The 71,714-nt window shown below is 45.2% G+C and overlaps 1 protein-coding gene across 3 annotated transcripts; it reads right to left on the bottom strand.

The window, feature by feature from the left end:
* Positions 1 to 40,259: 40,259 nt before the first annotated feature.
* Positions 40,260 to 71,445, bottom strand: PARVG (parvin gamma). Of its 3 annotated transcripts, XM_072596380.1 has the most exons (13): positions 71,232 to 71,445; positions 67,930 to 68,024; positions 63,586 to 63,650; positions 56,915 to 57,017; positions 55,529 to 55,669; positions 54,044 to 54,159; positions 51,344 to 51,399; positions 50,040 to 50,062; positions 47,970 to 48,031; positions 47,805 to 47,873; positions 44,244 to 44,345; positions 42,423 to 42,495; positions 40,260 to 40,568 (listed from the first exon to the last, which is right to left on the bottom strand). In XM_072596380.1, exons 2-13 carry the CDS (start codon positions 68,006 to 68,008, stop codon positions 40,459 to 40,461), a joined length of 999 nt encoding a protein of 332 aa, XP_072452481.1. In that variant the 5' UTR covers positions 68,009 to 68,024; positions 71,232 to 71,445; the 3' UTR covers positions 40,260 to 40,458. The 3 variants fall into 3 exon arrangements, with proteins under 3 accessions (XP_072452481.1, XP_072452483.1, XP_072452482.1); XM_072596381.1 differs by lacking the exons at positions 40,260 to 40,568; positions 42,423 to 42,495; positions 44,244 to 44,345 and adding an exon at positions 44,698 to 44,893; XM_072596382.1 differs by lacking the exons at positions 56,915 to 57,017; positions 63,586 to 63,650; positions 67,930 to 68,024; positions 71,232 to 71,445 and adding an exon at positions 56,800 to 56,906.
* Positions 71,446 to 71,714: the final 269 nt, after the last annotated feature.

The raw sequence follows: 71,714 nt of genomic DNA, 5'->3' as shown, positions 1-71,714 counted from the left end.
TACATAAATGGCGGCTTCTAATGCCCCGCAGAAGAAAACCAGAGGCCTTTTACGTTGTTGAAAGCTTCCCTCCTGCATTAATGTTACGCCCATCACTGGCTCTGCCAGGCCCCAGAGGAGCGCCCTGAAGGGGTGGCAGGCAGTTTTCTCAGCAGACTGCACCCTGCAAGGACCTGCAGGCCTCCAAAGAGGGGCTCAGCTATCTAAAGTTGGAAGGGACTCAGAATGATGCAGGAACCAGGTGGAAATGGAACTGGGAAATGTTTAACCAAACAAAAATACAATAGAACATAGGCGATGCCGATATGTGGTAGTGTGAATCAATATGCTTCATGGAGGAGGAGGGATCAAACAAGGTAATTATAAGAAGGGCTTTGTTATTACATATTATGTACATTATTGATTATTATTACTAAAACTGCTTAACACAGTGCCTGGAACATAGTAGGCACTTACTGAATGTCAGCTGTTGTTGTTCAACTCTGTTAAGTGCATGAGAGAGGGACAAAGTTCTACGAACATTCCAAGTAAAGAAAGATTTTGCTCAATATTTTTTAAGGACCTATAGTGTGCTGGGAGGAGAATTTATTTAATAAGTAACAGTTGACTCACATTTAGAGCAGAATAGGGACAAACCACTATAGACATTCCCAATGTAGAGAGTGTTCATTAAACAAACACTTGTTCATCACCTACTGTGCGCAAGGCCTGGTCCATACCTCCAAATGGAATGGGTGCTGCTGTCTTCAAGGTTGGAAGAGTCCTAAGATTCCATTTTGGAAAAAATTACACCCTAAATGATGACTCCCATCCTACCCCCAACCCATGTTGTCCCTGAAACCCACCTAATTTCCATCAGCTCCAGCCCTGAGTCACTGCAGGACAGCTTTCCCTTGAGACTGGGGCCCCTGTCTCACCTCTGACACCCAAGCACTTGTGTGTGGAGCCATGGGCTGATGATACCTGTAGCACACACTTCCTGGGACCACGGATGTAAAGAATACGGATGCTTTGTAAACCTGACAGTGCCAAAGTCAACTGCTATTTGTATTAAGGGAGGCCATCCCTTGGCAGAGTAAAGAGAAGTACCTTTGGAATCCGTATTGAAGACCCTTCCTAACAGCCCGCTTGCATGTTAATGCTCTTCCTGACACAGGACTGCTCCAGCTGATAAAACCCATCTACAACTGGAAGGCTAACCATGAACGAAAGTGGTACCTTCCAGTCTCTGGATCTGAAGTCTGAAAACAGGGCTTCAAACCTGCTTCCATCCCTGACTTTGCTGTGTGACCTTAGACAAGTCTCTTCCTTTCTCTAGGATTGGGTTTGGTGGAGAAGAACTGATTAAACTTATTTCTAATTTATGAAGCTTACTTCTAGTCCAGAACATGAAAGAAAAAAACCTTTTCCTCTCCCTCTCTCCACCAACCTCAACCTCAGTCCACCCACTCAAATAAAATTCTAAGCACCAATTCCCTCTGTAAGAACCTTTTCCATTAATGGAAGACCTGGTTTCTTATTCAAAGTAATTCACACTAACCTGTGAATGATCCATTAGTTTGTGATTATTATTAGCCAACTCTCAGAGGAGTATTTGCAATTCACCTGAAGAGCTGATTCATCCAAATGAAACTCCAAGCTGCGAACCTGGAGAGAGCCCAAAATTGTGCTGGTGGGAGTTTAAGGAAAGCTGAGCCTCACAAAGAAAAAACCAACCTTCTAGGCCAGGTGCCTGGGAGGTGGGAGGTGGGAGGCAGGGGTCCCTTCTCTAACGGAGAAGGATTCCAGGCAGGGGATCTTTTAAAAGGCCCCTCAGCTCCTGGTTCCCAAAGATGTTTGCTTCTGAGTCCTGGGAAATGCCATAAGGAGAGCTGGAGGATGAAATATTCACTCCCTCCCTCTTGAATTTCAAAAGATTGGACCCAGCAGGTTATCCAGTCTTATGCCCTAATTTTTTACAGAGGAGGAAACTGAGGCTCAGAGAGGCCACAAGGCTAATTATTGGCAGAACTTGAACTTAATGCCAAGCCATGAGATCAAAGGGTCATGGAAACAGAGATGGATCATCTGGACCAGGGGTTCTCAACCTTTCTTCTGTCCTGGACCCTTAGGCAGACAGTCTGGTGGAGCCTAAGGACCCCTTCTCAGAATAAAATTTTAATGCATTAAATGAAATATGGAGTATAACAAAGTTATATTGAAACATAGGAGTGTTATATTAGATATGTATATATTATGTAAGCTATATTTCTTATACTATATTAATTGTATATAATACTATATATTATTTATATATCTAAAAACCAAGATGACAGTGGACTCCAGGTCAAGAGTCCCTGATCTACCCAATCTCCTCACTTTTCTTGATGAGGAAGCTGAGATGAATGAACTTGGCCACGGCCACACAGTCAGTAAGTGCAAGGGGTAACATTTGCTTCCAGGTCCTCTGGGTCCACTGTTTCCACTCCACATCAGAACCAAAGGGAGTCAATGGGGAAAGGGGATTCTGTTTAGAAAAGATGAGCTGTCCCAGAACACAGACCCAGACTGGTAACAATCATGAGAGGGATGATGGGAAGGGTGTCCAGACCCCAGACCTGCTGGGAGCCCAAAGTCAGAGCCACAGGCACTGGCACAGGCTGCAGGCACCCAGGGTCCCAGGGAGGCATTGGAGGAGGGTTCTGTTAGTGGGCACAGACAGCTCACATGTCTCAAAGGTGCAGTGGCACCAAAGGATTTCCACATGAGTTGTCTTATTCAACCCTCCCCAAGACCTGTGAGGGGGGCACTGCCGGGGTCCTTATCCCCATTTCCCAGGAAAAATGGAGGGAAACTGGGGCCAAGAGGGGGGAAGCAACATACCCAAGATCACACAGCAAGTTGTTTGTTCTTGGTTCTGGAAGAAGAACAGGGAAATGATGACATGACTTGCAGCTGACTTTGATTTGAGTAAGCGAGGGCTGTGTTAGGTCACCAAGTTAGCATTAGAGAGAGGGCTGGAACTCAAACCCACTAAGGTCAGGGCTCTGCCTACTATACCACCCTACCTGCAGCCAAGAGCCTTTGCCTGTCCTTCCAATACCAAGGGAATTCTTTTACTCTCATTAGGGGGAAGAAAAGGTTGGGAGGGCAGAATATTCTATCTGTTCTGATGCTTTCAAAACTGAACATTAGCACGCTCATTTCTTCCTTCAAGTAAACTGTGGCCCTGCCCTACTTGCCTTCAAAAGAGGGGCTTAGTTAAGGTGGAAGGGGATACTAGAAGGAGGAGGGTCTTGTCCATGGTGGTGCCTGTGAAGGCTGTCCTGGCCTGTGAAAGCCCACCAACCTGGGTTTGGTGTCAAAAGAGAAGGGTTTGAATCTCAGCTTGAGTAAGTTCCTTCCCTGTTTCAGGCTAAGATTCAGGGATCCAAGGTCTACATCTCCCCTTCCCCCCAGTTCTAAATTTATGATCCCAAAATCCTATGTGCCACAGACTGTGCCCAGCACCAGAAATGCACAGATGAGATAAGATGCACCTCCTCCAGCCTCCAAGGCTTTAATGGGCTAGGAGGGAAGATGAGGCAATCTCGCAAGGGCTCAGAATACATGCTCCCAAGAAGACTGAAGAAGGGAGAGCCCTGAAGGACACACTAATCCTCAGAGCTTGAGGTTGCATCTTTACCTTAGAGCCTGAGGTCTCATCTTAAAAATCTCCCAGGACAGACTGAAGGGCAAACAATCTATTCTCCTGAGGACAAACATGGGAGACGGACCCATTTACAATATGCTGCAGTCTAAAAATGCTTGCTTTATTAGTGCCATGCAGTAAAACGCAACTGTTTGGACAGACGTGGGTAGCAATGAGATTTCTCTGCACTTATTGGCATCTGCAGAGTTAGTTCTGCAGAAAGTGCTGTTCTTGTTTATTAATAGATTTTCATCTGATTCTAATGGGGGCTGCAGGCAGTCCTTGTGAGCTGTGTGTCCTCAGACTGGTTTGCTCCCTTCCCTTCCTGGCCTTGGCTGCTGAGGGCAGAGGGCTGGACCAGATGGTCTTGGGAGGTCATTCTGCATCTAACGTCCGAAATCCACTTTCTAACTTTCTCAAATTCCTTCACATGAAGAGACTCTGGAGGGACGGGGCGTTCTGAGGCCCTTTCCATAAAGCAGCCTCTGCTGGGCAATCTCTATCCAAGTCTGGCGCCATGTTGAAAGAAAGCTATTGATATTTAAGAAGGATATTGACAAACCAGAGCCCATCTAACTAACTATTAGAGTGTGAGGCCTGGAGACCAAGTCGTGAGCAGATGTTCAAGAGATAAGGAATGTTTGCCCAGAGAAGAGCTGTAGAAAAAGCAGATTTGGAGTCAGAGGTCCCGGGTATAAATTCTGGCTGACCCAGGGGGAGTCATTTCCATTTATTCATTCAATAAACATTTATTAAGCACCGACTGTGCACCAGGCATTATGCTAAGAGCTAGGGAGGCAAAAGACAGTCCCTGCCCTCCAGGAGCTTATGGGTAAAATGAGGCAGTTGTGAGAGGGGTCAGATACAGGGGCAGGCCAAACCCCCAATTCCCGGAGCCGGGCTGTGAGAACCACAAAATAAATATTTGCAGTGTGGCATCTACACTGTAGATTCGTTTAGAAGGGGATTTGTTCCATGAAGTTTGGGTTCAGTCCAAGGGCCACCCTTGAGGACCTCGAGGCCACAGGTTTCCCGCCCCTGGTGTAGATACTGCTGCGGTGGTTTTCTAATCCAGTGGGCTCTGTTTCTATTTGAGATTGTCCCTGCTGGTCTACATCATCCCCATTGTAATGTCACCTCTTTGAGCACAGAAGTATTTGTTTTCTTTGTCTGTGTATCCCCTGTATTAATTGCTTATTGATTTATTAATCAGTGAATTGACTGATTTATTCTGGCTGAGTATGTTGGGACGTCACTTAACCTGTCAATGCCCCAGAAAACTTTCTAAGACCATGATGCAGAGGAAATGCTACCTGCGTTGGTAGGGGGAGCTTCTCCTCTGAGAGGTCACTCTCCCAGGGTTCAGGCCCTACCTACTTCAAGTACCTCAAGGGACAAGTCTTATTGTGCCTGTGCCCAGAAGCCATCATGAACAGTAATGGGGAAAAGTGATCAGAAAGCAAATTTTGGCTCCCAACAGTGACAGCATAATTAGACTATGAGTTTCTGGAGGGCAGGCACCTTTTATCAGGAGGAGGGGGCTTTCTTTGTGTCCCCAGTGCTTACCATGTGGCACACAGGAAGCACTTAACAAATCCTTGTTGACTTAAGCATACCTTGAGACCCTCATCCCTGGAGGTGTCAAAAGAATCCTGGCACAGTCACTTGTCCCAGGGGTGCAAAGAAGATTCTTGTTTGGGAAGAGGATGGACTGAAGACTCCTGGAAATCTCTTCCAACTCTGGGGGTCTCTTAGGAGTCTAGACTCTCAGAACTGGAAGGGACCTCCAGGCCCACACTGGGTCCAGCCCCTTCCCAGAGTGCCAGGAGGGAGCAAATCATAGCAAAAATCCTTATCCTGTTTGAAAGGCAGGAGAAGGAGAGCTCTTGGAAGTTCAAGGTCACACCCAAGGGCACACAGCTAGCAGGATTCCAAGCCAGAATATAAGCCCATTCTCTGTCTGCTTCACCCTGAAGCTGGCAGAATCAGAGTCCTTCAGAGAGCACAAAAGACAAAACACTCTGACTGTCAGGGTTCATTTTTTGGATTTTCACCCTTCATTTCTGCAGCACATTCTGATCCCTTTAACGATAACAGCTAGCACTGTTACAGCATTTTCTGCTTTACCATATGCTTTCCAATTATTATCTCATTTAATTCTTACAACAGTCCTGGGAACTAGGCGTTATAATTATTCCCGTTTCACAGATAAGGAAACCAGTTGAGAGGCTTGCCGAGGGCAGCGCAGCAAGCAAATGTCTGAGACTGGATTTGAATTCAGGTCTTTCGATATCAAGTCCTGTGTCCTGCCCCCCAGGAACTGGTCTTAGTGTGTCAGTCACTGGATGCATTTGGTCATTGAATGTTCTTACAAACCACAGGGGTTGGGAGGGGGGAGGAGAGGAATAGGAGGTGAGATGCCAAGCATCCTCTTTTCTTTGGCAAAGCCCACTCTTTCACCTTATGATTAATCCCCCTGGGAGATAACCCCTCTGTTGGCAAATGTTCAAAGCAGGAGCCAAGAGAGGGATGAGGCAAGCTGTGTGCTCAAGGCAGAACGGCATCTTGTGCTCGCCAGGGGAACAGACGGGATCTCACTAAGTGGATGCTATTTGCAGCTCCCCAATCTCATTTCTCTTTACAAATCCACATTGTTCCTTCTTCACTAATCCAAATGTTCTCCCTGGACTGCAGAAGTTAATAGAGGCTGCCTTGGCCTCATCTCTGGTAGTCTGTGTCACTGGAGACAGGGAGGAAGCAGTTGCCCAAAAGGGTCCCAAGGAGGTATCAGCATCTCACATCCCATGCCACCTAGGCAGGAAACAGATGGAGGTAGAGAGGACCAGAGGGGATGACTGAGGCTAAGAGCTGGTCCCTTCTGGGGCTTGTGCTGGGCTATTTATTCTGGGGAAGGAGACGGACAGAGCCAGCTGAGGGAAGCCTCTATGTGGCAAAGTTGTGCTGCTGAACCTGGTATTCCTGACTGGTTTACCATGCATGTGCCATGCATGTGTGTGTATAGACCAGTGGGCCAGTCTGTGCTGTGAGATGCCTGAGGTCTTGGGCACAGCCAACACTAAAAGGTTTGGTGTTGATGATGCGTCAGAGATTTAGGGAGAGATATGTCCTTGACCATGACTTCTAGGAGTTTTCCACTTCTCTTAAAGACATCTTGGTCTGAGGCAGGAGGTTTAGGAGGAAGGCACTGTCTCTTGATTCAAATCCTTCCTCTGTCACTGGGGGAATCTTTGGTCATGTCACCTAAATTTCCTGAACCTCAGTTTCTTCAACTATAAAGTGAAGAATAAGAATTAGATGACTTCTGAGGTCCCTCTGAGCTTTAGCTCTACAATCAATGAAGTCTAACTAAGTAAGCCCTGTTTAATTAGGAGCAATCTTGGCTCTGAAGAGGTGGAGCTCTATGGGTGGGGGATGTTCCATACGATGTCAAAATGGGGTCACTGTGTACTTTATTTCACTGTTTTAGTGTGTGTGTGAGAGAGAGAGAGAGAGAGAGAGAGAGAGAGAGAGAGAGAGAGAGAGAGAGAGAGAGAGGGGCAAGGAGGACCCCTGGTGCCTGGGGTGGGGGGAGGTAGGGGAGGGAACAAACAAATGTTTGCAAAGGGGTTAAGCACCCCTTGCATGTCATCCACTGCCCCAAGGATTTTACAAATATTATCTAATTTGATGAGCTAGGCCGGAGGCAATGGCTTCCAGGAATGATATAAAACCCGAACGCATCAATAAAATGCTTTTACAAGCTTTTGAAATGCCTCTGAGGGCAGACTCTGTGTTGTTTTTCATCTTTGCAGCCCCCGATGAAGATAGAGACTGACACATAGTAGGCACTTCAGAAATGCATGTTGGAGTGAATTTGTGTCAGATTGGACAAAGTTGCAGAATATTTGTGGCTTCACTTCTCAGGGATAAACAGAACAGGCCCCTGGCCCAGCGTAGCAGCTTTCTCTGCTGTCCTCTCATGGCCTCCCCCTTGCCCAGACAGTGCCCAGCCAGCACCAGAGCTGGGAAGGATAAAATCCTCGGGAATTTATGGGCCTAGTCTAGGAAAGAGACACTCTGGCTCAGCCCGGGGGTTCTCTCCCCAGAGCCAGTGGGAGCTGTCACTTCCCAAGAATAAGAGCAAGCCTGGTCATAAGTCAAAACTCCTCCAGCCTTTTTCAGAGCACTGGGGATGTCAGAGCTCATAATAACAGCATTTACATAACACTTTAAGATTTACAAAGCTTATATTTTATCTCATTTGATCCCCACAACAGCCCTGTGAGGTAGGTGCTATTATTCTCATTTCAGGATGAGGAAACTGAGGCAGGCAGAGGTTACATGATTTGCCAGGGTCACACAGGTCTTAAGCAGCAGGGGCAGGATTTGAACCCAGGTCACAAGGCTCCAGATGCTTTCTATTATGCCACACTGACTCCTCATGATCAGCTGTTGGGTTGGTGTCTTTATATCCCAAGCACCGAGCCCAATGTCTCTGAATGTAGTAGGTGTTTAACGAGTGCTTGTTAATTGTCTGATTAACTGGCAGAGTTGAGGGAACCCGGAATTTGGAGGCAGTTCTATGAATCCCCACCCTGTGATTTGCTATATGTGTAACCCTGGGCAGCTGGGTGGCACAGTGGGAAAGTATTGAGCTTGGAATAAGAAAGATTTGAGCTCAAGTCTCACCATAGACACTTACTATCTGTGTAACCCTGGGCAAGTCACTTAACCCTATCTTCCTCAGTTTCCTCATCTACAAATTGGGGACACAGTGGAGAAGGGAATGGCAACCATTCTAAAATCTTTGCCAAGAAAACCACAAATGGGGACACAAGAGCTGGACATGACTAAATGACTGAACAACTTTGGGCAAGTCTCTTCCTCTCTCTGGATCATTATACAATGGAATGTGTTCTACATTTGGAGTCAGAGAATCCAGGTTCAAATCCTAGCACTGCCACTAATTATTTCATCTGTATGACCAGGAGCAAGTGAGTTTAGCCTCCCTAGGCCTCGGTTTCCCCATATGTCAATGAGGATTTTTGGAGTAGGTAGCCTCTAAAGCCCTTAGAACTCAGATCCAGGATCCTCTAAATCCCAAGGTCTCTTACCACTTGAAATCTTTGGAAATCTCTAAGATTCCCTCAGACACTTAAACACTTTTATCTAAACCTAGAATGTTGTGAAAAAGGTAGGGGGTGGATGGTTCTCTTAACTGCACAAATGAAGAAACTGAGACCCGCCAGAGGAAGGTCATGTGGCCATACCAGCACTGGGACCTTCCAGGTGATCCCAGAACAACCCCTTCTTTCACAGAGGAGGACAGTCTCAGAAGACCCTCAAGCCAGCTTCGTACCAATGAATGTGCCAAGCTGAGCATTCAAAGAAAGGTAAGAAACGACCCCCAGGATAAAGCCCCCAGAGAAATCAGGACCAAATACACCAAAAGCCAGGTTATCGATAAGCATAATCAAGCAAGGGCTGAGTAAGCGTCTTCTGGGCACAGGTCACCACATTAGGCTCCAAGGGATACAGATGACCAGAAGCCATGCGGCTGTGAGCCCGTGAGGGGCCCTGGGGAAAGGGGGTGGGGAGCAGAGCATGTGGGGATGAGCTGCTGTGGGTCAGGATCCAAGTGTTGAAGAGAAGGTTGCCAAGCAATTTTCTCCTCTGTTGATTTTTGTTTTGATCTTGGCTTTAATTTCAAGGCTCCAAAGTGGAAGAAAACAAAGTTGGTGTTTGCCATCTTTGGTGGCTCGCAGGGGCCCTGCACAGCTCAGCTCTCATATCCTCCTTTTCACATTAATAAATGGATCAAGGAGGACTCATGCAGCCCAAGTGGGAGATGAGAGTTCTGGAATGGGGACCCAGAGGCTCCCGACCCAGTCCCGTGCTGCACACAATTGGGAGAGTCAGCCACTCATGTAACAAATATTCACAAAGCACCTATGGTCAAAATAATAGGAATAGTGGTGACAGTAACAAGGGGTATTAAAATAGTTCTTGAAGGCTGAAAAACAATGTACAAAAATTAACTCACTTGATCCTCACAACAACCCTGGAAAGTTCGTACTCTTATGGAATCCCCATTTTACAAATGAGAAAACTGAGGCAGACAAAGGTAAGTTGACTGGTCCAGGGTCACACAGTTAGTCAATACTACACTATGTAGTACTACAGGACCACCCAAAGGACCATAGGCTATGTAAAAGAATTACAAAGATGGCAGTCTCCAACCTTAAAGGGCTCTAGTCTATTGAAGGAGTTAAGGGGAAAGTGAGATTCAGTTGGACACAAACATGGTCTATCTGCATTTATTAAGTGCCTATAAAAAGCCAGGTCCTACCTTTAAGGTGCTAACATTCTAACAGAGGAAACGTGCAGAAAGATGCATAAACAGAGTAAGAAGCAAGTTAGGAAGTAATAAATAGATAGAGGATACAAGTAAAGGATAGGTTCAAACAAAGGGTTTAGGGAAATCTGAGCACAGCCTGAGGGGATAAGGGAGGGCTTCCTGGAGGAGGGGACAGCCTGAGTTGAACCTTGAAGGAGTCTGCAAAGCCTAAGTCTCTCCCACTCTGCCATCAGTCAAGGCATAGTGAATAGACAAGGGATTCCGCAGACCAGAATTCAGATCCTGACTCAGGCACTTTCTAGCTGTGTGACCTTGGGCAAGTCACTTCACCTTGTTTGCCTCATTTCATCATCTGTAAAAAGAGGGGGGTGGTTAGATCAAGCCCAAGGGGTCCATGGATGGGCATCTGGGTATCTTATGCATTTTTAAAAATGTTTCTGAGAGTGTTATTTAAAGCATCCCCAACCATCCCAAGGGGTCCGTAACACAAGAAAGTTTGAGAAGAACCTTGTGCCTTCCCCCCTTGGATCAGCCACAGCTCCCTTCTGGAGAAAGACCCCAGGGGGACACCCTTCATGCCTTGCATGCTGTGCTTCTGATCCTCAAGACTTCAGTACCGTGCTCCCCTTTCAGTTCCCTTTATACGCCGTTTCCCCCATTAGGATGTAAGCCCCTTGAGGGTAGGGATTTTCTTTCCTTTTCACTTGTATTTGTATCCCCAGTATTTTAGTACAGAGCCTGGCACATAATAGGTGCCTAACAAATGCTTGCTGATTGACCAACACACCGACTGTACTGGATGGACCTCTGATTCTGATTCTAGAAGTTTGCATAAAATAACACTAAAATCATGCAGAAAGTGGCCTTTGAGCAGAGTCTTGAGGGAAAGAAGGGATTCCAAAAAGCAGAAGTCAGGGTAGGGAAAGGTGGGTTCCAGGCAGGGAAGGACAAAGGTGATGGGACTGGAGCAGTATGACTCAGATCAGCAGGGGGGCAGTCATGCATGGAATGGGCTATAAGAGAGATGGTGAGACCCCATCATTGGGGTTCACAGAATCCCAGATCTACAAGAGACTGGAAGAGGCCACTCAGCATCTAGTTTGTAAATGCGTAAAAGAGATGTGACCACAAAGGAAGCCCATCCTATTGAATACAGCCATCCAAGTAGCTAAGCACAGACTCATGGAGGTAGAGGCTGCAGCAGGGACCCTCTGAAGTCACTTCTGGATCTGTGACAGAGCCTTTGCAGGAAAGAAAAGAGAGATGACCTGCTTGGACTAGACCGAAGAAATGCTGAAAGACCACTTTCCCCTCAGCCGGCCAATTTGTTAACAAGACCTCCTTGCAGTTGATAGAACAGGTCATTTGATTCGGATTTTAGCAGGCCAGGCCCCAAAATAGACACCTCTGTCAGAGAGAGTGATGGGGTCCCCATGAGAACAGAACAGCCGTCACTGGAGATGAAACTGATCCTGCCCAAGAAAGCAGAAAGTGTCATTGGCTGCTCCAGGATGAGAGAGGCAGGCTGAGAATGTCAGAAGTGCAAGGGAGGAGGGAGGGAAGGATGAACTGATGGACAGATTAGATAGATAGATAGATAGATAGATAGATAGATAGATAGATAGATAGATAGATAGATAGACAGATAGATGGATAGAGAAATGGATGGATAGATGGATAGATAGATGGACGGAGATATTGGCAGATGGATAGATAGAGGGTTGATGGATGGATAATTGGATGGACAGGAGATAAATAGCTAGCTCGTTGGATGATGGTCCCTACTCTCAAAAACTTACATTTTATTAGAGAAAGATAAAATATAAAGGGGAACTCGCCAGTGGAATGGGAGCGGAAGAGAACCATGGGAACAAGGGGAACAAACTAGTTGGTAAGTGAAGTAGGCAGGAGAGTGAGTTGATCTGGGCATGAAGTCTTAAAACAAGAGCAGAGACTGTCAGCTGAGAAGGACTTTAAAACAAGGAGTGGTAGAACTGGGAGGGCTCTTAGAACAGGAGATTAGAGCTGGGAGGGAATTTAGTACAGAGAATGTAAAAACAGGATGATTGCATTTAAGGGCACTTTGAAAGCAAAGAATATAAGAACATGGAATGAGAGCTACAGAAAAGGATCACAGAAGTTGTCCCTTCTCTTTACAGTTGAGGACCCAGAAGCAGAAAAGGATTTGCTGAGGCTCCTCCTGATAAGTTTATCTGTAGCTGGGACTAGACCCCAGAGTTTAGGTTCAGCAATCCACAGGGCTCTCTAATCATCAATCACTGTGCCTCTAACTTCCCCATGTACAGATATTTCTATTAGGCTGCTGTCTTCTGCCTCCTAGCCCTTGCTCCCTTGTTTTTCCATCGTCCCACTGTTCTAATACTAACCCCTGTGTCACCCCCACCAGGGATGAACTCATTCTTGGTTCCTTTGTATTGCTGCTTCCAATTTCTTGCCCAGTGCCTAGCACATAGTAGGCACCTCATCAATATATGTTGATCAGTTGAGGTCAAGTTGCATCAGCAACTGACTCCATTAGCCTGCTTTACTTGAGAGCTCACTATGTGCCCCCAGGCACTGTGGAAAGTATCCGGGGTACAGAGACAATAGGGAATCTTTTAAGGATCCTCCATTCGATGGCAGAAGATGAAAGTACCTACTGTACAAGACCTGAGCCTCACCCAGGAAACCCCCCAGAGCCTTAGGACTCGTAGGAGATAGCAGCACTTAAAATAGTTGGGTCCCAGTTCAAGTCAATTAAGCTGGTGTTGGAAAAGTCCCCACTCTGTGCCAGGCACTGTGCTAGGCACTGGAAATATCAACACAAAAGCCCACCAGTCTGCTCACCTTCCACTAGGGAAGAGAGATGATTCACTCCTAGAAGATTTCAGCAGGCAGACAGTACTAATCATTGAGGGATGGAAAAGGATGCTGGAAAGGATGTAAAAGTCCTGAGGAAGGAGATGGGGGATGGGAGTGAGGCTCAAATCTGACAAAAACTCAGGGAAGTTGGCAACATAAATAATCATATGGGAGCCAGGCAGTGAAGGACTTTCTGGGCTGGGTTGAGGGGTCTGGATTTCATCCTAGACGTAAGATCCAGTCAAGCCTGATGTGGGGCCTTGGGGATTTTCTTAAGAGAGTAACTCAACAGAGGGATCATGAGCCAAGGAGTAGAGAGACTTATGTTCAGACCCCAGCTCTGGCACTCACAAGAATAACTCCCTTTCCCAGAGTTGGCAAAGAGCTTTCTTCACAACAGCCCTGTGAGGGCAGAAGAGAAAAGATGGTTAGACCCTTTTGCAAATGAGGAAAATGAGAAAATGAGTCAGAATTTGAATGCCGGTCCTTTGATTTCATGGCCAGAAGGATATCTCCTATACCGTCTCGCTGATCCACTACTTTCTTCCCTTAAGCCTCAGTTTCCCTCTTCTGTCAAATGGAGATAATAATAATACATATGCCATACCTACTTCTCAGGGCTGGTGAGGAAGCAGTGTCTTAAATGGCAAAGCCTTGGAGAGAAATATGAGGTCTTATCATGTGATCAGGAACCCAGTTGAGGGAGGCCAAGGGTGAGTAGGTTATAAGAGACAGGTCTGACAGCTGACAATGCCTTCAGATCAAAGGATCCCATTGGTGCCTCTGATGTAGAGGGTGACTTTAAAAATTCATGATTGCTAATGGTCCAAAGAAGTCTTGGAACTGGACTAAATTGGTTGGCTGACCTTCCTCCCATTCACCAGACTATTAAAATTTAAACATAATCTATTTCCTTGCTCAGCAACGTCTCCTCTGGGCTCCCTCTCCAGGTGCCTCTCCCAGAAAAATTGCTAACATTTCTCTGAGTTGACCCCATTTCTCTCAGCCCTAGAGGGAAAGGTGATTTGGGACACTCAGCCCCAACCCCTCAATCAAGATTTCTGGACCCCCTGCCCTATAATTATGTCATCTGCTGGAGAAAGCTGCCACTGCCTTGTCTAGAAAACTGAGTTTGGACAGCAGAACCCTGGAATCACAAAAGTTCAGAGCTGAAACAGATCTTTGGAGTCAGTACCTGGACAGTGCAACCAACATGTGTTTCCAGAAATAGAGAACTCACTGCCTCAGTGGAGGCCATTCAACCTCTGGACAGGCATCGTTACTGAGAAGTTTCTCCTCTTGGTTCTAAGTCTGCCTCTCTTTGGTTCCCCCTCATGCACAGGCACATACTGTTTCTAGTCCTGCCTTCTGGGGCCATGCAGATGAATCTAAACATTCTCCTCCAAAGCAGTCCTTCAGACACTTCAGCATCCTCAGGCACTTACATAGGATCACAAAGCACTTCACACCTATCATTTCACTTGATTGTCCCTGTAAGGAAGGGGCTATTATCATCCCCATTTTACTGATGAAGAAAGTGAGTCAGATGGAGGTTAAGGGGCTTGTCCAGGATCACACAGTAGGTGCCATGGGCACGTTTTGAACTTGGAGTCAGGTCTGAAACTCTATCCACCAAGGTAGATGATATAGAAAACAGAGCTATAGATCTGGGCTCAAAAAGAATTAAATTTCAATCTTGCTTCAGATGTTTACTAGCTATGTGACCTTGGACAAGTATTTAATGCTCTTATCCTCAATTTCTTTATCTATAAGATGAGGGGTTGAACTTCTGGCTCCAAATCTATGAACTGATGATTTTAAGTTATGAAATCTATGGCCATCCGTCCATCCTTCATCTTCTTTTCCCCAGGAATTCTCATCCTCATTTCCCTCAATCAATCCTCACATGTCTCACCCTGATGGATGAGAGATGGATGGATGGATAGAGGGAAGGTAGGGAGAGAATGGAGGGAGGGAGAGGGGGATGGATGGGTGAGGGAATGGAGAGGAAGATGGAGGGATGGATAGAAGAAGGAAGGGAAGGATGAATGGATGGATGAGTGCAAGAATGGATGGATGAAGGAAGGGAGGGATAGGAGGATGGATGAATGAGTGGATGGATGGATGGATGGATGAATGGATGGAGGGGTGGAGGAATGGATAAATAGATGGATGGATGAATAGATGGGTGGATGGATGAATAGATGGATGGGAGAATGAATGAGTGGATGAATAAATGGATGGATGGATGGATGGATGAAAAGATGGATGGATGGAGGAAGGGAGGGATGGGAGGATGGATGGATGAGTGGGTGGATGTATGTATGGATAAACAGATGGATGGATGGATGGATGGATGGATGGATGGATGAATATATGGATGGATAGATGGATGGATGGATGGACTGATACTGTAATCTTGAGGCTTTTCACCATCTTGTCATCTTCTACTGGAATCTTCCATTTTATTTTTGTCCTTCCTAAATGGAGTTGGCCAGAACTGAAGATGATACTCCTGATAGGGCCTGACCAGGGCCCAGGACAGCAGAGTCTTTAGAGATCTTAACAGAGTGATCAGTGATTCTCCTAATAGCATACCAAGTATAATGGAAATGTAATGAAAAGAATTACACTTTGTTAACTGGGTCAGCATAGATAGCTGGATAATTCTGATTCAGAGCAGACCAAAAAGCAAATTTGGCATAAAATAACCTGCTGGAACAGTCAGGGACTGAGTGATCAAGTAATCTTCTAATGCCCAACAGCAAGTGCATCCCTCTTCAACTCAAGGACTTCTAAAGAAAGCCTAGTTCCCTATGTTATAGAGGAGGACTCCAGGTCCCAGGATGGAGAGTGACCAGTTCAAGGACATAGAGCTAGCTCAGGCTGGACACATGATTCAAAGCTGAATCCCCTCTACTGCACCATCCTTCCTCTAGGGGGCTCTTATCCAGGGCTACAGAAAGTCTCTCATCCCCCTTTTAGGCTGATGCCCCACTCCATGAAATGTAACCCCCCAGGAGACCAGGACAGCTGGCTGCTCTGCTCCTCTCTCTGTCTCCCTCCAACAAACACAGATACAAGCCCATGAACTATTAGAGATGACTCTAAGAGCCTGGGGGTATCCAAGCAGGAGAGAGAAGAGGAAGAAGGGGAGCTGGGGTCCTTATGGGGGGCAGGTCAGTGCTTGGTCCCAGAAGGCAGAGCCAGATTGATCTGGGAAAGCTCCAAAAAGACCAACTGAGGCTTGAAGTCAGGAAACACTTCATGGCAAAAGTGGCTTCCTTGGGAGCCAGCAGCCAGTTCCCCCTCATTGAACAGGTCTTCTGGCAGAGGCTGGAGGACCCCTGGACAGATCCGATGAGGCACAGGCACAGGCTGGCTGGGCTGGCCTCGGAGAGGTGCCTGACAACTTGGAGGAAAGAGCAGGTGGTGTAGACAGGGAGGCACAGAGTGTGGATGGATCTTCTTAGAAGTTTTGCTGTGAAGGAGAGGATAGACAGAGCTAGCATGAGGGGGTGGAAGGGTCAAGGAAAGGCTTTTTTTAGGATGAGAGACCTGGGCCTCTCTGCCAAGATTTGGGGAAGTGCCAGGGAAGAGGGACAGATGGAAATCAGTCCCTTGACCTCAGCCTTCACCACCTGCTGTTTAGATGTATTCCTCAGGTTCCTTCCAGAACCCCAGAGTCCCACTCCTCCCCCGCCTCATTCTTCCACATAGCAGAAGGAGGGAAGAGACTATGAGGCCACATGAAAATGGCAACAACCCTTCTATTTCTTCCCAGTCTGAAGGAGGGAGTTTTCCACTCACCTCTCCAATCACGCTTGAACACGAGGTCTGAAGGATGTTACTGGACTGGGGGGTTTACGGTGGGAGGAAGTTTGGAGATCAGCCATCATCCTCATTTTGGAGATGAAAAGACAGAGGTGGAGGGACCTGTCCAAGGTCACACAGCTAGGAAGAATCAGAGCCCAGACTCAAGCCCAGGCCTGGCTAACTTCAGATAGAGAGCTCTCTCCACTAGCCCACACCACCATACCAGAGACCCCCTTGAACCCATGGGCCTGAGTTTACTCTGAGGGCTCTGAGAAGAGACTAGGCAGTCAGATGCCCAACTCCTTATCTGTGATCATCACACCAGCACATGGGAATATTTTGTTAAAATGAAGAAAGCAAAGAGATTTTGGCAATGAGCAGCTGTTAGTCCTTACTATGCATATAGATTCCCCCAGCCACTCAGGCCTGTATTAGGGAAAGCCGTTCCCTGGCTGTTCCTACCTTCCAGAGAAAAATGTGGGCTTTCCCCCCTCTCTCCCTCACTCCCCTTTCATCCCTTTCTCCCCTTTTCCTCTCTTTCTCATCCCTCTTAGTTAAGAGACAGAGTGGCACAGTGGATAGAGTTGGCCTTGGAGCCAGAAAGACCTGAGTTCATCATGTGGTCCTAAACAAGTCACTTAACCACTACCTGCCTCAGTTTCTTCACCCATAAAATGGGGAAAAAAACAAGGTTATCCTCAGGGTTGTCGGGAGAATCACCTGAGGCAGCATTTGTAAAGTGCTTTGCAAATCTTAAAGCTGTCTAGAAATGCCAGCTGTTGTCACTGGTGATAAGTCGGCTGTGGCATCATTGCTCTCAAGATAGCTTTCCCTCATCATGGAGGAGCTGGTTAGGAATGATCTATTCTCAATGGCCCTTGAAGCTCCTCTACATACTCACCTCACAAAACACTCACCTCACAAAACCCACTGAAGATGGGCCAGTCCCAGTATTCTTGTCTTCACTTTGCAGATGAGGAAACTGAGGTTCACAAAGATGAAGTAATCTTTTCAGGGTTAGTTATAAAGCTAGTAACTGTCAGAAGCAAGATTTGAACTAGGGGCTTCTGACTCCAGGTCCAACACTTTTTCTTTTCTTTTCTTTTTTTTTTTTTTGCACCTAATAGTATTTTTTTTTCAATTACATGTTAAAGATAGTTTTCAACATTCATTTTTGTAAGATTTGAGTTCCAAATTTTTCTTCTTTCCATTCTTTCTTCCCCTTGTCCCTCCCCTGAAGATAGCAAGCATTCTGATATAGGTTATACATGTACAATCATGTTAAGTATATTTCCACATTAGTCATGTTGTGAAAGAAGAATCAGAACAAAAGTGAAAAACCACGAGCAAGAAAAAATAAAAAACAACAAAAAACTGAAAATCATATGCTTTGATCTGCATTCTAGAGTCCTGGATCATTATATTGCTGAGAACCAAGTACATCATGATTGATCATTGTACAATGTCCAACACTCTTCCAATAACCACAGGCTTATGTCTCTCTCTCCTGCCAGGCTGTGTTTTCCCTAAAACTCCAACAATTAGCCAACCAATCAATAGGTTCCTATTGTGTTGGAGGCACTAGAATTAAAATAAGACATTTCTCCCTAATGACTCAGGACTGTGTAAGATTTTGCAGGACACAAAACTAACTCCCCCAGATGAGAGTCAGAAACCCACAAGCCCTGACTTGAGGTCAATGCTTCACCCGGTGGGCCACTGGCTGCTAGTGGACATGTAGGAAATATTGGAAATATGACTATGAACAGCTGACAGTCAGGTTCCAACCAGCAGAAAAGGAAGTGGGGAGGGTGGGAGAAGAGTTCAGCTGGGCCATGGTAGAGCTAAAGTGACCTCCAAGGTCATCTGATTTAACCACCTCATGTTATATCATTTAATCAATTCTTTGTTCAGTTAACAAGCATTCATTTTCTCTCCCTCTGAGGAAAAAGAAGGGGAACAGAAGAACAAAGAAGAGAAGGGAAACAGGGAAGAGAAATAGAGAAGTGAAGAAAAACTCCCTTAACAAATGCATAAAGTCAAACAAAACAACTGGGCCAACCCCTCCCTTTTAAGTATGAGGAAATTGATGGACAGAGAACTTAAATGTCTTACCCATGGTCATGGCACTGTTAAATCTCTGAGGCAGGATTCGAACCCAGATCTTCTTGGGTCTAAATTGGGTGCTCTGTCTACTGCACCACCCTATGATGCCAAGATTCTAGGATCCTGACCCCTAAGTCCCTGGTCCTATGTTGAGCCTGATCACACAAGTGAGAATGGGAGAGAGTCCCTGATTTCCCTCCTTCCTTTCCCATCCCGCTTCTTTTCCTCTCCCCATCTGTCAGGCTTCGCCTCCCAAGAAAGAGATTAGAGACCACAAAAGAATTTAAAGCAGAGAGCCTGAGACAGGAGAAAAGGAAATCTTAGAGAGGCTTGTGGGATGCTCTGCTCTGGGCCCTCTGAAGTCTCCTTGCAGCCGGTGGCTGTGGACAGCCAGCTCTCTGGGGAAGGATGGAGCCTTCTGAGACTTAACTCAGTCAGGTACTTAAAGATCCAGAGGCAGCAGGTTTGTCTCATAGGGTCCCAGATCTAGAGAAGGAAGGCCATCTTGTCCAACTCTTTCATTTTACACATAAGGAAACTGAGGCCCAGGGGAGTTAAAGCCCCATAGTTAATAAGTGACAGATGCCTCTCTAGACTCTTCTTGTCTTGGGTATTGATTTCCAATTAGCCCCTTTGTTTCACAGAGACAGCAGAGACACAATGGAGTGATATTATCATCACACCCACCCTGAGCAGCCAGAGAGTCCGTGATTCCAGGGCTGATGAGCAGAAATGGTCTGGCCAATAAGACAAAGTTAAGGGAAAGTTGGAAGTGTCTGAAGCAGGATTCAAACCCACATCATCCTGATTCCAGGTCCAGCACTTCTCCCACTATGTCACCTGGCTACCTAAAGTTAAGGATGTCTCTCTCATGGGCCTTGGGGAACACCCATGTCCTGGGCACTTCACTGAGGATAAGCAATTAAATAGTACCTATGATCAAAGGCATCAAATTCTTTGAATCCAAGAAGACCTGCATTCAAGTTCTCTCTTTGACACATCCTGGCTGACTGATCCTGGGCACATCACTGGTCACACTGTGGAATGTTCTCTGGGGCTATACGAGGCTGAGAAGGTGCTGACTTGCATTGGTGGAGTGTCCCTGCCTGGGAGCTCCTTACATCAACGAAATCACAGGTCTGAGCCCTATCATAATTATTGTAATTTTACTCACTAAAGTGAGTAAAATGATCCTCCAAGTTTTACTTGGAGTGTCTGCAGGGAATGAAATCAGTGGTGGACAGGAAGGACATTTCCAGTTCTGATCCTCAGCCTTCGGTCTTGCTGACCTCTCTCTAGAACTATCTAGGGAGCAGAAATGTCCCCACAATTCCATCCTTAAAAGCATCCATCAGAAATGCTCCCTCTCACCAGAGGGGCAGGGGCAGGGAGTGGGGGGAGGGGGGTGAGTCATTTGCTCCAAGGTTCTCTCTTCTCTTATCTTCTAAGATTTGAGGATATAACACAGCAGGAAGGTTCAGGTCTACTCAGATACCAAAACATGTAGGAAATAATGAATCAGAAATGCCAACAGAAAACTTGAGCCAAGTTTCCTGAGGGTCATAGTATAAGGATGTGCAAATGAGGAAAGTGAGCTCAGAGCAGTTCCATGTAGCAGAGTGGCTGGACTGAGGTTTGAATCCCAGCTTAGCCACTTGACTGTGGGTAGGTCATATCTCCTTTCAGGGACTCAGTTTCCTTACTGGTAAAATGAGGTTGGACCATAGATAATCTCTCTCTGCTCTGAATAGATCATCCTGTGATTCTCAGGGATCAGGACCCCAGTACTCTTCAAGGAAATTAATTTCTCTGTTGGACAGCTCCAACTGTAAGGAAACCCCTCCCTTCAGATGGGCTGAAATCTACCTAGTCCCCTCCAACACCATGACGATGTGGCATCGGAGGGAACAGTGTTGTCCTCTGGAGAAGTGCTGTCTTATGTCATGGGAAACGTCCAGTCCTTCAGTTGGATATTTGATCTTCGCATATGCCCTTAAGTAGGAAGGTGAGGGGGAGGCAGACAGGAGAGGAGGAGTTAAGTTACCCAGCTAGCTGAGTCCCCATTCAGCCAGCTGTATCTACTCACAGAATTGCACTTGAGTTTGCTTTGAGTGAGGGAGGGCTGTGCAGATCGCCCATTCCTTGGATAGGCCTGTTTAAGAAGTATCGAGGGCATGGCCCCTTTAATGAGGTGAAGAAAAAGAAAGACATCAGGCTGGGTGGGAAACAGCAACGGTTACTACTGATAATCACTCTAAATATATTTGGCCAAAAGATGCCCAGTTGACTTGGGTTTTACTGGCTCCTTTCCTCTCCTCTCCTCCCTTCCTCTCTCCTCTCCTCTTCTCTCCTCTCCTTTCCTTTACTCTGTCCTGTCCTGCCCTTTCCCAAAACCTTAAACCTACTGCACTCTGAAGCTGGGACACCAATGGGCCCCTGCCTAAGGGCTCTTCTGGATCCTACTAGCTTTAGAGCGATTATCAATATTAACTTTTGCTGCTCCCCTTCCAGTCTGATATCTTTCTTTTCCTTGGCCTCATCCCCTGGCTACTTCTTAAACAGGAATAGTCAATGAATGGGTGTTGCCCCACCCTAAGTGAGTACCTGTAAAGACCTTGGCCTAAAGGGCCCAAGGTCTCCCAGTGCATCCTAGGTCATCTCCAGTCATCCTGATGAATATCTGGTCACTGGATTCAGATGGCTCTGGAGGAGAAGTGAGGCTGGTGACCTGCACAGCCCTCTCTCACTCAAAACAAAGTGCAAGTCACCTGTCATCATTTCTCTGATGGCATGGTCTTCTTCAGCAACGAAGGAAGAACACAATGCCCTTAAGAGTTTTCTCACAATTACCTCACTTCAGCTGATTCCCATGTGGCACCACTTTCATTCACTCATTCATCTATTTATCTATTTATTCCCTCATTCACCTACTAGGTGCCAAGCATTGGTTTTACTATTAAGGATTGGTTTGGAGGGCACAGTGAGACATTTCTGAAGGTCATCCAGTCAAAGACATTCTCAGAAGAAGCCAGTATCCATGTACAGCAAGATTGGGCCAAAACATCTGCCCAGGCTGGGACAGGCCAAGTGTGTACATCAGGCACATGTCAAAATTCCCACATCCTCAGGCACCACCTCCAGCAGCCTCCAGGATTCTGGTCCCTACAGTCCAGTGAGAAAGTTCAACTTTGGCCCAACCCTGGGAATTAGGACTATCTTCCCAACCCTTTCAGCCCTAATCTGACCCTGACTCAATTACCCAGGGGTCAAACCTCTGGGTTCATGAGAGCAATAAAGAGGGAAAGTTCAGAGGGCAGGATACCCAACTTGGGAGGGAACACAGAGACTTTTTCTCTTCCAAACTGAAATGATCCTTATCTGAAATAGATCATATTTTCCAAGAGATAAGGGGCTATTTCACATCACCTTGACCCTCTCTGGAAACTCAGGGGCATGCTGCCCCTGGGGAACACCAAGAAGAACTTAGAAAGGTCAAGAAAACATTTCTCTCACTGCGTAAGAATCAAAAAGCTTTAGAGCTAAAAAAAGAAAAAGGAAAAAAAGATGTTGGAGTGATTTAGCATAGAGAAGGATAGATCAGGTCCTCTTGACTCAAAGTTCAGGGCTCTATTCACTTGGCCAAATCAGTGCCTCCTCAGCGAGCAGAGCAGGAAGGGATCATGTAGACCATGCCTATCATTTACTGATATAAGAAGTGAAGACCAGAGAGTTGCATTAACTGGCCCAAAGTCACCAAGTTAGTTTATGGTAGAGCCAGAATCCAGTCCAGATTCTCTGAAGGCTAATTCATGTCTCTTTCCACACTACCACACATTGGCATGAAGTGACTTGGCACAAGCCAGTAAAAGATGGAGCATATATAAGCTGCTAGCCCAGGTGTCCTAGCTCCCAATCCAGGGTCCTGCTGCCCTCCTGGAAGGAAACTTTGGAGTTCCCCTTTCTGATCTGATCTCCCCTGAGCCTAGAGCATCAGGCCACCCCTAGACATCCTCTCCTCTGTCTCTTCACCTCTACCCCAAATCCAGAGACTCCATAGTCACAGTTGTCTCCCAACAAAAGATCTCCTTATCATTCTCCTGCTGCTGTCCCTGGCAAAGATCCCAGGAGCTCCTAATCCAGTTCTTCCCTACATACCCACAATACCTCAAGTTCAACAGCCCTAGCCCCATCTCCATTATCCTGAAAGCTGTTCTATAGAATAGAAAAAACCTTAGACCTGGAATCAGAAGAAATTTGGTTTGGATCTCACCTCTTATACCTATTCACTTTGTGATCATGATGGCCTTTAATTCTCTCTGAGCCTATCTTCTTCCCATAAAAATAGGGATAATAATTCTAGCAATACCTGCATTATAGGGTTGTTGTCAGGATCAAATGAGATTTAATAAATCTAGCAAACATGTATTAAGTATCTACTCTTCTGGGGCCTTTCAATTCTGAGTTGAAACACCCATAAAGACATACACAAAAGCATTTCCACACTCTGTACTTAGGTGCTAGGGATATAAAGACAAAAAGAAAACAGTCCTTGCCCTCAAGGAGCTTATGATCTTTTGGAGATAATGAGGGTGAAGTTCTCCTGACATTCTGTTACTAGGGTCTTCTCCAAAGTCCTCTTTCATCTATTTTTAATGTCTCATACATAAGTACATATGAGGGGAGGGAGCCAAGATGGAAGAGTAGATAGATGCATATACTCTAGCTCTTCCCCCACAGCCCATAAAATACCTGTAAAGAATGACTCTCAACAAATTCTAGAGTAGTAGAAGCCACAGAACGACAGAGTGGAAGAAACTTCCAGCCCAGGGTGACCTGGAAGGCCAATAGGGAAGGTCTGTCATATGGAACACAGAGTGGAGCTCAGCCTAACCTTGACCTCACTGCACAGGGAGGAGGACTGAAGCAGGCCTCGGGGGTGGAATCCACAGCAGCAGCAGTGGTGGTTCACAGATCTCTCAACCCACAGGCGCCAAAGATCACTGAGAGGGCTTTTTCAGATGACCAAGAAGGGAGCAGGGCCTCACCATAGCTCCAGCCCCAGGCAGCAGCAGAGGCCAAAGCAGGCAGCAGCAGCTCCCACAGCAGGTAGCAGCAGACATCCATTGTTGGAGGCCTCATTATAAAGCCCCTGGGGGAATTGAGCAGCTGATATGAACCTCAGCCTTGAGTGCTGGCATGGTGGAACTGGAGGTGAAGTTGTTGTGGAGAGGAAATTCTACTACAAGCAGATTCTGGGCACAAAAGTTTCTGGTTGCTCCCAGATTAGTGTGCAGGCTTGATTGTGCCACCTTGGAGGAATAGAGATCTTACAGGTCCCCAGAGTATGCCCTACTCTTGATAAAGAACCCAAAAGTCAAGTAATTGGTTGGGAAAATGCCCAAAAAAGGGGAAAAAATGAGACTATAGAAGGTTACTTTCTTGGTGAACAGGTATCTTCTCCCATCCTTTTGGATGAGGAAGAACAATGCTTACCACCAGAGAAAGACATAAAAGTCAAGGTTTCTGTATCCCAAACATACAAAATAAATATTCAATGGCCTCAGGCTATGGAAGAGCTCAAAAAGGATTTTGAAAATCAAGTAAGAGAGGTGAAGGAAAAATTGGGAAGAGAAATGAGAGAGATGCAAGAAAATTGTGAAGAGCAAGTCAACAGCTTGCTAAAGGAAACCCAAAAAAATGCTGAAGAAAATAACACCTTTAAAAATAGGCTAACTCAATTGGCAAAAGAGGTTCAAAAAGTCAATGAGAAGAAGAATGCTTTAAAAAGCAGAATTAGCCAAATGGAAAAGGAGGTTCAAAAGCTCACCAAAGAAAGTAGTTCTTTAAAAATTAGAATGGAACAGAGGGAAGCTAATGACTTTATTAGAAACCAAGAAATCACAAAACAAAACCAGAAGAATGAAAAAAATGGAAGATAATGTGAAATATCTCATTAGAAAAACAACTGACCAGGAAAATAGACCTAGGAGAGACAATTTAAAAATTATGGGACAAAGCCATGATCAAAAAAAGAGCTTAAACATCATCTTTCATGAAATTATCAAGGAAAATTGCCCTGATATTCTAGAACCAGAAGGCAAAATAAATATTGAAAGAATCCACCAATCACCTCCAAAAAGAGAAACTCCCAGGAACATTGTAGCCAAATTCTAGAATTATCAGGTCAAGGAGAAAATATTGCAAGCAACTAGAATGAAACAATTAGAGTACTGTGGAAGTACAATAAGGGTAACACAAGATCTAGCAGCTTCTACATTAAGGTATCGAAGGGCTTGGAATATGATATTCCAGAAGTCAAAGGAATTAGGATTAAAAACAAGAATCACTTACCCAGAAAAACTGAGTATAATACTTCAGGGGGAAAAAATGGTCATTCAATGAAATAGAGGACTTTCAAGTATTCTTGATGAAAAGACCAGAGCTGAAAAGAAAATTTGACTTTCAAACACAAGAATCAAGAGAAGCATGAAAAGGTAAACAGGAAAGAGAAATCATAAGGGACTTACTAAAGTTGAACTGTTTACATTCTTACATGGAAAGACAATATTTGTAACTCTTGAAACTTTTCTCAGTATCTGGGTAGTTGGTAGGATTATGCACACACACACACACACATACACATATGGAAAGAGAGAGAGTACAGGGTGAGTTGTATAGGAAGGGATCATATCTAAAAAATTAAAATTAAGGGGTGAGAGAGGAATATATTGGGAAGAGAAAGGGAGAAATGGAATGAGGCAAATTATCTCTCATAAAAGAGGCAAGAAAAAGACTTTTCAATGGAGGGGAAAAGTGAGAGGGACAAAATGAAGCTTACTCTTATCACATTTGGCTCAAGGAAGGAATAACATGCACACTCAATTTGGTATGAAAATTTATGTTACAATACAGGAAAGTGGGGGAGAAGGGGATAAGCAGGGTAGGGGTGATGATGGAAGGGAGGGCAAATGGGAGGAGGGAGCAATTAGAAGTAAACACTCTTGGGGAGGGACAAGATCAAAAGAGAGAATAGAAGCAATGGGGGACAGGATAGGATGGAGGGAAATATAGTTAGTCTTACACAACATGACTATTATGGAAGTCATTTGCAAAACTACACATATATACCCTATATTGAATTGTTGCCTTCTCAGTGGGGACGGTTGGGGAGGGAGGAAGGAAGAGAAGTTAGAACTCAAAGTTTTAGGAACAAATATTGAGTATTGCTCCTGAGTAAAATTGAGAAATAAGAAATACAAGTAATGGGGTATAGAAATAAGTACATATACACATATACATATGCATACACACATACACATACATGTCATGGCAAGTGGAATCTGAAATGACTGAGGAAACAAAGGTCCTAGCCAGCACATCAATTTATTAAGGTATGAATGCCAATTGCATAAAAAAATCAGGGCCAGGTCTCCTCAGTTTGGCACTGGACCCCTAATACAGGGGGAGACAGATTTTTATGCATTAAAAGCAAATAATTAGCAGGATATAAACCAGGATTCAAGATGAGGCAATCTGAATTCTAATTGAAGGAAAAATTAAAAACATTCCAAGCTGGGAGGATAAAAATAAACAAGTGCAATTCCCCCAGAAAAAGAGGGGTCCCACTCCCCTCCAAGTGTCTGTATTCAACCAAAGGAATAAGGAAACAATAACTGATTGATCAGTATGGGGCCAGTTTTCAGATAAGACAAAGGAGTTGTTTGAGATGTATCATTGTGAGAAAACTCCTTGCATCCATTTTTGGGCCTAACTGGGTTTCTGGTCCGTGTAACCTAGGTTCTTAGTTCAACAGATAAAGGTGATCCAGCTTCCCAGCCACACAAACCTAGGTTTAAACAACGCAATGACAATTTCTCCCATTTTCCCATAACTGGATCAAGTTTTCTCACAAGACAGAAATCGAAGTAGACCCGTAATTGAATAGAAAGGGAACTGAGCTGGCTCCCGCATTGAGTCCCAACATGGAGTCAGTGGGGTTCACTCAATTTCTGCAATGTCCTCAATGCATACATACATACATACATACATACATACATACATACATACATACATACATACATGTTGTCTCTCCCCTTAGAAGGAAAGCGCCTTGAAGGCAAGGACTGGCTTTGCTTTTCTTTATGTCTAACAGATGGTAAGGACTTAATAAATACTTATCAATTGATTGAGCAGTTCTATGGATTTAAATCCAATCCTGCTTATTCAATTCCATTCATATCCATTTGATAAGCACTGATTAAACACCAACTACGTGCACATTGGAGAGACAAAGACAAAAATCAAACAGCGTGCAACATGAGCCCAGCAAGTGAAATCAGTTGAGGGTGATCAAGCATATATCTTGTCTTTCAGTACAACTGTCATGTTGAAGGGTATGTGAGTGAGCTCCCTGACAAGAAGTTTCCAGGGCTCCCCTGTTGTGCTGAAGTCTTATAAAGAATTCAGACTCCATAGTGTGTGAGAGATTTAATCACCTGCCAAGAGGAGCAGGCAGGGAAAGGAGGGGGGATGCTTTCTCTAGACAATCTGTTCTCTTACCAGCTGCCTGTGGTCTAAAAAAATAAATAAAAAGCCTAGAGCCATCTGTTCCCAAGCAACAGTAACAGTGATTCTGGGGGGCTTCTGGGAGGATAGGATTCTGGTGTTCCAGGGAGACAGAATCTTGTGATTAAAAGAGATTGATTCCTTTAGTTCAGAAGCACAGGGACCCCATAATTGGCAACTTGGACCCAGAGCTGTCCTCAAGTAGAATGAGCATCCAGGGCATAGTAGAATCCTCGTCCTTGGAGATCTTCAAGGGGAGACTGGATGGACACTTGTCAGAGTGCTAGAGTGGGGATTACCAAGAACCCTGTCCCTATGAGTTAGAATGGCAATTCCTCTTCAGTAGGGGTTGGACTAGCTCTGGTCACTGAGGTCCCTGGCCCACATGTGAAATTCTGCAACTGTTTGGGGGAATGATTCTGCTTCAGCCAGTCCTGACCTTAAATGATTCCTGTCACCTTGGAGCTTTTCACAAGCCCAAGGCAAAGCCTTGAATGCTCCCAACACAAGGGATTGCCATTATCCATCTTAGCATTCTTTTGGTCATTTCAGCCCAATTAATTAATTCAGTTCAATAAGCATATACTAAGCACTTCCTATGGTGCTAGGCATGGAATTCAAACTAGGGATACAGAGGGAGAAGCGTCTGCCTTCAGGGAACTTCCCTTGCTTTGGAAGGAAACAAGGTATATACAGACAAGTAAATGCAAAATGTATGCTCCATGGCATGATTTGACTATTATAGAATCTGAGACTTCAAGGTTTGGAAGGGACCTTAGAAATTATCGAGATTAACCTATCCCCCACTCTTTCTGCAGCAGCCATGACAAACAAGGATTACCCAACCTCCACTAGAACACCTCCAGTAATGGAGAACTTACTACCTTGCAAGTTAACTGTGATGTCACATAGACTAGGGATGGGAAACAGGGCCCACCACCAGCTCTCCTCCTTCTAGTATCATAATCTTTTGATATTCTCTTTCATGTCAGGCAGATTAAGCCCCAGCTAGTAGGTGCATTCCAGTGATTCTAACTCTGACAGGTCTTGTGGTGCTACAAGTCAGGGTAGAGGGCAATGGCCTCCCTAACTCAAACTTTCACGGCCACACAGTGACCTACTCCTAATCATCTCCCTTACAATGGTCCAAAATTTACTTCCCTGTACTTCTCCCTTCCCCTCCAGTGCCCCTGGATCTACCCTCTGGAAGCAGAAAGAATTGGTCTAGTCCCTCTTCTCCATGAAAGCCTCTCAGATATCTGAAGGTCACAAACATATTACCCCTAAATTGTCTGCTCTCTAGGCTAAGCATCCCCAGATCCCCCAAGAGATCTTCATATGGCAGAGTCTTCAATCCCCTATCATCCACAGTGCTCGCCTCTGAACACACTCCCACTTGTCAATGTCTTCCTAAGGATGATGCAGGAAATCCTCTAGATGTGATCTGAGCAGAGAGTGCAGAAGGCAGAAAGACAATCACCTCTATCACTTGGGGCATTTGACTTTGAACACAAATGCAGCCTAGGACCCCACAAGCCCTTTGTGACTGGCATGGTACCCTGTGGAAGGCTATTGAGGTCAAAGTCCCCCAAAGTCCACGAATTCATCTAGTCATCTTCAACTCTCTAGAATTCAATTTCTTCATCTGTAGTAGACTAGGTGGGGACTCTAAGGTTCCTCCTGGCTCTAAATCTGGCATCCTCTAATTGTACTGGTGATTTTTAGAATGTAGGTCTTTACCTATTTGACTTGATTTCATCAGATTTGACTCAATATTTCAACCTGTTTAGCTCTTTGGGGATCCAGATTCTGCCCTCCAACATATTAACTCAACCTCCCAGCATATCATCTGTAGAGTTGATCGTTTCGCCATCTGTGCCTTCTTCCAAGTCACTGGGAAAAGAAACTACAGAACAGAGTCAAAGGCAGAGAGATCCCTGGGGCACTCCACTAGAGACCTCCCCCAGACTGACATTGCTGAATGAATCAAGACTCTTTGGTTCCAATCATTCTTTCCCCCTAATCATACAATCTTCTAACCCGCTGCTATTTGCTTTGTCCAGAAGGATTTCAGGAGAGACTTCATCAAATGATTTATTGAGATCCAGGCAAATTACACCTGTGGCTTTCCCCATGATCTTCCCATTTAAGAAGTTGTCAAAAGAAGGGAACTATTTTAAACTAGCATTAGCACTCACACTTTATGAGAGGTTTACATTTGATCTTCATAATAACCCTGAGGGGGAGGTGCTATTATTAATCATGCTTTAAAGTTGAGGAATCGGAGACCATTTGCCTAGGGTTACACAGTTAGGAAATGTAAACCCAGGCAGGATTTAAACCCACATCGTGCTGACTCCAAGTCCAAGGTTCTGTACGCTGAAGAGCCCCTAGCTGCCATGGTTATTACTCCTTGCTTCTTTTTCTAAGTGTTTGTAAATCACTTCAACGATCTTTTCTATATTCAACTGGCAGACCAAACATGGAGGAAGACTTGTGTGTAGACCAGAGTTCAAATCTTGCCTCAGGCACTTACTAAAAGGGTGAACCTGAGAAAGTCACTTAACTTCTGACTCAGTTTCCTCAAGTATAAAATGGGGAACATCCCAGAGATGCTGTGAAGATCAAATGAAATAATAATTGCTTTAAAAAAGAAGTACTTAGCACAGTGCCTGGCACACAATAAGAACCTCATAAATGTTTGCTCCATTTGCACACAATGGGAACTATATTTATGCCTATTCCATCACTTGCTGAAGCTAGTAATCATTGTGGTTAGTATCTTTGCTGATTCCTTGGGATTTTATAAGAAAATCATCATGCCATCTTCAAATAGTTATAGTTTTGTTTCCTTGTTTATGCCTTCAATTTATTTTTCTCATATTATTCCTATGGCAAGCATTTCTAGAATTACATCAGATAACAGTGGATAGAAAGGGTAGCCTTGGTTTATTCTTTAAGAATTGGAATCGTTGGAAAAGAAATGTTACTTGGTCCAAAGTTTGGAAGCTTTGGAGGTTTTGGTCATCAACTAGTGAAGGAATGACTATGGGAACCAGGAAGGACCCTGAAGTAAAAGTGGGGTTGAAAGAAGCCTTCCCTCTCTCCATTTCACACTCCCAACTGGTTGGATGACTCTCACTAATTCTGAAACTGGGCATTGAGGGAAGCTTCCCTAGAGCAGGATTTGGGGGAATGTGACAAATGACAGATGAAGATTCACAGAATCTTACCATTGAAAGAAATCATCATTTCATGAAATAACACATCACATCAGGGGAAAGCTTTCATTTTGAGGAAGTTCTTTATATTGAGAAAAATCTGCCTCATATTCTACCTATTTTTTCTTAAATCTATGCAGTCAGACAGAATATCTGGTTCCTCTTTCTCTTAATAGACACTCTAATATTTGAGCTTTGTTCTCCCTCCCTTCTTCCTCCTCCTCTCTCTTCTAGGCTAAATGCTCTCAAGTTACTTCAACTGATTGTCTTATGGCATGATCTCAGTCCTTCTACAACCTTGTTGACTCTCATCTAGACATCATCTGATTCATCAGTGACCCTCCAAAAACAAAACCCCAGGTGAATAAGAATAAGTCTCAAGCCTCAGGGAATGTTTCCCTGACCCTCATCATCATCAGAAGATGCTTGTCTCTACAAGGCATAGTAAATGTCTAAAACCTGCTCTTTAAGGACCTGTAGCCCAAGGCAGGCAACATCAATTGAAACCAACATGGCAGTGTAAGGGAGAAGTGGAAAGAGCATTTGATTTAGAATCAGGGGACCGGGGTTTAAAACTCAAGCCTTTCATCAATTTGCTATATAATCTTAATTTGAATTAATCAATGCCAAGAGCCTCACTTTCCTCCTCCATCAAATTAAGAAGTTTTATGGGGAAGATTTTCAGTTTTTCTATCCTATGACAATTATGCCAGAGTCTTGTGAATACAAACTCCTAACTTTGCCCCTAAAGTTACCTTGTATCTGTTTGGAATGTGTGTTATCTATCTTGATACAATGTAAGCTCCATGAGGATAAGGAATTTTTTGGTTTTGTATCCCCAATATTTAGCACAGTGGTACTGGTACATAGTAGGTGCTTAATTAATACTTGTTGATTAACTACCTACTCATTGATTGGTTCATTCATTCACTAAATACACTGAGCACTGATCTACGCCTTCCAATACCACATTCACCAATATGCAGAATAAAGAGACACAGTTCTGTTCTCAAGAAACAACAGTCTAGAAGAGAACAGATGGAAAGCTAATAAGAGATCATAAGATTGAGAGCTAAAAAAAACAAATTGAGGTCCAGCACAGTAGAATGACCTGTCCAAAGGTGCAAAGGAGGTGCAAAGATCACTGAATTGGGAATCAGAGGACTTCACTAACAAGTCACTTACCTACTCATGGGACTTTGGGAAATCCATTTTGCTTTATAGGCTTCTGTTTTTTTATCCATAAGATGAGAGAGTTGGACTATTGGACCTCTGTATCGGGGTCCAACTCTAAATCCATGATCTTATGGCCCTGGAGGAAGGTCTAGGCTTTCCTCCAAATCCACAGTTCTTTCCATTCTAAGAAGTTGCATGATGGGAATTGGAAGGCAAGAGGGCTGGTGAACTCAGGGGAAGGTTTTCAGATGAAGCTCTCTTTCAGCTGGGATGATCAAGGAGGAACTTCCTGACAATTACAGTTGCCCCAAAGTGGAATTTGCTGCAGTGAGAAGTCATGAGCTGGGGCTTCAAAAGGAGGATTCAGGTAAATAGGTAGAATATGGAAGTTGATTCTAAATTGGGCAAAGACAAGGAGGCACAAATGAATATTCATTCATTCATTCACTTGTTCACTGAAGCAGAAAATAAAATGTTACACAGAATAGGATGGAGGAAAGTGGAGCTTGAATTTCCATAATTATGAGTTAACTATGAGTCAACAATGCAATATGGTGGCCAATGAAACTAATGGAATCTTGGACTGCATTGAGAGAGGTAGAGTATTCAGAATGAGGGAGGAAATAAGCCCATCCTTTTCTGCCCTAGTCATACCCCATGCAGGGTATTGTATTTACTTTGTGGCACTGGGTTGTTAGGAAGGACATTGATAAACTGGAGTGGAGGAAAAGAGGCATTTGCTCTAAGAAATCTGAAAAGGAAGAGATCACTTTCAGCTGAAGGGTTCAGAGCAGAATTTCTTAACAACTAGAGATTTCCCAAAAAGGAATTCATGCCTACATAAGTAGTGAGTTCCCTGTCATTGGAAGTCTTCAAAGGGATGTTGGATAACCACTTATTGGGGATGTCATAAAGGGAATTCTGGGTAAGTGCTAGACTAGATGGCCTCTGAAGTCCCTTTCAGCTCTGAGATTCTGTAATACTGTGTTTGATCCATCCAGTCAATTTATTGGACACAAGGAAAAAGCAAGGATGGAAGGGAACCAGCATTTATTAAATATGTTTCAGGCACTATGCCAAATGCTTTACAAATGTTATCTCATTTGGTCAAGTTTGATCATTAGGTGTGATGGCCCTGGATTCAGAGGACAAAGGGTCAAATCTTGGCTCTATATGATTGTGGGAAACTCACCACACCACTCTGGGCTTCAATTTCTTCATGGATAAGATGAGAGGGTTTCACTAGATGATCTCCAAATTTCTTTATAGCTCTCAGTCTATGAAAATGAACCACAGGAAGTCATTTAAAAGGTTGGATTCAGTATTTCAGTCTCCTTGATGCACATAGGCACTCCTATGTACTGATTGCAACCTATCAGAAACCATCTCATCCTGTGTGTCTCATCCACAAATTCTCCACAGGAATCAGTCTAACAGGTGGGAATCCTTCCCTTAGAACTCCTGATGTTGCATGGACACCAGTGAAAACTTAGGGCCATCCATTTGTTATCCCTCCATCTCATTCCATGACCTACCCATCACTTTCTCCAGTCATATTCTGTCTAATGATGTCCTTGACATTATTAGAGCTGGAAGAGGTTGTATGGTATGTGGTCTAGCCTGCTGCATGTGGACCTATGCATGGCACCTCCCTGGGGTATGAGAAGTGTTGGTCTCTACCTTTGTTTGTGAAGCTTTGCAGGGATGGAGATTCAAGGTTATCCTAAGTGAGGCCAGCTTTGGGCTGCAAACATTCTGATGCCAAAAACTTAGTGTAGTCAGATGTAGGGAAGAGCTTGGGATGTGTTTGGGCCTCATCTATGACACGTTTTCTCTTTAGGGATTATGGGCTTTTTACTGCATATTACAAAAAAATAAATAGTTAGCTAGATTAGCTAGGAAAGATAACATCTGGTAAGTTTGAAAGAAGTGGGTAGGAAGAAAGAAAATGATCTTATTTCCTCCAGGCATCATAATGTTCTGAAGAAAGGACTACATTGAGACCCTGAGCTGGAGGTCAGACTTTTCCCTGATTCATGTGGGACCATTCATAGATCATTCACCCTTTCTGGGTCTTAATTTCTTCATTTGTAAACTGGAAAAGTTGGGTTAAATGACCTCTAAGGCCCCTCCAGCTCTGACCTTCCCTGTCCCAGTTCCCTCCCAGCCCTGACATTCCCTTTTCTAAATTCTTTCCCTTCTCTATGCCTCACTTTTCTCTTTTGTAAAATTGAGCTATTGAACTAATAAAAATATCACCTCATAGTGCACAGAAGCTTTAAGGTTTTCAAAGCATTTCCCTCAACGTGACACCTTGTCAGACAGATAACACTGTTATCCCCATTTTACAAAAGAGAAAACTGAGGGTCCAAGAAGTAAAATTCTTACCTCTGGTCTTACACCTAGTAAATCTAAGAGCCAGAACTGGAATTAGTGTTTTCTGGATCCAAATCCCAACCTCCTTCCTCTTCCTTTCAGGGAGCTTCAATCCTGTAATATTTTAGGTGGATTGGGACCTCTGCTCCCTTTTATTCAATCTGCTCCCTCAGCAAAGATCACCAAAATGTGAGACCCACTCTCATGACTGCACTTTTAGGTCCTATCCTAGAGAGGGGTTGCTCAGCGTAAAGACTAAGAATTTGCTGTTCCCTGCAGCACCCTCCCCATCTATACAGACACAGAAATGTGCATGTACAATTTACATCCACAGACACGCAGATGTATGCAGCTCTCTCTCTCTCTCTCTCTCTCTCTCTCTCTCTCTCTCTCTCTCTCTCTCTCTCTCACACACACACACACACACACACACACACACACATATACACACCCCTATATATATATATATACATATATATATATATACATATACATGTACACACACATGACATAGCCATACCTCCAGAGAGAATGAGAAAGAAAACACTCTCCCCTTTTTCTCCCTCTCTGTTTCCCTCTCTCACACTCCTTCTCTCTATTCCTCTTCCTCTCCTACACAGTCTCCTTCTATTCCTTTATCTCTGTCCTTCTCTCCCTCTGTCATGAGGACCCTTCTTTCTCTTTTTCCCTCTCTCTTACTCCCTCTTTTTCTCCCCTTATCTCCCTCCTTCTCTCTCTGTCGTTCTCTCCCTTCTCTCCCTCCTCCTTCCCCTTCTACCTCTCTCTGCCTCTTTTCCTCCCTCCCTGTCTCTCTGTTTTCTTTCTCTCTCCTCTACCCACTCTCACATCCCCTGTCCTCCTTCCTCCATTCTCTCTCTCTCTCTCTCTCTCTCTCTCTCTCTCTCTCTCTCTCTCTCTCTCTCTCTCTCTCTCTCTTCTCTTCTCTTCTCTTTTCCTTTCAGCAAAAACATCCTGACCCTCCTGGTGAGCAGCAGAATCTGCTGCTGATTGCATTTCTGCTGGTACAAGGTTCAGAACATTTTCCATTTCGCTCCTCAGGGCCATGGTGACTCATCCACCAATCCATCCACAAGTATTTACAGAGCACCTACAGCGCATGCAGTCCTGGGCTTGGTGCCACAGGGAACACAAGGGAAGAGAGAGCCTGGGATGTTTGGCCTTAATAATGTTCCCCTCTTTTTACTCCATTTACAATTGGGTGCAGCTAAGACCTCTGAATACCTTATCTCAAATAGAGGTCTAATGACTGCCTGGCCTGAGGGCCAGCTCTTATCTAAAACTGTCAATCTGCCAGGGACTGACCTAGAAGCAGGCAGTCAGGACCATGGCCAGGGGTAATGGTGAAGATGGGAGCCACTAACCAGATCTGCACTTTTGCAAAGGACATCACCAAATCACCCCCACTCCTACCCCCCCTCCCCCGATAACTGTGTGTTGGGCTACCATGATGAGTGAAGCTGGGTGGGGCTGAAAGTGATGGGGAGAAATTAAAGGGAGGAGCAGAACTTCCTGCTTGGCACTAGATGGATGATGGTTGTGGTGTCTTGTGGTTGATTCAGTGGTATGCAGAGAATAAGTAAAATGTGGCCATGTGAATGAAGAGAGTGTAGGCTAGGTATGCTGACGTACTCTGTCTACACCTTCTTCGTACACCCATGGATACAGATAAGACTCTGGCCTTGGAATTGACCCCAGGGTATTTCCTTGAGTGTCTCTCTGAGGACTCCTCCCATCAAGGAGAAAACCAAAGGGCCATGTATGGTGTTTCAGCTTTCTCCCCTCCTAACCTTATATTCTATGACTATATTTATACTTCGCTTTGGGTTATAGAGGTAAACCTGTAATGGTAAAGTCTTCTGAAACTGCCTCCAATGTGGCTTTTATCTCAGTAACCACTAACCTTCTGGCAGATCACCAGACCTCTGTAATAGGGTCAAAAAAGACCAGGGGTCAAGCCACCACCTCCACATGTATACTAGAATATCCCAACTACTGGGGCAGCCACAAGACAATGGGTATTACAGGGAAGGGTGGGCTCAGGGCTTAGCACAGTGCCCAGCACAAAATCAGCACCTAATGAACACTTGTTGATTGATTCAGATAAGTCTTAATGATTTCCCATCTCTGATGCCACAGTTGGGGAGGTGGCAGGGAAGAATGCCAATGGGCAAAGTGGAAATCCCAGAAGAGGGCTGAGGAATATACTGGAGGAAAAGCCATGTCTAAAGCAGAAGCATTCTATTGTGAGAAAGCCCAAGTTCCAAAGTCCAGGGAGGTTTTTTTTATAAGACTACAGGGAGTTTACAATCAAATTGAAGAGAAGATAATAACATGCTGTTATTATACAAGGGGGAGCAGGGAGACAATGTGGTTTAGGGAAAAGAGACTTGGTTCTAAGCTCAGAAAATATGGGTTCAAATCCTCCATTTGCTGCTACCTGAGGGACTTCAGACATGTTTCTTTGCCTCCCCGGGCCTCAGTTACTTTGTCTGTAAATGAGGGATTGAACAGATAGCCTTTGAGTTCCTTTCCACTTCTATACCCATGAACATGGACATGAGCCTATGATAAATGCGAAAGAGATGCCAAGGCCAGATGCTATCAAATGTGCTTATTGTTATTATTATGCATTCCTGGTATATTATTTATATCTGGCTGTGCTGATTTCCTCCCTCTAAACTGCTTCATCTATCTTGCCACATTTCTTTGTCTTCTTCCTAGTCACCATGTCAAGTCCATATGTCACAATTTCTCTAGCCATTTCCAAGTCACCAGCATGTAGGTTGTTTCCATTGTTTTGCTGTTAACAAAAGAAAATTGGCTGTGAATATCCTGCTACCACTGATTTTTTCCATACCTTAATAAACTCCTTAGGGAATCATCCTAGTAGGGGATTCATTGCAGTGAAGAGAATGAGCAGTTTTTGTAACTCTTGTTATCTATCAACATATTGTTTCCCCAAAAGGTCACTTTCAACTGCAAGGATTCAGAGAATGCTTACTTCGCAGAGGTAAGGATGTTTAGGAAGTAAAACCTTGGAATTAGGGTTAGGATGAGTGAAAGTGGGTCTCAAGTCACCACCAGGAGGCGCTTGTCTCCATATGGTTATTTTGAGCCCTCTATAAGGCAAAGTCAAGATCTAGATTAGACCCTGTTCTTCAGGGTTCTTATAGCTTAAAATGCACAACACAAACAGAGACCAACATGGAGAACTGTGGAGATGCTGTGTAACCTTGGGCAGGTAACAAACTCTCTGAGCCTCCCCAGTTTCTTCATCTGTAAAATGAGTGATTTGGACTAGATGACCCAAGAGGTTCCTTCCAGATCTAGACTTAAGATCCTATGACCTTTCTCCTCTGGAAAATGAGAGGTTGGACTGGAGATACCCTCTGAGGTCCCTCTGAGCTCTAAGTCTATGATCTAAAGACCTACACTTTCATGAGGGCAGCCCCATCAACACCTTGGCCAGCAGCTCAGGTCAGATCACAACTGCTGATCCCTGTGAAATGGAGAGCATAGGAGTTAACCTTCAAATCTGGGGTGAGGAGCCAAGGGGACCATCCTAAGACCAATCCAATCCTTACAACCTTCCTAGCCTTTCCTTTCCACAGAGGCTCTTCCATTGTGAACCTATTCAGTCTAGGATCCTGGGTCCTAAGGATTCCCCTATCCTACCTGGTTTTGCCTTCACCTTCGGGTTCCTGACTGGCTTAGCACACTTGCTCTGACTGGATCTTGACATCCAATCCAATTAATGTATCTGTTCCCCCAGACCTAGTCCCCCTATTTCTAAACCCTGGTTCTATACTCTGGCTTTGCCTCCTGAATCTCTACCCTGTTAGCACTATGGAGCACTCACCTCCCTACCCTCATTGCTTCACCAAGAATTTCCTCCCCAACCCCTGCTAAGGTCCCTTCCAGTATTTTCTGGGTTCTAAGAAGGATTAGACTGTGTGGCACAGGAACTAAATGCTTAGAAGAGAAATAAATCCATGTGGATTGAGTGGAACAAAGGAGATGGGTTTTTGATGGGTCACATTCAGGAGGTAGAGAAGAAGGGGGCTTTTTAGGACTGGGAAAACCAGCATGGATAAAAGCATCAAGGCAGGAGTAAACATTGTGAGGGTGACAATGAAAAGTAAAAATGCATGTCCAAGAGTAACCAGGAACAGCTCCAAGTACCCATTCTACAACATACTTGGTAGGTGACCTTGGGCACTAGTCACAATGCTCACTAGGACTCTGTCTCACCACTTGTCAAAAGGAGATGTAGCCTCTGTCTTACAGGGGCATTGAAATGAAAATACACTATATAATAATGTAGAAAAGGTCTTGCCAATTGGAAAATTGGCACAAAAAAAAAATTCCTATTGCTTACCAATAGGAAAATTGGTAGTTCAACATCCCAAGAAGTGATTTGGGTAAGGTCACTAAGAAGTAGCCATCCTGGAATTTGAAGCCAGGTTCTCTGGCTCCAAATTCAGAGCTATTTTTTCCACTGTGGAAGGCCACATTCTGATTAGCTGTGAATGCCACCTACACTCCTTCCCTCTGCTTGTTTCTCCCTTGATGGTTTTCTACCTAAAATGCCAATTTCTGGGCATAATCTCCTCAGCTCTAGAAATGAAGCCCTGCAAATACCATCTTTAATCCTCCTGCAAGGTTTGATTCCTTTGGAAAACAGAAAATGCCAGGGCTTAGTTAAAAGAAAGCTCTGCATGAGCTCCCTGCATAGGCAGGCAGGACCATTAGGCCACCCCAAGGAGAGAGGTTTTTTTATTATTTCTTTTCTACAAAATATGTGAAAATAGCCACAGGATTTAGCTTTAGATACAGTTCCTTCAGTGAGCTGATTTAATTAAATTTTCTGGGAGAAGCAAGATGATTATTTTCAAACTTGTTGGCACTAGATGTCTTGTGAACCTCAGAACAATAAATTCCAGTGGTTGGCAATGAGGAAGAAGGATTTCTAAGGCCCTTCTCAGCTCTGATATTGAATGTCCTAAAGACTTTCCCAGCTCTGATATTCTAGGGCTCTATAACCTTGGATCTAGGTCTGCCCCTTTCCTTTGACCCTCCCAAGTGGCCAGGCATACCCAGACCTAGGAAAGGAAGGCTATTCTATCCTATCTAATCATGAATAATAAAAGGAGAGACAGTCCCCTACTCACTCTCTTCTTCCCATGCTATCCCTTTCCCTCTCTCTAAACAAGATAACAAAATTTGTCTGTCTCTTTTGGAGCACGTATTTTTCTTGGTATCCCCAGCACTTAATATTGAGTATTGCGTGGCCCATACCAAGTGCTTAATAAATGCTCATCAACTTGACTTGACTAGGTGATGTAGCCAGCCTTTAATGAAAAGTAGTGAATTTCCCCTTCCTGGATGTCTTCAAGCAGAGACTATTATCCTTTGTCACAAATAACATAGAAGGAATCTTGTTCATTTCCTGGTTGGGTGACATGCTTCCTCCCACTTTGAAGTCCCATTCATTTCCATTCCCTATGACTCTGTGAGTGGGAATTATACTGGAGTGCTCAGATTTCCTCCAAAGAAGAAGATGGCAACTCATTCTTGCCTACCCACCCTATGTCTTTTGCATTCTCAACATCCCATAAGTTGATCACAGCAGGTCCATCCAACATGCTAGAGGCCTTCCTGACATGATCAGGACACCATGATAATGCCTATCCAATGAGACAAATTTCAGCCCTTTGATACAAGGAAGGGCTGCCTAACACGAAGCACTGTCCAAAAACAAAATGGGAAGGATTTTCCCTTTACTAAAAATGTTCCTTGATAGGAATGAAATAAAGGGAATCCTGACACAGATAGAGGCTGGATTCAATGACCTCAGAGGTCCCTCAGTTCTGGGATTACATGGTTGGAATGGTGCTGTCATTCCCCACCAGCCCTTCTCCTGGGCCATTAGAAAGCCAGACACAAATCTTCAGAGCTGCTGTTAGCAACCTAGGTGAAGGTTTCTTGTCCCCCCATGACTACAAGGGATAAAAACTGATCAAATGTCCTGGGCAGTCATCCATCCTACAAGGACTGAGTTTGAGTTCAAGGTCAGAAGACCACATTCTTTCAGATGTAAGCTCACATTTATTGGGGATGTAAAACCTTAGCTGAAATTTAAGCAGATTCCCAGATTCCAGAGCCACCATTTCTCATTCAATTAACTTCCATGGATCCCTGTTCCTTCAAGGATTAAACACACATGCAAAGATCACTGAAGATTACTGAAACACAGACCACTTCAGGAGAGCACCATCTTTAAGGACTCAATGCCCAGCTTCAGTCTTTGTCTCCTCAGGGGTCTCAAGCATCTTGTGTTTGGAAAACAAGCTGTAGAGCACTCTCAGAGTGGCTTTGATGTCTCCATTGGTGATGTCTGTGGACACAAGAGGGAGGTACACATTTCTGTCTGCTCATTTATTCAGCAAAACTTAATTAAATACCTACAGTTTTCAGGGTGGTATTCAGAGCCCCACTGGGGACCCTGAGCTGAGCTCACCCTGCACTACTCACAGCCCAGGAAGGAAGGCGAGGCATAGACCACAGCATGGAAGAGAGCCCTAGACTCAGAGGCACAAAACTCAAGCTCAAATCCTGGTTCCATAATTCATCTCTGTGACACACTACAAATCATATTCCCTCTTGGAGACTCAGTTTCCTCTTCTGCAAAACAGATTTTAAAAAGCCTTTGACTGGTATATCACAGAATCAGAAGAGTATAGAGTTACCCATTTGGAACCAGAAGGGACCTTAGAGCTCAGCTCAACCCTTTCTTTTTACAGATGAGGAAACTGAAGATCCAGAAAGGATAAGGACCTTGCTCAGGGCACAGAAATAGCTCAGTGCAGGAATGGAGTCTAAATCCAAGACCTGTGTCTCTAAATCCAGGATCCTTTTCACTGAGCCAATGCTCATAGAAGCCTTGAGAAAAGGACCGTGGAGAGTGGACTAAGTAATGACTACAAGAAGATGACAAGGTAGGCAGAGCTGATTAGTAGATATATAATTGTCTTTGGCAGCAGGAAGACCTACATCTGACATCTCCCGGCTGTGTGACTTTGGGCCAGTCACTTAACTTTTATAGACTCCCATACAACTTCCAAAAACTGTAAATTGCGGAAGAGTTGCCAGTCTTCATTGGTAGAGGGGGTTTCCTCACTGGTCTGCACCAAAATAAAATAAAACCAACCAAACAAGTGAAAACAAGATGGAAGAAAGACAGAAAATATTGTGGTGAGAATTTAAAAGATAAAGAGGTCCTTTCTTTCTGGGAGCATTAGGGAGGGCTTCATAGAAGAAGGGTAGACATTGAACTGGTGGAGATGGGCAGTGATAAGGAAGAGGAAGGCATTCCAAGCAGAGCATGAGCAAAGGCACAAAGGTGGGAAACCAGTAACTGTCCAGTCTGATGGGTATTACCAGAGAAGGGGAGTATTGCAACATAATATGGAATGGGAGGGTGGTGCCTGATGACCAAAGTCTTCAAAGGCCAGGCAGAGGAGGTTGAACTTTACCCAACAGGCCACAGGGGACCCTGGAAGCTTGCTGAATGCAACAGTGACATAAGCAGATCTATTCATAAGAAAAATGATGCTGGAAGGGATTGGGAGTGTGGATTGAAGAAGGAAGGTGAGGAATGGCTAACACAGTAGCCCAAGCAGGTGGCAATGAGGACTTGTTCTCGGGGGATGCCCACGAGCTGAAAGGGACAGAACCTGGGGATCGATCATCATGTGCGTAATAGATCTTTCAAATGACTTTTAAAAGGTGCCTTTCCCAACCAAAACTGGGCTTCTCTGATTTGAACTAACCTCACCCTGATCCCTGAAGATCAAGTCTGAGATTTCTGACAAACCTGTGAGGTAGTCAGCCACAATGGATGGTAGCATCTTCATTTTACAAATAAGGAAACTGAGGATCTGATGTAGGAGACACATGTTCAAACTCATACAGCTAAGGAAGTACTTACTTTGAGATGGGAAGCAGAACCAGTTTTTCTGACTATAAAGTAATTTCTTTCTATCCCTGGTAGCTAGCAGAGATACATAGTAAGTGCTTAATGAATGTTTGTTGATTGACTAACTGATTACTATTAGTCCTCTGACAGGTGCACAGGCAGGCTTCTCCGCTCTCACTTCGTGCCAGCCAGGACAGCCAGCCCTGTTTCTAGCTAAGAAGCGCAAAGCAATTGACCCCCTACTCAGGAACATTTCCTCAGACTACCACGGACCTTCGGGGTTGACCGGGTAATTGAGCAGGTCTCCTTCCTTCAGCAGGTCCATGGCCAGGTTAACGTTATGCAGCTGGGAGAGAGAAAAAGCCACCCATGAGAATAGAAAGGAGCAGTTTGTCCTCACCTGAGCCATGACCCTGGAGACCACCAGGATGGGAAGAGGGTGGGTGGGGAGATGGCAAAACCCAAAGACTCAGGCTCTGGCTAGCAGGAATGGGAACAGAACATAGGCTTGGGGGCTGGTCCTGGTTCCGCCACAGGCTGACAGCATGACTTTGAACAAGTCATTGCATGACTCTGGGTCTGTCTTAGAACCCGGAGAGGGGGAGCTTCACCAACTAGAAACTAAGGCCCCTCCAACTCTGACATTCTCTGTTCTAAGATTCCCTGCCAGCCCTGACATTCTACATTCTAAGGCCCCCTCCCAGCTCTGACCTTCCCTGCTCTCAGGCCCCTCCCAGCCCTGACCTTCCCTGCTCTCAGGCCCCTCCCAGCCCTGACCTTCCCTGCTCTCAGGCCCCTCCCAGCCCTAACCTTCCCTGCTCTCAGGCCCCTCCCAGCCCTGACCTTCCCTGCTCTCAGGCCCCTCCCAGCTCTGACCTTCCCTGCTCTCAGGCCCCTCCCAGCCCTGACCTTCCCTGCTCTCAGGCCCCTCCCAGCCCTGACCTTCCCTGCTCTCAGGCCCCTCCCAGCTCTGACCTTCCCTGCTCTCAGGCCCCTCCCAGCCCTGACCTTCCCTGCTCTCAGGCCCCTCCCAGCCCTGACCTTCCCTGCTCTCAGGCCCCTCCCAGCTCTGACCTTCCCTGCTCTCAGGCCCCTCCCAGCCCTGACCTTCCCTGCTCTCAGGCCCCTCCCAGCTCTGACCTTCCCTGCTCTCAGGCCCCTCCCAGCCCTGACCTTCCCTGCTCTCAGGCCCCTCCCAGCTCTGACACTGCAGTCTAAGTTCTAGCATCACATGTTCCAAGCTCCCTTCCAGGCCTCTTCATCTGTGACTCTCTAAGCCACTGGGTGAGCTGTCCTCTCTCACAACAACCTTGACAGGCTCTGACAAAAGGAACACCATTTAATTATGTGGCAAACGTTGCCTCCATTGCCTGGGGAAAGAACAACTCCGTGGATTGCACGGAGCTCACCTACTTCAGAAGACGCCTTATGCACATGCAGTGGAAAGGAAACCCTGATGGAGCCCTGGGTGACAAGGGACCCCAGCCTGGGGGGGGGGGGGCAGGAGAGGAGGAGAGCTGCCCAAAGGCACGTCCTCCAAGCCTGGGGTGAGGTTCCCCAGTCTCAGCTCCATCCCTGGGAGGCTGGGGGCCTTCCTCCAGATCTACTCCACCCCCCCACCCCCCATAATCCCCTCCTGCCCCAAACGGGACTCCCCGGTGATCTCCTGTTCCCACCCATCTCTGTCTGGGGAGGGGAGGAAGCTGGAACGGAAAGGAGGATTCTCAGAGTGACCTGTTTCCCTCCTTCAGGAACCTGTGATTTCATCAGGAAGAACAGCCCCGTCTGTCTAGTGTTTCTCAAGGGTTACTGCCTTCAGTTCTGTTTGACACATAGAGGCTAAGGGTCGGAAAGCTCAAAAGACCTTATCAATCAGTCAATCAACAAGCCTTTATGAGGCTCCTGGCAGACAGGAGAACATAAAGGTTTGTGGCCTGCCTGCCTGCCAGCCTGCCAGGCATTGTGCCAGGTGCTGGAATTGTCCAGGCTTCCAGAAGAATCAAAGTTCTTCAAGGGTAAGGACCGTCTCACATTTATTTTGTATCCTTGGCACCTGGTATATTTGGGGGGGGGGGGGAGTGAAGAGCAACTTACCATTTCAGCAGGAGAACTGGGGGTCAGGAAAAACTCTTTCAAGTGCAGGAAATAGCCTTCAAGCTGTCCAATCAACAAGATCAGAATAACCCCATCTGTAAACTATGAGAGAAGGCACAGTGAGGGCTGGCTTGGTGCGTGTGCTTCTGAACAACTGTAAGGACTGATAAAGACCCTACTGTGTGCCGGGCACTTAGTAGAACGGGATCTGAGCCCTGAAGGAATCTAAGGCTTCCAAAGGGTAGACACAAGGAGGAAGAACACTATGTGCATGAGGGGGAAAGGGAGATAGAATATCTTGTACAAAGAAAAGATGCAGGCCAGTACGTCTGGAGAAATATCTAACCAGGCTGTAAAGAGAAGCTGTGCCAAATTGTGACAGGTTCAAAATGCCAAACAGAGGAGTTGATTTTATCCTAGAGGCAGGAAAGAGCCATGGAAGATTTCAAGTCAGTTTTACTTGAAGCTCTGCAGATGAAAAGATGCCTAAGCATTCCAACAAGGAAATGGAATTCCCCATGATGGAATGAGCTGCCTGTCACTAGAAGTCTTCAAGGGAACAAAGTCCTCATCTGAGATGTTGGCAGGGTTGATCTCTGAGGTCCCTGATCGCTCTGGTATTTTATTGTCCTGCTGTGATTCCAGTCCACCTGGGAGGGACAGGAACAAAGAGAAAATCTCATTTATTTCTAGGAGTCTCATATTCAATATCTTTTTCACTTGTGTGTGCATGTGCACACACACACACATGCATGCACTATCTGGTGTAGATCTCAACCCTTCCACATCACTAGAGTGAAAAGATCATGGAGAGAGACATGTGGAGCAGTGGTTAGAGAATGAGCCTTAGAGTCAAGACAATGGTCCTGCCTCTGGCACATACTGACTGTAGGACTTTAGTTAATGTCTTGGTGTCCCAGGTAACTCTTTATACCTATGACATGCAGAACAGTGGGGCAGTATGCTTGGGTAGAGGAAGCTTCCTCATGAGAAATTCCTTACATCAATGAAATCACAGATCTAATTTTTTTAAGAAGGAAGGAAGGAAGGAAGGGAGGGAGGGAGGGAGGGAGGAATGGAGGGAGAGAGGGAAGGAGGGAGAGAGAGAGAAAGAGAGAAAGGAAGAAAGGAACAAGGAAGGAGGGAAAAAGGCAGGGAGGGAGGGAAGGAAGGAGGAAAGAAAAATATGGATTTATGGTTTAAGTCCCAGGACTGTTATTGTGTAACTCTAGACCTATTTTCTATGTTTTACTAACTTAGTGATCTTGGGAAAGTCACTTAATCTTCCCGGGTCTCAGCTTCCACATTTGTAAAATAGGGGAGTCAGAATAGATGCCTTCTTAGGTCACGTATGGTAGGAGTACGGTGGTAAATGTTTAACAACCAAGTCTCCAAAAGAACTGTCCAAGACATACTTCTAAGTTCAATCTGCATTGTTAATATTTTCTTCATCCCTCTCTTAAGTCTAGACAATCAACAAAATAATAAGTCAAACATTGATTTGTAGCACTTGTTTATTTTCGAGATTTAAATGCTCACACTTCAATTTTAACAATCAGTTATCTCAGTAGGAATGAGCACCAGCATACCTCTGCTTCTCCTTCTAAACCTATGTTCCTATGATCTCAAGTCACTTCTCCTTCCCTGTGCCTCAGTTTCCTATTTTGTAAAATGAAGGAGTTAGACTAGATAGTTTCTTGGGTCCCTTCTACCTCTAAATCTACATTCCTATGATCCTAAGTCACTTTCCTTCACAGTGCTCAAATTTCCTATTCCATTAAAAATGAGGGACTAGGACTACATGGCCTCAGAGCTGCCCTCCAGCTGAAAGAGTTTCTTCAATTTCTGTGGGAAATCTGGATTCCCCCAGATGATCCTTTGAGAACCAGGCTCACCTTCCCACCAGGATGAGCCATCAGACAAGGCCATCCGTGGGGATCCCATGAATCCCTGCTTACATATAAGGGAGACAAAGCCATACACAATGCCAATCACATCCTCCACTAATACAATCCCACAGAACAAGCTCAGGGATATCGAAGAGGAGATTGGTTATCACAGGGTAGTCATCATTCAAGTCTCATAATAGAATTTTCTTAGATGAATTTTGGTCTCCTGCTATTTGTCTTGGGGTAAGAGTTTCTCAGTGGATACTGCAAAGTAACCTAATAGCCCTGCTTTGTGGCGTCCTCCCTTCCATTCAGCTCTCTCCAAATGCTTTCCCCATCCTGTGTTATTCTCCAGATCCGATCATTCTACAAGGGGTTACCCAGCAGATCAGAGACAGCAGAGAGACCCAGTAGCTAAAACCCATGAATAATGAGGGTGCACAGAAAGGGACAGACTCATAGAAGGTATTTTACTAAGTCAGGCAGAGTCTGAATGTTTTAATGAGACATTTACAAATGTGGGGAGAAGTGAAAGATTTTCTAGCACCAGATCTTGGGGTTAACACATAGTAGGTGCTTCAATGTTTGTGAAATGAATGAATAAAATCCCTTGACCCAATATCTCCTCAGGCTATCACCTCATACCTCTCCTGTCTTTTCCTGCCAAGCTCTTGAACAAACTATCTTCTCTAACTGCCTCCCTGTGTCATTCAGCTGATCAGAAATCTTCAGGACTCCCTGTGTCCTCTAGTACAGAAATACACCCTCTTCAGCTGAGCAGCAAAGGCTCTCCAGACTCTGGTTCCAAACTCTCATCCCTACTCCTCTTCAGACAGTTTATGTCTCAGCCAATTTGGATTATTACATCTTGCCTGACTGAAACATTGCATCTTTCACCTCGAAACAATTGGCACCTCACGTTCCTGGGACACTTATTTCCCTCATTTCTATTGGCTAAAATCCTCCGAGGTTCAGCTCAAATGCCACATCTTCCAAGAAGCCTTCTCTGATCTCCCCAGCACAATATGATCTCTTTCTTCGTTGTTTCTAAAGCGTTTTCCCACGATCTCTCCTTTGTTCTTTGCATCATACTCATTCGTCTGTATGTCATATTAATAACTCCAATGCCCACACTAGATGGGGTCTTTTGGACAACTCAAAGCTGTAGCGAGTTGCCATTGTGACTTACTGAGACATCACTGAGCCAGTATGTGTCCAAAGTGGGACTTGAACCAGATCTTCCTGTCTTCCTGGCTCCAGGCCATGATGTCTCCCCATGTCGCAAATGGGTAAACTCCTGAAGGTCAGGGACTAGGTCTTATTTCATTTGTGCACCCTCAGCACCATGCATAATGCTCTGCCATGTGTAGACATTTCGTAGACTCTCCTGAATCTCACCCTAACCATTTTCCCCCTCCCCCAGTGCCCGGCATAAGCATCTGCACACAAGATGCTTGTTGGTCTCTAATATGAGAAGGGCATCACAGCTTTACCGGAAGGGACTTGTCCACATGAATCCCTTCTGCCTGCTTTGAGCTTTGAGTGATCTCCCAGTCACCACTCATTATCACAAGAGAAGATCTATTTTTTTAATGAATATCCAAAGGAAAAGTAAGCATCTTGATACCCAGACCCCCTGTGTGAACCCAGGTAGTAGTCTGGGAGTCCCTACCTGGGTATCAAGATTTTGCACAGACAACCCCAAACGCTCCATCTTCTTGTTGACAAACTTTATGATTGCCTATGAGAAAAAGGAAAAAACAGAGCTAAGCCTCCCAGAGCAACCTGCAATGGGCCCCTGTGTGTTGAATTTCAGCAGAGCTGGGATCTCACTTACCTCTTTGACGGCGTTCACTTTCTCTGGGGCAAGTTTAAATAATTCATCAAAGACGTCGACTTCTGCAGAAACATATTCAATGAAGGCTTCATTAGAATTCTATTATCTGCAAGATGAACCAAGACTTAGCCAGAGAGAGCTGTCATTGGAGGACTTCCCTTCTCTGGAGTCTAGCCCTCATGCACATATTATCAACCCGATAATTTGATATTCATTCACTCCCTCCTCTGATTCATTTGTTCACTCATTTACATATTCATTTATTCATTCATTTATTCACATATGCATTCACTCATTTACTCATTCATTTATTCACTTATTCAACTCACTGATCCCTTTATTTACTCATTTATCTGTGTTCCATTATTTATTCACTAACTCACTTGTTCCTTCATGTACTTATACATTTATTTACCCATTCATTCAACTCATTTATTCCTTTATTTATTTGCTCATTCATTCACATATTCAGTTATTCACTCACCCATTTACTTATCCACCCACTCTCTCACTCTCACAGTTGCTCACTTATCCAACAAATAGTTATTGAACATCCTTTCTATGTGAGAGATCCAAAGAAGAATTTGATACCTGATGCTCAGATTCTATTTGAGGAATAATTCTTATGCCCACTGATAACCTTATCAGTTGGAATACTATGCCCTAGATGGCGCAAAGACAGGGCCGTTGAGCTAGCTGAGCTCATGCACTCCCCAATGTTATTTTCACAGGCATCATCAGAGGTGATTCCAGGTTCTCAAAGGTCAAACTAGTAAAGTATAATCAATCAGTCAGTTAAATGCTTATTAAATGCTCACCAGATTCTACCATGGTGGAAAAGTTTTGAGTAGGAGGTCAGTTCATCTGTGTGTCTCTCATTCATCATGTGGTTCATGTCCAGGTAATTTGCAAACTAGAAAGTCCTATACAAATGTACTACTGAACTATCACAATAAGAAAGATAAAGCTAATACAAACCAGTTCTGGAGCATTAGTCAGAACATAGGAAGAGAATAAAAATCCTTCATATTCATTGGGCGAGTTACAGTTTACAAAGGTTTCACATGTATTATCTTCTTTGATCCTCACAATGCTCAGGATAGACAGAGATACTGAACATAAATCAAATATAATTATACATATTTAGTCATGAGGTTCATCATTAGGTTGGCCACAGGTTGCTGGATTTCTTTTTTTTTCTTTTTTTTGACAGAGTCATGATAATCTATAGTAGCAAAATCACAAGTCTTTAACTTATGATGTGAGCTTGGAGACTGAGCTGCTCTTCCTCACAATGGAAGCTGTCCAGCAGAAAGGGCTGTGTTGGGAAGTAGTGGACTCCCCTTTTCTGAAGGGCTTCAAGTACAGGCTGGATAACTGCTTAATGAAGATTATGTGGAGGGAATGCCTAGTCTACTATGAGCTGGACCAGATGCCCTCTGGGCTTCTCTTCTAGTTCTGAAATTCTATAATTCTAGAGTCTTGGAAAACAGTAAACTCAGTTCTCTTGCACAGTTATAGAATATTTTTTGGTCACTATTTCTTTTGACCCCCATGGCATGACAGCCCGGGGATGTAGGTCATGAAAACAGTGTTAGCCCATTTTGCAGGTAAGCAAACAGGCTCCGAGAGGGGAAAGGTGACCTCTCAATGGTTATACAGCCAATTGAAGGTGGAGCTAAAATTGGAGAAGTCAAGATTTATGATGGTTTTTTTTTTCAAAGCAGAGACTTTCCAATATAGAAACTCCCTTTATGAAAGCATTTCATCCAACTGCTTGTGTTCTATATAGTCTTGGAGGTTGGCCTGGGGAACTGAGAATATAAGCGATTTGGTAAGTAGATGTCAAAGGCTGGATTTGAACCCAGATCTTCCTGGCTCCTAAGTGGCTCTCTGCTCTTTATGACCTGCTTCCTCTCCCCAAGAACATAAGAGATGCTTGATAAATGTTTGTTGGGAGAAACAAAACTGAATGCAAAGCAAGATCATTCATCATGCATGTCTCTAGCAACAGTCAAATGATAGGAAGAGATTTCCACTTTTCCAGTTGGGGGGAGGGGGGAGACTTACTTGACTGCTGATTCGAATTCGTGCTAAAGACAAAAGAAAAAAGTGATTAAAAACTCATCTGCTGCTAACATCCATCCTTCCCTGGTGGCCACACTTCAGCACAGCGGGAAGTTGGGCAACCCAAAGCATCTCAAGCAGAGCTTCCCAAGTCAGCAGCTTCTCTGGCTTTGGATTGTGGGAGTCAGTGGGGCTGACCAGGTTCCAGGCCATTCCAGAGGCTTTTACAAGGGCCATCCATCACCTGAGCCTCTGGACAGGCTTCAAGGACAGAAGCAAATGAGGTCTCGTGCTTAGGAGAAACAGACTGCCTTCTGCAAAGAGGGAAAGCCCTAACTCTGGACACAGTCCCCAATGTATCTTATAGCCCAAATGGAAAACAAGGAGTGAGCTCATTAAATGATCTATGACTCGCAACCCTGAACCAAGAATGGGATTTTTATGACCCGAAAAGGGAAAAGCATATGATGATCATAAATATTATGATGGGAGGCAAATTCTTGGAATGCCTCTCTCAGCATTCAGCCTTCCCTACCGAAACCCCAAATTCTCGTTTTACCAACAATGACCCGTTATGGGGCAGTAATTATTTACTCATGGTCCAGAAAGTCTGCTACTTATTAGCTGTGTGATCCTGCACAAATTGCTTGCCCTTCCTAGGTGTCTATTTCCTCAACTGTAAAATAGGGGTAATATTTTCTTGCCAACATAAAACTACCACGGGCATTCCTTCTATGTAGAAATGCAGGCAGAAGGCTTGCTCAGACTTGGGGCCACACTCAGAATGGATGCCACAGTACTCTCATACTATATGAAATTCATTGGTAAATGAGTTTGGTAAATTAACTCTTCAGCATATAAATATTTTAATATTGAATTTTAAAATATTTCTGTCTTCAGCGTTTCAATCACAGAACCAAAAAATATCAGAGATGAGAAGATTTTAGGAGACAAAATATCAGAGCTGGGAGGGGCCTTAGAACAGGGAAGGTCAGAACTAGAAGGAGGCCACTCACTTTTCAAGCCTATAAATCTGTCTTCTATCCTCACTACCCAACTGAAATAGTTCTCTCCAAAAGAACTTTTATTTATTGTTCCTTTTATTGCTAAATCCAATGGCCCCATCCTGATCAATCATCCTTCTTGACTTCTCTTCAATGCATGACATCATTGACCAGTCCCTTTGCCTCGCTGCTTTCTCTACTGCTATTCTTGACCAGGCTCTGGTAAGGTCCTTTCTCCACCTGTTTGACATTCCCTTCTCGGTCTCCTTTGCCCCACCCATGCCTCCCCTCTTCCTTGCTTACTTGCAGTCGGTGATCTGTTCCACAAACTTCTCAGACTTTAAGCCATTCTTGGTGCTCTAACAGGCAAGAAAGGGAAGAGATGGTGGTGAGTGCCCAGAGAAAATTCACCCAGGAGGAGAGCATCAAAACCTTAGGGTCTCAATAGTCTGAAAATGCCCAGCACTCTCCCACCAAACCTGGCACCAAGCACCATCATGCAGCCCACTATCTGTGCAAGTGAGGGATGCTATACAAAGAAGGGTGGACTTCAGTCTAGAGGTGAATGCTCAAATCCCAGCTCTGCCACATTGTGTGTGACCATAAATAAGTCACTTCATCTCTGAACCTCAGTTTCCTCATCTGTAAAGGGGGGATTAGTCTCTGAGATACCTTCCAAAGTCTCTCAAGCAAAGCTTCCCAAGTCAACAGCTTCTCTGGTTTTGGATTGTGGGAGTCAGTGAGACTGACCGGGTTCTAGGCCATTGCAAAGGCTCTTACAAGGGTCATCCATCACCTGAGCCTCTGGACAAGCTTCAGGGACAGAAGCAAATGAGGTCTCGTGCTTAGGAGAAACAGACTGCCTTCTGCAAAGGGAGAAAAGCCCTAAGTCTGGACACAGTCCCCAATGTATCTTATAGCCCAAATGGAAAACAAGGAGTGAGTTCATTAAATGATCTATGGCCCATAACCCTGAACCAAGAATGGGACTTTTATGATCCGGAGAGGGAAAAGCATCCATTGATGATCTCTTCTGAAGAGATCTAATTTGAGGGGTATGGTCCATATCCAGGAGCGGCCTACACTCAGACTGCTGGACCATCCCCAGTCATACTGATCTATATCTGGTCACTGGACTCCGATGGCTCTGGAGGAGAAGGTGAGGCTGGTGCTTGCAAGTCATGGCATTATCTTCCTGATGCCTTGGTCCTCTTCAAGAACAAAGGACAAACCACAACAACTGCAATGCTCAGATGGTCCCATAAGCTCATGAGCAGGGAGGGCTGAAAGGGGCCTTAGAGGCCCTCTGGTCCAGTTTCATCTTCTATTTTCTGGCCTGGCCATATTAACTCCCTGCTCAGAACCCTTCCTTGGCTCCCCTAGTCAGCCAGGGCCATCGCAAGATGAATTAAACTTACCTTTGTAGTCTTCCTTCAGCTTACCCCCTCCCCACACACTACAGTCTAGTCCAGCTAGCAGCCTCCAGGCATTCCCACAGGCTGTCTCCCATGCCTCAAAGACTTCCTCACATCCTTCCTCTTCCTTCTGCTCTTTCATGGAGCTGTCCATGGTTCCCCCAATTAGATAAGCTCTCCTTATTTTTCTTGGGAGCTTCCTCTGGATTTCTCCTTTACCCCTAGAACATTGGACCCTTCCTGGATTGTACTGGACACACCCCATTCCCTCTAATCAAACGTAAGCTCTCTGAAGGCAGGGAAGGTACCCTTTCTCATGATTGCCTCCTCAGCACCAAGCACAGAGTAAGAGAACCTGGATAATAACCGCACTGGCAGCTCCCAGATCTGAGGCTTCAGAGCACCTTACAACCATTTCTGGTTATAGATTGTCCCAGTCTATGGAATGGAAAGTCTCTGAGGATAGCTTCACAGCCACCTTTGTCTTCCTAGCACACAGCATGCTACCTGGCACCCAATAAATGCTTGTTGATTGAGTAATTGTTTTGATTCACAGCTCATAACAGCCTCATATGGGAGAAGCTCTCCTTCTCCCCCTTTTATAGATAAGGAAATTAAGTCTCCGAGATTAAGTGATTTGCCCAGGGTCATAGTGCTGGCATGGGACTGAGGCTGCAATTGAGCTTGGTCTTCCTGACTGCTAGTTCAATGCTCTACAATCCACACACTACACCATTCTGACTCTGCACCACCATGGACATGTTTAAAGATGATCTTCACAGGGCACTGTCTGACCAGGGGAGGGATTCAGAACTTGGCTCACTCTAGAGGGAGTTGTTGTTATTCTGTTGTTTGTCAGTTGTGTTTGACTCTTCATAACTCCATGTGGGGTTTTCTTGGCAAAGACATTGGAGTGATTTGCCATTTCCTTCTCCAGCTCATTTTACAGAAGAGGAAACTGAGGCAAGAAGGTTGAATTGACCTGCTGAAGATCACACAGCTAGTGAATGTCAGACTGGATTTGAATTCAAGTTTTCCTGACTCCAACCCAGTGTTCCATCCACTGTGCTACCTAACTGCCCCAAGGAAGAGCCTTAGAGATCACCTATTTTTATGTCCTTTTACAGAAGAAGAAACCATGGCCCAGAGAAGATCATGGATCTGGAGTTAACCTAAGAGTCATCTAGTCCAACTTCATCTTTTTATGCATGAGAAAAATGAGATCTAGAAAGGAACAGTGATTTCCTTGAGGTGACCCAATAGAAGAGTTGGATTTGGAACCCAGCCTCTAGTTCCAGATCCTGCCACGGTTTCATCCTGATGATAATGTGATAGGAATGTAGGAGAAAGAGAGAGAGATCACTATGGTCCAAGGTAATCATGGGAGGCTTCATTAAGGAAGTGGGACTTGAGCTAATGGTCCTGGTGATTAGAATGGCTGGACAGGTCCCTGCAAATCTGAGCACACCCCAATACACTCACCCATGTAGATGGTTAAGTAAGATTCTAAGGAGAACAGAGACTAAAACATGTTCCCTAGCAGTGTTTGCTAAGATGACCTTCTTGGTCTCCATGAGCATTCAGTTACCTCCACTGTCACCACTTCCACTTGGACATTTGCAGGGAGGGGTAGGTCAGGTTGGAAGTGCTTGGCCATGGCCACTAGAAGATGGAGAGTGGGCAACAAGTCCTTATTGAAGATGCCTGTTGAAATCAAATAGAATAAAATTAAGTGTGAGGTAGGGGAGGCAGGGCCAGGGGGTGGTCCATATGAAGAAAAACTGGGAAGTAGAGGGGGAAAGAAGAGCTAGGGATTTTAGTGCACCACAAGCTCAGTATGAGTCAACAAAATAACATGGCTTCCATAAAAGCCTTAATGCAACCTTAGGCTGCACTAAGAGAAGCAGAGTATTTCTGGCACAGGAGGAGATAAGTCCTCTGACATTATGTTCTGAGAAGCTCATACCTGGAGGATTGTGCCCTGTCCTTGTGATGGAAGTTTAAGAAGGACTGTGATGTGCTGGAGACCAGGATGGTGACTGGTCTCCAGTCCATGCCATTTGAGGGTCAATGAAGATGCAGAAAGAGACATGTATTTCTGAAAGTGGCCAATAGGAAATTTGTTTTGTTTGGTTATGCATGTTTGCTACAAGGTTTAGTTTGTTTGTTTTCCAATGGGGAAAGAAAGGTAGGAGAAAGAGAAAATAAATGCTTGTTGATTGAAAAAAATTATCTTTAAAGATGTATACAAATCCGTTTTTTAAGTAATAAAGTGTTTAGCCTAGGGAGAGAAAAAAAAGACTAGGCATTGGGAGCAGGGATGGAGAAAATGTCATTGTTATCTTCAAGTATTTGAAGAGCTCTTTTGGTCCCATAGGAAGGGGGAGAGCTACAACCAGGAAGATTTTGGCTCAATGTAACTTGCTAATACTTAGAGCTGTACTAATGCTCCTCTTCCTCTTCCTCCTTAATCAAATTCTTCAAGAGAAGTCTGGAGGATCCCTTGTCAGGGATGATGGAGCAGGGATTCTCCACTGGCAGATGTATGGTGTTAGCTGGCGTCTAAGGTCCCTCCCAGCTCTGAGCAGTCAGAGGAGGTGGGAACTGAAAGTTTGAGTCATATGGGGATAGTGTCACATAGGAAGCTTGTGAGATTTAGAGCTGGAAAGGATCTTAGCTATCACCTAGGCTAAAAACAAGAAGGTCCTTTTTACAGAGGAAGAGACCAAGTATTCAGAGAGGGAAAACACAGTGAGTCAGTGTCAGAGCTGGGATCTTGATTCTAAGTCTATGAGTTACAGACAAGGAGTTTCCCCATCAGGAACTCTCACCACCAGTGAAATCCCAAGTCTAGCTTTAAAAAAAGGAACTTGGATTAGTCATAGAATTATAGGTGGTATTACTTCAATAGCTCAGGGACCTTTCCTGCTTCCTCCCAGTTCCAGACTAGATTCTACACAGGGGACTTGGCTTCAGAAGTATCACCTGACTTTATAAGCCAGTTCTGACTAGAGGTTCCATCACACTGTACTGTTGCTGAGCAGTGTCTCAGACAGAGCTGAGTGATACTTACTCTCCACATTCCATTTGGCTGAGCTCTCCTCCAGCTGCAAACACTGGTGCAATGCCTCCAACACAATGGCGAGCTTCCGCTTCTGATTGCTGGCAGTCAAGGCGATCTCTTCAACCTCCAATGTGACAGACGAGAGCTTCTCTGAAAGTGTGAGAGAAGGAGGGAAAGCAAGAACTGAGCGAGGATGCAGCAAATGGAACACTGAAGGCTGAAGGTGCAGGGAGGGTAAGTGCTTAATTTCTCTTTCAGTCTCAGAAACAGCCTGGAAGAAAGTCAGAGCTGGCGGGGCCTTAGAACAGGGAAGGTCAGAGCTGAAAGGGGCCTCAGAACCCTCTTAGCTGAATACTTTTCCTGGAATAAATAAATAAAGCTCTGATGCTTTATTTGTTCAAAACAGGTGTGAGTGATCTGTTAGAATATCATGCCTGCCTAGCAAGGTAGTAAGTTCCCTCTTCCTAGAGGTATTCAAGAAGTTAGATAAATACTTGTTGAATAAGTTATGGAGGACTTTCCTCAAAGGTTGGCCTCAGTGACTTTGACCCATCCCTCCAGTTCCAGAACCTTGTGATTCTGCTGCTTCTTCACCTGACCCATCTCTATCTAGAACCCAACACAGATTGTGCCACCCTAGCCCAACCTGGTGCCCATTCCCTCAATGCAGCCCTCCCTACCTCAACAGTGATCCTTTCCTGGGAAAGCCTCTTAAAATCTTAGGCACAGGTAATTTTTTTACCAACAGAAAATGGTCATTGCATGGGACATGGGCCAGAACCTAGGCCCAGAACACCAGAGACCTGGGTTCCAAACCCAACTCTGTCACTAACTTACTGTGTGACCTTGGGTGAGTCACAGGATCAGAGATTCAGACCATAGAGGGGACATAGAGATCAAGTTCCCTCATTTTACAAAAGAAGAAACTGAAGTATAAAGCAGTACTGTACATGAAAGAGCATTGGCTCTAGAGTCAGAGAACCTGGATTAAAATTTTACTTCCAAAGCTAACTACTTGTGTGACCATGGTCAAGTCATTTCCCCGAGCCTCATTTTCTTCATTTATAAAGTGGGGGGTGGAGTAGGGGGGAGAGATGGAGGTGGACCAGGGGGCCTCAGAAATCCTTCCTAGCTCTAGTTCCGGAATTCTTTGAGCCCACAAAAGGCATGGGACTTGCCCAAGGTCTCATGACTGGGAAGGACAGATTCATGGTTTAAATCCCAGGCTTGAGTTCAAATTTTCCATTTATCCCATTGCACCAGGATGATTCCTCATTCACCACATTCTTTCAGAGCCTCTATTTCTTCATCTGCAAAGGGGAGACTGGACCCGGTCATCTTGGATGTTCCTTCCAGCTCAACCAAGCCATGAACTGATTCTCATTGGCATCTTACGCAGGAGATGATGTAGAACAAGCCCATCAAACAGGTCTTCCTCCAGGTTCTGGACCACTATATGTTCCCGGAAAAGGGTGCTATTGATCCACTCCATCAAGACCTGCCGCACAAACAAGGCAGAATTACTGAGTTTTAGTTCTAGACGGGACCTGAGAGATTATCCAGCTCTCCCCCAACTGGGAAGTTGACCCAGATCGCAAGAGCATATCTGGAGGATGCCCCAAGCAGGGCCCTTCCCCTTGCCCAGAGCCTGCCCCAAGCATCTTGCTAATGTCCTTTCCTGGTTGGTGGAGAGCCTCACCAATGGGGAGGATGTCGGATACAACTTTGGGTCTTCCTGTCTTCCCTGTGACTGGACCATTAGTACCACAGTACAGCCTCATGCAAAGATGCAAAGGCAAGGAGTAGAAGGGGAACTTGGGGAAAAGGCAGGAGCTCAGCTTTTACAAATAATGTCACATGGATGGAAGTCATTTATACAAGTAGGAATGACACAAGATAATAAAAATAAGAACTAAAATTAACAACAAAATAATGAGAACTCTCTTTCTATGGCACTTTACAGCCCCATTTCTAGTGCCTTGCCTCAGAGACTGCTTTCCATCTCCTCTTAGTTACAAGTCCTTTTCTCCTTAGACGATGAGTTCCTTGTGGGAAGAGACCATTGATTTCCTTTCTTCTCTGCATCCAGAGTACTTAGAATGGTGTCTGACACATAGTAAACGCTTAATAAATACCTGACTGACTGACTAATTAACTGACAGTCCTGGGAGGCTGAGAAGGGAAATATTATTATCATCTTTTTAGGTCCAACAAACTTCTCATGGTCATACAACCACTAAGTGTCAGAGCTGGGATTTAAACATTTGGCTGCAGGTCAAGCATTCTTTGAATAACACTACACTACCATTGATGAATGTGAAACAGTAGCCCCAACGACAGAGGGAGGAACATTAAAGGACTACAGAGCCTGGACTTTGCCTTGCACTATTACCAGAAAAAATTCCAAAATGGCAGGTCTGATGGGAATGGGAGTGGCTTAGGCAGTGACCTCAAATTCATTTTCCTTCCAAGGGGAGCTCAAACCCAAGCAAAGCTATGAATCCAAGGGACTACAGTGTTCTAGGGAAAGGTAGAATTCATTGAAAAGTCAGGCAGTCAATCAGTAAGTATCTACTATGTGTCAGGCACTGTGCTAGCCACTGGAAAGAGAATTCCATACCTTGTTCATAGGCTATTTTGTGAATCCTTAATGTGTTTTCTGCATTTTCCATGGTGATAAAATAAAAGCTGTCTTGTACCCAATATATTCGGGTTAGCTGGAGTATTTTTTCCCCCATGACAAAATTGAAGAATTTATTTTTTCTTGCTATTTCTTGTTGTTGTTTTTAAAAATTATCTTATATTTGTTTTATTCATTTATTTTCTGTATATCTCAAGTTTTGAACTGTCTCCCTCTCTTCCTCCCAATCCCACGTTAGAGAAGGCTACCTTTATTTACACAGGATCTGGAGACTCCTTTGCCCACATATGTAGAGAACTAAACATAACTTGTATTCTGAGATTTCCCAGAAGTATCAGTGGAGGGGAATGAAACAAGAAAAAGACAGTGATTTGGGGGAGACTAACCCCAAGATCGAAGAGATCGATATAAGACCAGAGACTTCTTCTGGACCATGGCTCATACCTGAGAGAAATATAAGTAAGGAAAGGTCTCAGCTGGGGGTATGGACTTCCTAGAAAACAGAGAAGGGGAGCCAAGTTTGGAAAGAAGAGACAGAAGTTAACAAGTAGAGATGGTGTGGGTAGTCCATGCACCCAGCTTCAGTCAAACTGCCCTGTCCTCTAGGGGCTGAGAGTAGGGAAAGCTTTGTGGACTGTAGTGCAAAGATAAGGAAAAGAGAAACTGTTCCAAGGAATAAGAGGGTCTGAATTTGAAACTTACGCCTGCATCTCGCTACTTTAGCAAATCTGGCCGCAGAGAAGAATTCATTAGTTCTGCCATGACTCATCCCCAGCTGCCCAGAATCCTTCTTTCCCTTCTAATCATTTTCATCTTTGGAAGGGGAGGCAATGCTGCAGATGGGGACAAGCTACAGGGAAGCAGCCTTCAGCTCAAAAAAAGAGGCTCAGGTGGGGTTTCATCACAATTAGAGCTGCCTGAGATGGAAACAGGTTGCCTTGGATAGGGAGTGAGCTCCCCATCTCTAGAAGTGACCAACCACAGGCCAGGTGATAGGTCAAGGATGCTAGCGAGGGAAGTCGTGTTTTATCCAAGAGATGGATGAGAATTACCTCCATGACCTCTTCCAGCTCTGAGAAGCTTTGATTGTGTGAAATAGAATCCCTGCCTCTCCTGACCAGAGAAAGAACAGAATTAGGCTTTTTCCCTATGGAGGAAGTCAATTTAGCTTCATTCAATTCAACAAACATTGATGAACTACCTACTATGTGCCAGGCATGAGGGATACAAAGACAAGAAAAAAACAGTCGCTGTTCTCAAGTAGCTTATATTCTACTGGGGGAAACAACACATCCACAATTAAGAAATCACAAAGTACATAAGATTTACCAGGTTGTGTAGCTATAAGGCTGGTCTCCAAGTGATTCTCTTGTTCACCCTTCCCCCTCACCCATCCTCCCCCTAAACTTCCTGAGCAGCTTTTCAAGCATTCCCTGGTAGAGAAATAACCAGTGAGAGAGGATGGATCTATAATCTCATTGATCTGAATGTTTCCTCCAAAGAAACACATCACAGCCTACCTGTGCCTGCCTGTCCTCAGTGACTCTTGTCCATGTCCACCCAATAAACCTTTATTAAATGCCTACTATGTGTCAGGCATTATGTTAAGTACTGGGGACACACAAACAGGAAAAAGACAATTCCTGCCCCCCAAAAGCTCACAGTTTAATGTGGGAGACAACATGCAAACAAATATGTACAAATAGGCTACATACAGAATAAATAAGAAACAATTAACAGGGAGAAAGCACTAGAATTGACAGGGGTTAGGAAAAGCCTGAGGGTAGCTAGTGGATAGAGTGCTGGGCCTAGAGTCAGGAAGACCTGAGTTCAAATTTGACCTTATCCACTTACTAGCTGTGTGACCCTGGGAAGGCAGCAAACACTGTTTGCCTCAGTTTCCTCATCTGTAAAATGAATTGGAGGAGAAAATGGCAGACAACTCAAGTATCTTTGCCAAGAAAACCTCAAATGGGGTCACAGAGAGTCAGAAATACCTGAATAACCACAACAAGGAAAGTCTTCCTGTAAAAGGTGGGATTTCAGTTGAGGCTCAAAGGAAGCCAAGAAAGTCAGGAAGCAGCGATAAGGAGAGAACATTCCAGGCATGACAGTCAGAGAAAATGACCCAAGATGAGAGATGCAGGGTCTTGGACTTGGACCAGCCAGAAGGTAACACCAGCGTGTTACTGGATCAAAGAATCTGTTTGAGGGAAAAAGATGTCAGAAGAATGGAAAGGGAGGAGGGAGCTAGATTATGGAGAGCTTTGATCCTGGAGGTCATAAGGAATCACTGGAACTTACTGAATAGGAAAGTGACACGGTAGGATTTCTGCTTTAGGAAAATCACCACTGTATAATTTCTGGTAACATGTCGTCTCCTGCTTACATTACACCTGCCATATGTCTCATGGGTTATGTTCCATTTCAATTCTTCAAAAACTGTCATGTTTCATGACTTAGTGGGCATTCAACAATAACAGAAGAGCATTGGTATCAAAGAGATTGGCCTCTGTTTCCAGCACAAGCATGAAAGAAGTTGGCTATTTCTCAAAGGTAATCCAACTTGCCTTCCTCAATTCTGGGACCAGCTCACTGTCATTAGGCATAATCTGAGATACAGATACTGATGGACCAGTTCTATGAGGTATCCATCTCATAGTCTAGAGAAGAAGAGTTTTTCATCTGCTTAGTTTTTCAGGTGTGGATGGAGAATAAGCACAAATTCTTTTGAGTGGTTATGGATCTCCTTTAGGAGACTCCACAGTAACAGAGAGAGCCATGCTCAGTGAGTTCCCAACTTATTAAAGAACACCAAGATATGAAATGAGGAGATCAGTGCTCACCAAAGGTATTCTCTACTGCCACGGAGAAGGTCCAGGGCAGAGACCAAGTCATGTAGGGATTTCTTCTTGATATTGGAATCTCCAGATATTCCTAGTTATGAGTGACATTGAGCTAATTCTATTGAGCCCTGAATCATTACAAAGAGGGATAGAGATTGGAAAGCCCAGGCTTCGATAGGAGTGTTTTGTGGCCCAGTAGATAGAGTAGAAGATTTTGGAATCAGGAAGACTCGAGTTTAAATCTTGCTTTGGATATTTACCAGGTGAGTGATCCTGGAAGACACTTTACCTCTCATAGCCTCAGTTTTACCATCTGTAAAATGAGAATAATAATAGTATGCACCTCCCAGGACTGATGTGAGGATCAAATAATTTAATGTTTATAGAATGCTTTGTAAACCCTGAAATATGATGGAAAGCATTGGAATTGAATGTGAGAGAGCTGGGCTTGACTCTAGCTTCTGACAAGCCTGCCTCTGCACAAGTTACTTGCCTTCCCTTATCTTCACCTGCAAAATGGAAATGACATCTGTAGTACAGGACCATTGCAAGGATCAAATGAGATGAGAGAGAGAAAGCATTTAGCAAACCTAAAAGCACTGCTGGATTGATTACTATTGCTGCTGTTACTTAGGCCACAGGGGGAGAGTGCAGTCTCTTAGGAAGAACGTGAACTATTCAGCCAGAAGACGAGTTTAGATCCTGGCTCGGTCACACATTGTCCAGTACGTGACCTCGGGAAAAGTCCTTTCCTCTCTCTAGACTGCTCTTTCTGCCTATGTAATATTGAGGGAGTTCAGTTAGAAGATATCTAAAGGCCCTCCTAGTTCTGACATTCCCTATTCTTAGGCCTCTCCTAGCCCTTCCAGTTCTATTAGTGTGGGATGTACCAGGATTTGGGGACCTTGCTGAAAAGACAGTTGGGCGTGGAAGATCAGCAGATCTCCAATCCCATCACAGCGTGGGAGCCAGGAGGGTCCTCAAAGGTCAATTTGTTCAGCCCTTTCATTTGACAAGTGAGGAAACTGAGCCCCAGTGAACTTAAGTGACCGGGTCAGGGTCACCACCATAATTAGTAACAAGGACATGACTAGAACCCAATCCTTGGCCATCACTCTTTCCACTGCTCTACAATGACTGTGTTGCTTCCCAATTTAGGGGGTTTCCAAGATTCTTCAGCTCATCTCCTATGAATTCCACTTAATTAAGTGTTTGGTCAACACTGAAACTGTTTACTCTCTTTTGGAAGGAGAGGGTAGAGATAGCCCTTAAGCCTAAAACACACAATTATCTCCTTTCCATTTATCCCCTAGGGAAAATACAAAAATGCAGGACAGAAAAATAGCAACACAAGAATCCCCACAGTTCACAGTTCTCCAGAAGATTAGGACTTACATAGGGCTTCAAGGACTGAAACCTCTTCTGTGAAATCAGCAGTGCACATAGACCCCCCTCTACAGATGAGGAAACTGAGACTCAAAGATGGGAAATTGCACAGGAAGCAGCTGGGCCAGTTCTTGTGCAGCCAGTCCAGCCCTGCATTAGGAACCAGACTTGGGTTCAGATTCCAGCAGTGTCACTAACTAATCCTGGGACCTTGGCTTTCCTCATCCAGAAAATGGGGAAATGATATCTGCCCTACTCACAAGGCAGCTAGATCAACAGAGTTTCCTAGGGCCCTCCCACCTAGACTAGGTGAATTTTTTCCAGGGACTTTATCCCACTGAGGCTAGGCTAGTTTTTCCTTAAACCACCCTTGAAGCTTAATTGGTTCAGGGGACTAAGGTTCAAATAACTGACTGATAAGTACTTAAGGAGGCTTCTCCCTCAGACTCCTGGCCAGCAGACCATCATGGTTACACAAAGGCAGAGAAATTATGTCCAACACATTCAGTGTGGTATCCTTGCCATGACTAAGTAGGCATCTCTTTTTTTCTAACTGACTGCCTCATTTCATTCCAAAATTCCAAAGAAAATATCCAGTCTATTCCAAAGGTGAAGTAGAAATGTTCCTCTGTATTTTCTCCATCATGGATTCCCCACCTCCTGCTACCCTCCTTTAACCAAATACTCAAGAGGTAGCCTCACTATGACCTGAAAGCTGGGCTCCAATTGCCTCACCCCCTCTTACTTCCACACAAATTCATATTTGATGTTGAGTGTGTAGGAGCTCCTTACATAGCATACTTGGCAAGGGAACTTTGGACTTTGCTTCAAAAGCTTTCACTTTTTCTGCATCTGAGACCTTGAGGATTGATTATCCTACCGTCCCCTTATCAACCTGTAGTTTTAAATGCTTCAATTAAAAAAAGAATCACAGATTTATATGAGGTAGTGAGTTCTCCATCACTGGAAGTATTCAAGAAGAGTATTCCTGTCAGAGATGTTACATGATGCGAACTGGAGGTTTCATGGCAGGCTGGTGAGAGAGATATTTGAGGAGGGAATAAAAGGCAATTCATCCTTTAAGATCTGAGTCAGGATTTACCTCCTCCATAGAAACCTTCCCTGACTACCACAGCCCATGCTATAAGCCTATCGCTGACGGGGAAAAGCAAGTTAAAGGAAATAAATTGTACCTTTTGTAGTTCTTCGAATTTTGGGTTCTTTCGAGAAGCAGGCTGTAAATATTTCTTCTTTTCTCCTGTGAATAAAAACATGCAATAGATGTGACAGATGCTGGCAGACCTCAGTTCTGGGGCCATTCTACCACTAACTCATCCTGTGACCTTGGATAAGTCCCTTAACTCCTCAGGAATGCAGCCATGTCTGGCTTTCAATTTGTAAATGGAAAGAGCTGGACTATATATGATGGAAAACAGCTTAAAAGTGGAACTTTGGTCATAATGATCATATATATGATCCTGAAAGGTGCTGCTGTCCAACTCGGGGTGGGAAACCTTCAGACTTGAGGCCACATGTGGCAGCCCTTTGATAAAATCCACCCCATTGAAGGGTCACACTTGAGGACCACATGTAGCCTCAAGGCCATAGGTTCCCCACCCTGGGCACAGAAGAGCAAGGTAAGAAAACCAGAAAACTTGCCCCTTGCTCCTGGATCAGTTTTTCACAATAAAGTGTCTGGAGGCTGTCTTCTTGAAGGAAGGAAAAGATGCAATGAGGCATGGGGAGGAGGGAGGGCATTCCAGGCACAAGAGGCAGCCAAGGCTGATGTAAGATGAAGAAGAGGAGGCTGTGTATGAGGAACTGGGAGAAGGCCAGTTTGGTCTGACCCCTAAGGCACTGACCAGTCCTAGATCTATAGACCTGTCATTTACTGCAGGATGTAATGGATGGAGAGCTGGGCTCCGTCAGGAAGGTTGAGGTTCAGGCCCCTCTCTGGACACCTCTCTAGAACTAGAAATCACAGAGAAGGTGCTGCCTGCATTGATGATGGGTGGAAGGAGCTTCCTTATCTGGGAGTGCCCTATTCCCTCGGATGGGCTGGAGGGCGGCTGATAGGTTCCTGCCATATCTTGCTGATGAGTTTGTCTCTTGGAAGGCGATGAAGAGGCTGCCATACTGATACTCAATGACAACAAGGAAATGAAAGATTGCTCAAGAAGAGATGGGAGGGAGCCTTGGGAGGAAGTGAAGCTGCTGCTGAGGGTTTGTGAGAGAGGGGGAGGGGAAGCCAGGGCGGGGCCCAGCAGGGACCTCTGAATAAGGCAAAATCAAGTGAAAACAGCTCAGAATTATTTGGCCTTCTATAGACCAGGAAGCACATTCCTCACCCCTCGAGGCACTTCCTACAAGTATAGATTAAGAAACTAACCTATAAGTTTGAAAAGTTAAGTGACTGACCCAGAATCAGATCTAGGGCTCAGACCCAAGCGTTTCAGCTCTGAGTTCTGTGTTCTATCCGCTCTATCAAGTGAGGAAACAGGGAGTCATTGGGGTGAGGCACAGGTTTATCAAAAGAATGTCATGCCAGACCGACATGTTCGTTCTGTGTTCTAGGGTACTTTCCAGCCCTGGCACCCCCTGGTCTAAGAACTCTCCCAGCTCTGCCATCTCTCCTTCTCTGTTCTTTGGTCCACTCTGATATCCTGTGGTTTGAAGGATTACCAACCCTGCCTGATCCCTCGCAGAGTTCTGCTTTCCCGTTACAGTGTGAACTGGAAAAGAAGCAGGAACTTGCTATTTGATAAGAATTTGTAATGAAGGCAAAAATCAATGAGACTTGAGGGACTTTCCCTTTAAGAAAACTTTGTTTAATTCTAATTTTGTGCTGATTAAAGCGCATTTAAAGGATTAGCTCACACTTGCATTGCCTCTTCAGCTGACTGTGAAAACTCAATTACAGACAAGAGATTTGGGCTTGATTAAAACTTGAAGAAAGGCTGGGAAATGGGAGCAAGTTTCAGGGGTTTGGGGAGCAGGGCTTGGCCAGCTGTAATCACAGAAATCCATAGCTGGAAGGACCCTCGGAGGTCTACTGGGCCAACCCCTGCCCTTCACAGAGGAACTGACTGAGGCAGGCAATGGGGAAAGGAGGCAGGGCTGGCATTAGAAGACAGCACTCCTGACTCCCAGGTTCTTCCCAAAGTTCACCGTGGGCGTGTATGTGTGTGTGTGTGTGTGTGTGTGTGTGTGTGTGTGTGTGTGTGTGTGTGTGTGTGTGTAATCCTTCCTACCAAGGTCTTAGATGGTAGGAACCAGGTTAGAGTGTGATCTGAGCCCAGATCCTTGGACTGATTGCATCTTCAGGCAGCATCTGGCCCAGTCCATGCCTGTGTCCCCTCTCTAGCATCTTGGACAAGCAGCCATGCAAACCTTGCTTAAAGATTTCCAGGGAGCTGGGAGCTAGGAGCCCACTACCTCCCAAAGCAGTGCTATGCATTGTCTCTCCCTCCCTCCCTCCTTCTCTCTCTCTCTCTTTCTCTCTCTCCCACTCCTCCTCCCTCCTTCTCTCTTTCCTTCCCTCCTCTCTCTTTCTCTCTTCTCTCCTCTTTCTCTCTAGAAATTTCTCCTTGAACTGAGCCCAAATCCACCTCATACCAATTGACCCCTGGTTCTGCCCTGGGGGCCAACCAAAACAAAGCCCACCCCTCTTTTCCACAATACCCTTTCAGATATTAGAAGATTGGACATGACCTTGACTCACACACCTCCCCACAGCTGAAAGATCCAATCTATATGGGGAATCACAAGAACATGGTTTGTTCCCACTTTGAGTGGCACTGAGCAGAGCCAAGGCCAGCACACATTCCAAAATCTCAACACATGAAAGCCAGAAGCAGCCTTGGTGGCCACATCTCCATCACCAGGCCACATGTGACACATCATCGCCACCCTCTGTGGTCACTCCAGTGAGGACAGGACCACTATCCATCAATCTTAGTAAGTACTTCTCAAGTCCCTGGGTGCCAGGTATTGTGCCAAGCCCAGGGAATACAAAAAAAGACAAAACAAAAAGTGTCTGCCCTCAAACAGCTACCAAAGTGATTTTCCCCAGGCACAGATCTGACCACAGCATTCCCTTAATCTATAAATTCCAGTAGCTCCCTATTTCCTCTAGGAAGAAATACGAATTCCACTCCTTGGCTTTTCCAATCCTGCCCAATCTGGCCCCATCCTATCTCTCCATACTCCTTGCACATGACTCCCTCTTCACTCTAAGGTCTAGTGACCAAACAGGCTTTCTCTCCGCTTTTCATTGATGGTATCCCATAGTAGGAGTGCCTTCCTCTTCACCTCCACCCACCTGACTTCCTGCAAGATGCAGCTGAGCATCTTTCCTGCTCCCCAGCAATTTCTAGTACCCTCCCTCCTGAGCTACCTGGTGTTTATTCTGAATTTATTCTCCTTAACTTCTGGGCTAATCAAGAATTTCTGTGATATGAAAAACTTGTAGTTAAAATCACTAAAATTATTCCCCAGGGAAATGCATGAGCAATGCTAAGAGGGAAAGGGGAACTAGATAAAGAATGACCAGAAATCATTGACAGTATGACTTGAGGGGAGAGAGGGACAGCTATGTACTTGGTCTCCATGACCAGGCACAGTTGGACTCTCTCTAGGAAGGGAAGGGCATAAGCATCTTTGTAGTGCCTTCTATATGTCAGGAATTATGCCGAGTGCTTTACAAATATCTCATTTGTTCCTCACAACAACGCTGTGAAGTAGGTGCTGTTATTACACCCATTTTACAGTTGAGGAAACTGAGGTACAGAGAGATTAAGTGACTTGCCCAGGGTCACACAGCTAGGAACTGTCTGAGTCTTCCTGACCCCAGGCCAAGAGCTTTATCTAACGTACCACCTAGCTGCCCTATGTATACATCTTACTTATCAATAGTCTCTACCCCAAAACCTTTCACTGCCTGCAATAAAAATGATTACAAGTACTCTGAAAGCATGAGCACTCACATGCACACACATACACACACATACACAAACACATTTATTCTGTTTGCTCACATTGTCTCTCCCAATAGAATGGGAACTCCTTGAAAGTAGCGACTGCTTCATTCATCATATTTTTATCCTCTGTGCCTGGCACACAGTAAGCACATAATAGATGCTTGGCAAGTTATTAATCTGTTCATTGATTCTATCATGGGAAAGAGTATATGCCTTTATAAGCATATACAGAATAAATACCAAATTAGTATTTTGATAATTAGGAAGGGAGTCACTAGCAGTTGGGCAATCAAGAAAGGAGAAGTGGGGGGCCTCAGGATGCCTTCAAGGACCAGCTTGTCCCACTCTAATTGTGAGGAAATTCTTCCTGAATTTGCTTTTTGTCATCTCACACTGGTCCACACTCAGCCTACTAGGGCCAAGCAGTCCTCTATGTCCTCCTTGGTCTAGCTCAGGCCCTGCCCAGACAGGATTCGGTCCATGTCTGTCGAGTGACTCCATCTCTAGGACTCAATCCCATTGGACCACTGCTCCAGTCATCTCATGAAGTCATCCTACCTTGAGCCAAATCCTCCACAGCCTGAGGTTTGATGTTGGCAGGGAGCTGCAGAAGGTTGTAGATACACTCTGACTCCATTGTCTTCTTGAGTTCCCTAAGAAACACCAAGGGAAAATGCTTTCAGTGTGGGTGTAGACCTAAAACCCCTGAAGACCACTGGTAACTCAAAAGTCTCCCAAGAACCAAGTCCTGAATTAAGTGGCCTGGTCATCAGGCTTAGCTAGGAAGAGACCCCTGGATGGTGGCTCAGTTTGGTTTTTATCTTTATAGAGGAAGTGTCTTAGAATCCCTGACTCTCTGAGTTGGAAAGGACCTCAGAGTGTACTTGGTTCAAACTCTGCCTGAGCCAAACAGCCTCAATTTACAGAGGAGGAAACATGCTTAAATATACCCTCAGATGTCTTGAGGTGTGTGATCTAGGGACTGGCTCAAAATAGCAAGTCCAAAGCCAGGGGGCCATCCCGTGGACTCGGATGTTCCTCCTTTTCTCAAAACCTGGACCACCAAGCCAGTCCATAGGATGACCACCATCCCACTGATGAGAACTGCTTCAGGGAAAGGTTGTTTCTTTGGATCCTCAGCACCTAGCATGCTTCTGGGTCCAGAGGAGGTAATTAATCAAAGCTTATCAATTAATTGATCAGCAGATTTTGTTGTAAGTGGAAAGGAAGTTCAAAATAGCAATGCATGATGCAAACAGGGTTTTGCGGACTCCTGTGATGGCTCTGTTGTCCCCCACTGGTCTACAGACTCCTTGAGACCTGCAAGGATGTCCAGCAGAGGCCAGCTTCCTTGGGCAAGAATATGCAACCTCCCACCATAAGTTCTGCTAAACAAGGTGTTCAAACTATGCTTCAGAGAGCGCAACTCTGATAAGCTGGCCATCGAATGCAATGCTGTTTGAATGCAAAATGCATGCTTGCCAAAAAGACTATTTTATGATGAACTCATATGGGACAGGTGATCACACTGTGGTCAGAAGAAGCGATAAAAGGACACTCTCAAGGTCTTTCTCAAGAACTTTGGATTTGACTGTGCAACATGGGAGACACTGGCACAAGAGTTCTTAGTATGGCATGCCCAGATCAGAAAGGGTGCTGTGCTCTATGAGCAAAGCAGAACTGAAACAGCACAAAGGAAAAGTAGGATGCACAAATTTGGAGTATCTACCCCAAATGTTCACTCATACTATCTGTGCCCAGTCTGTGGTAGAGCATTCCGAGCTCGTGTTGGTCTGATTAGCCATAGTCAGACACATTGAAACTTGACTTTATCATGTTAATGTCATTTTGGTCCTCTTCAAGAAGGAAGGATAACTAACCATTTCTAACTCCCATGGTCTACAGGCTTTCAGGGCTTATCTACATACTAGGTTCTAGGACCTCTGCCTTAGATCCTTCCCTAAAGCCAGGACTCTGGTCACCAAGGGCCCCCAAGCTAAGGAGTGCTAGTCACATAGTTCCATTTGATCTCTGGATAGTCTGAGTGAGGACAGAGGCAGCTCTCCTCTGCCTCCATGGAAGAATCCTGGCCTGAGCCATGAGCCCAAGAGAGCCAGATCCAAGGTCTAGTTCTGCTGCAGTTGTACGTGCAGCTCTGGCCAAGTCAGGAGCCCTCTCTGGGCCTCAGTTTCCTCAGCTATGAAATAATAGGATACGACTAGATGACCTCTGGGGTCCCTTCGAACTCTGACATCCTAAGACTCTAGGGTTTCTCTTTAGAAGGGAGAGCAGATTTAGAAGCCAGCTTAGCCTTCTTTTCTGTTTTATCAGTTTATTTACTCTTGGGGGAACAATCCCCTCTCCTCCTCTCTCTTTATCCTCTCTTCCTTCTTTCCTTTCCCTTCTTATTTCTCTTCTTCTTCTTCTCCTCTCTCTCTCTCTCTCTCTCTCTCTCTCTCTCTCTCTCTCTCTCTCTCTCTCTCTCTCTCTCTCTCTCTCTCTCCTCCCTCCCTCCCTCCCTCCCTCCCTCTCTCTCTGTCTCTCTCTGTCTGTCTGTCTGTCTCTCTCTCTTCCTCTCTCTCTGTCTTTCTCTGTCTCTCTCTCTGTGTCTCTCCCTCCCCCCCTCCCTCCCTCCCTCTCTCTCTGTCTCTCTGTCTCTATCTCTGTGTTTCCATCTCCCTGTCTCTGTCTCTGTCTCTCTCTCTCTCCCCCTTTCTCCACAGCTCCACAGCACCCCACCCCCCCTCTGCTTTTTACACTCCCAGTCATCCCTAGGCCTGTACAGACAGCAGATATCAACCTGTGGACACAGCCTCAAGTACAGTAATTGGTGGACTGTCACAGTGGACACAGGCTCACAATGACCACTGGCCTGGCCCAGCTGGGGCTTCCCGGGAGGATGTTTTCATTGGCCTAGGCCCGGCTGCCTGAGCTCTCACGGACGTGTCCTATTCCAGGACGGGAGGCCGAGACAGTGGTACCAATTTAGCCTGTGCCAGGCAGCCAGCTGTTATTTGCTGATCAGCAGGCTCCTGGCGGGGCTGATGAGTCAAAGCATGGCTAAGATGAGAGAGAGAGCCTCCCGCTGCTGGGCATGGGGGAGAGGCGGGGAGTCTGAAAATAGCGACGGTGGCTGGGCCGGGTGGACACTGCCATGGACGCCCCGCAGCCTCCTGGATCCTCTCCAATGGACCCCCTCATTTAGCCAGAGTGGAAGCTGATGCCCAGAGGGCAGGCAGTAAGGAAGCAACGCTCCCAAAGAGATGTCTGAGCTGGAATTCGAACCTGGGTCTTCCTGACTCCACCTGCAGTGCTGTAGCCGCCTCTTCAAGACATAGTAAGGGGAAGCCAAACTGCCGGCTCTCCCTGCCCTGGTCCTTTCCTCGCCCAGACTCTCATGCTGGACATGAACTTCGCACCTGCATCTCTCTCTGGGTCTGCTGCACTCTGTTCATTTGAGGCCACTCTGAGGCTCTGCCTCCTCCCACAAGTCGGGCCTTCTCCCTCCCCCACCTCCTGTTTCCTCCCAGCCCCTAGGGACTCCTCCCTTCTTCACTGGCCGTATGTTCTTTGGGTTCATGTCTCCCCACTCCCATCCCTTGAATTCTAAGACTCTTAAGAGCAGGTTCTGGGTCCGAGCCATCTCTGTGTCCCCAGCACCAGTGCATAAGCCTTGCACAAAGTGGTTCTGTCTTGAACGATCCTGCAAGACAGAAGTGACATCTGGGGCCCAGAGATGTTCAGTAACTGGCTTAATGTCACACAGCTTTTAAGTGTCAGAGAGTAGAATCCAGGTCCCACAACCTTCCCAGCTGCCGCTATTGCCCGGAAGGGGGGATCTAGAAAAAGGAGAAACTTACCTTCCTGGAAGTTCAGGCCCCGAGGAGGTCTAGACAAAAGAGAGAGACTGAGGGTGGTCTGGGGGACAGTGGGCAGCCCTCCAGGAGCTCATAAAGAAGACCCCCCAGCCCGGAACTCAGAGCAATCAGGAGCAGTCTGGGCGGAAGTCCCAGCCAGGTCTGCGGTGGCAGAGACGTCTACTCACTTCCTCCCACAGCATGCAGTTGGTTGTCTGTCCAAAAGCAAGTTCACAGGCCCTGAAAGACGGGTCCTGACGTCAGTCTGACAGCCTTCATCTGTCTCCAAGGCACCAGGGGCTTTGGGGGGGTGCGGGGAGGATGATGTAAGGAAACTCTGGCTGCCAAGGAAGTCTGGACTTCTACACAGAGCACTGCCCTGGAGGGCAGGGCAGGGGTCCTGGGGCATGGCTGTGAGACCTTGGGTCAGTCACTGCCCCTCCATGATCTCCAGCTTCCTTTTCTATGATGTGAGAAGACCTATCC

Source organism: Notamacropus eugenii, chromosome 3 (assembly GCF_028372415.1).
Source record: "Notamacropus eugenii isolate mMacEug1 chromosome 3, mMacEug1.pri_v2, whole genome shotgun sequence".
Classification (NCBI taxonomy): Eukaryota; Metazoa; Chordata; class Mammalia; order Diprotodontia; family Macropodidae; genus Notamacropus; species Notamacropus eugenii.
The sequence above is the reverse complement of the archived record's forward strand: the minus strand, read 5'-3'. Positions and strand labels throughout refer to the sequence as shown.

Bases quoted from the DNA above. Each gene is read 5' to 3' on its own strand.
- PARVG (XM_072596380.1), bottom strand. From the start codon at position 68,008: ATGGAGTCAGAGTGTATCTACAACCTTCTGCAGCTCCCTGCCAACATC. The intron at 54,160-55,528 runs GTAAGTATCACT...TGATTTCAACAG, and splicing joins AGCCAAATGGAATGTGGAGA to GCATCTTCAATAAGGACTTG. The intron at 50,063-51,343 runs GTAAGCAAGGAA...TTTTGTCTTTAG, and splicing joins GAACAGATCACCGACTGCAA to CACGAATTCGAATCAGCAGT.